Source organism: Mytilus edulis, chromosome 6 (genome assembly GCF_963676685.1).
Source record: "Mytilus edulis chromosome 6, xbMytEdul2.2, whole genome shotgun sequence".
Lineage (NCBI taxonomy): Eukaryota > Metazoa > Mollusca > Bivalvia > Mytilida > Mytilidae > Mytilus > Mytilus edulis.
This window is the reverse complement of record NC_092349.1, coordinates 6,200,849-6,272,937: the sequence shown is the minus strand read 5'-3', so window position 1 is coordinate 6,272,937 and position 72,089 is coordinate 6,200,849. Positions and strand designations below refer to the sequence as shown.

Here is a 72,089-nt window from a genome sequence, read left to right as displayed (position 1 = left end):
TCTTGCTTTGTTAAAAAAAAAATACAGGAAAACCAAAAAGTAACACCCGAGCAATTCTTGCATTATAAAGAAATGATTTCAGTTCGACAATTTATTCATTCTTTTTATCAAATGCAAATTTTAGTCTTTGGTTAAAATAACATTGTATTTTCAAACCAATTTATCACTATAACATTTAAAATCAAAACAAACTAAAGATAAAAATGACGTAACAAGGCATAATAAAGGTGAATAAGCATTTTTTATATATCAGTATACTCCTGTAAAATAATATAGAAATTTTATAAGAATTTAGAACATTTATTATGAAGATAGGTATTTGTCCATACACCTTTCCATTTTGTTTTCTATAGGTCTGAGTCTGTCCAGGTGGTCTTGGTATGCTTGATACGTGTCCCTAGCCATTTCCATGGCACCCTTTTTCTTTGGGGGTGGCTGAACAGCTTCCTCCTCATCCTCATTATCGGCAATAGGTATCGCTGTAAATCTGTTTGCTAAGCCAGACGGTTGAGGTTCTTGTTGAGGTTCTTCAACCTGGTCTTCTTGACCGTCATCTTGAGTGTCATCTTGCTGCAATGGCGTGCTCATCCTTGCAACTTCACGCTCCACTTCACGCTCCACCTCTTTACTGACATTGAGCTGCAAATACAAAAAGAAAAATAAATATATGATATATTTTAACAAATAAATATATGTTAAATGAAAAACCCAAATAAGATTGATGTAATAAATTGTTGATGTTTGGTGATCACCTTAGACATTTTCATTTGTTGTAATAAATTAATGAAGTATAAAACTCTTGAGCGGAGTACGATTCGTTGAGCGTCTGAAAGAAAGTTGCGATTGGTTTACTTGAATCTTTAAATTTCATTGTGAAGGATATATATTATGTATCAAATGTCATGATGACAGGAGAGAAATTTACTGTTCATCTGTTTTTTTTAGTTTTTTTATTTTTAAATGTCAATTTGAAATCAATTCGAATTAAAAAGGAAGAGTGTGAGAACGCGATTAGCGAATTCGATTCGCAATCGATTCGGATTCAATTCGAATTAAATGTCCGTGTGAACGAGGCATAAAAAAACAGATTATTTGATATAACAAATTTACGCTTTGAAATAACAATTTGATATACAAATAGTCTTCTCGCGTACATTTTAGCGAGACTCAAAGAAAGCAAGTCCATAAGTTTTGGTGTTAGGCTTAAGCAGTAAAAGTCTCAGCGCAGTTTTTAAAAAGCTGGAAACTTATTAAAAAACGACTTATTCTGAACTTGCATGTCCGAAGTCATTTAGAAACCTTTAGCTTGAGCGTTTTTCGTCAATTGCAGCCTCTTCATATTAATTTTGTTTTTTCGTTTCATCTATAAAATTAAGGCAATTAGTTTTCTCATTTGATTTTTTTCTCTAAACGGTACATGTTTTGACAAACTAAAGGATTTTAACATAAATTTCTCAAGAGTGACCAATAACTGATTACTGCCATCTCATTTCATCTATGGTGGTTGTCCAATTAGAAATCATACCAAATATTTTTACTTTTATATAATGCAAGTGCGAAACTTGTGTCGCTAAACAGTATTAAAAATTTTGATTGAAGGTCAGAAGTTTTTACTATAACTAAAACGATAGGATTTGATAGGTAAATTACCAGCCGGGCTGATATGAATAAAGCCACTTAATTTAAGATATCCAGTCAAAATACTATTTTATCGTAGGACATGAAGAAAAATCCGTCCGTTCGGAACAAATCTTAACTTAGGTAGTTATATGCATATCAGCCCTGGGCCCCCCTCCTTAAAATAATTTCACGATATTGGAAAACCCAAAATATATTTTTTCGTTCATACTCTTATTATTATTTCCGTTTATAAATCGAACACCCCAAAATTAGAAACGACGCACATACTGCTCTTTTAAGAACGTTTCATATTATGATGAATAGGAGGAGGGGGTGGCTAAAAGTCAATTTATTTGTTGAATATTTAAATCGATCATTTTGTTTGTTGGACAGAGCAGGCATATTACTTTTGAAAATTCAAATGCATAAATTCATTTATTCTGTCTTTACTAAAAACAAAATTTCCACTTGCAATTGCGCCAGAATATATAATTTGATAATTGTCACCCCCACTAAAATTAAAAACAATCTTTTGCCGGGAGTCATGTTGTACATTGTAACATTTTTGTTGTATTCTCATTACTCTAATTTTCAAGTAAGCTTCTATAATCCCTATACTTATTTTCCGGGAAAAATCTTTAAGGCAAAATCTAATATATTAATTTAAAGTTATAACTTGTATCTTAATGTTATTTTTTTTCCTGAATATGCATGGTATATTTGCAAATGGACATACCAAGTTAAAATGCTGGATGTGCTAAAAATGGTGCAAGTATTAATAAAATTTGGAACTTAATTTAACTAGAAAAACACCAAATACAGTTATGATATTTTCACGCAATTTGATTTGAAATTTGAAATATGTATGGATAAATTCAAATAAAAAATATACTTAAGTTAACATACCCTTTTCAAGTTTGCCCTTTTGGACGCTGGATCGGACTTTTGGGAATATCGGCTGTCCATAGCCCTAACCTCCTCGACCAGCCTCTTTAATTCCGGATTACAAATTGTCATCCCATCTTTTGTAAGCTTCCTTACTTGGTCCGCCATTCTTCTGTTCAGTTTTTGGCCTTCTGTGCTCGCGTACAACTCCATAGCAGCTTGCGGCAGTTTGTCACGCTGCCTCTTTACCTCGTCTAATACCAAACTCCAATTACATCTGGATTTGGTGTAGGCTCGAAATATTATCAGTTGTTCCATGAAGCTTACTTCAGTGTGAGATTTTCTGGTCGGAGTAGCCATGCTCTTAGAAGTATCGAAACGAAATGGTCAAACGGACACGTGGAAAATAGGTAATATCGTCGCAAAGGTCCATCATTGGTCAGTACAGAAAAAAAAAAAAAATTTGTCCGTGCATGGTTCGGGTCAAAGGTGAAACAGACTAGGTTTAAGTAAAGGATAATTGAATTAATCCCAAAATATACGGTTTCAATGCGCAAATATACTAGATTATTAAAAAAATATTGGAAGATATTTTGTTATTTTTTTTCGAGTTATTTTTTTATACAAACAAATATATATAGATGTATAACATAGGTTTGCATGTAGAATTTCTTTGGCCTTCACTTATATACACATGTTCATCTATATGTATTTTGAAATTCCAATCCTTAAAAATGAACGAGAGGGATCAGATCGTTTTTATTTGCTTGCTGTACCTGCAGTACAGAATGATGTTATTGCCACCCCAGCCAGTACCACCTTTTCAGTCGGAAAATGATTCATCTTTTTTTATGATTTTGAACATTCTTATAACATATCTCAGAAGTCTAAAGATGCCGTTACCGTTTTATAATTTTTCAATCAGAAATAGGATTTTAGAACACGAGGTTTCACTACCGCTATCTACGAACGATCCGTACAGAATTTTATCAGACAGACCTTTTGAATTTTGGATGGTTTCTGGGGAAACTGTGGAAACGTTTGAAAATTTATTAACTATTATTTCTCCAAGAGTAAGAAATTTTCGTTATGGGAACTGTTTTATCAGTTTGAGAAATAGACTTTTAATGACATTGATGTGGTTACGGCAATACCCCACATATACCGTTTTATCATTGACTTTTGGTGTGAGCGTTTCCGCTGTTGGTAAAACTGTAAACAAAATGTGGATGATTCTTTGGGAAATTTTGGAACCACAAATTACATGGCCAAGTATTATTCAATGGAACCAAATGAGGGGTAATTGGCCAGGAATGGCGAATGTTCTTGGAGCCATTGATGGTACATCCCACGAGATTTGGATTCCATCTACAGAACCACAAGAAGAGTTCTATAGTGGCCATAGAAAATTCCATTGCATCCATACTCAGGTACGCTTTTGTAAATTTTAACATGCTTTCGATTGATCGGGATGTATAAACACACACAAATATGTTTACCTTAAATATTGTTTTCGAGCAACAAAGAAGTATTTGATATTTTCTACACAGGCGCTTGTTGAGAGGACACTTCCCATATTCATTTTCTGTGTTCATTTTTAATTTGAAATATATTTTCATTATTTACTTATTTTTTTTATTTATTTTCGATTAGTTTAAGTGCTCCAACTTTTATTTATATGATTGTTTTTATTTAGGTTGCTCCGATATTCCTATTGTTGAAAAATAACCCACACAAAATAAAAAGGTGGAGGGCGGTACTCCATGTGCTCCTTTGATTTTTGTCTTTTTTTTAAATGTTCAAGTGATGAAGTTGAGGAAGTTTTGTTCTCATCTTTCGATCTATTAATGACATTTTAGTTATTCGTCAGATAATTCAATTTGTATCCAAAGATGATTATTATAGATTATCTATCAATATCAAATTAAACATCACAAACGCGGACCGCGAAGAGGACACCCATACATAGACCGTTACATGTGCAACTATGTTTCAAATTACACGGCAAAATGCATATTGAGCATTTGTAGACTTTTCACCAGTCGAAGACCTATATAAACATCTTTGGTTGATTTTTATCGCTGTTGTCTTGCTGTCGTATTGTTGATTGATACACACTAAAATTTTTGAATACGTCAACATGATTATAAAATCATTTAAAGAAAGTATGAAATTAGAATACTAGTAAATTTGCAAATATACATTTTGATGAAATTGAAAATAGAAATCTTAGTTCTTTGCCTCTCTATCTTTTTAACATATATATATATATATATAACTGTTTTGTTTTCTACTTTTTCAGATAGTTATTGATAACCTAAAAAATATATGCTATGTCCATTCTGGATTTCTTGGCCACAATAACGATGCCTTCTGCTATCAGCAAATCCGGCAGATTGGTCCAGGACTGGAAAATGATTTCCCAGCACACTGTTTTATACTGGCTGACAGTATCTACCCAAATGCACCACCTCTTGTAACTCCTTTTAAATGTACGGATATCGTGCGAAGACCAAGACTTGAACAGAAGAGAAAACGGAAGTTTAATTTATTACACAGAAAAAGAAGGGTGTACGTCGAACACGTTATAAAGGAACTAAAGACATTTAGGGTAATTGGTGCGCTCTACAGACACCCGAGATGGGAAATGTCATCTATTGTTGAGCTGTGTGCTGCGCTGGCTAAGAGAAGAGCTGATTTGATTAAAGACGTTTACAGTTAATAGATATACTTGCTTTTGAATATATTTAGATACTTAAATAAATCTTAGTTAATGTAATTAGAAGTTGTATCTGTTTGAATTGTTTTCTCAAAGTTAACAAATGTGTTGGTTTAGATTATAAACTTGTTCAATTAGTTTTGTCCTTAGACTTTAAAATTCCTATTATTATTTAAAAAGATATATACATCGTTCTACTGTTTAATTGTTAATAAATGTGTCAAGAACAACACCTTAGAGGAAGCGGGGCATCTCAAAATTATCGAAAAACTTGTATATAATATGTCTTCACTTTGAGCAAACACAAAAATAAATTAGCATCAAAACTAAAAAGAATATCGATGAGACACTGTAAACGGATTTCATCAATGAGCTTAAAACATTTGTTTCATCATTAGATTTTTTATTTTTTTAGATAAGGTTGTACAAGTTCCATTGAAACACGAATGAATATCAGTAGTGTAGAAGTGTTCAAGTCATATTCAGGTGCTATTCTTGATTTAATAAGGGATCTACCATTTAATTTATGTGTGTGTGGGGGGAAGGGGGGTAGTTTCAAAATGGCAGGACAGAAATTTGATTTCAAAAGGAAGGACATACGTTTCGATTAAATAAATGGCAGGATGAGCACATGGGCTAAATAGACAGGACCAAATATAGTGAAAAATAAAAATGCAGGACAGAGATAACAACTAAAAAAATGCAGGACACATTTTTTTTTATCGTGTCCCCCCTAAAAATCAAATGGTAGCTCCGTAAAACCTTGGATTATTGACATTAAGTGATATGTATATACCCCTTACATTATGATGCGGCAACTGGTTTACCATGATAGGAATACTAACCGCATCCATAATTTCAAAAGGAGGTCTCTCGAGAAATCATGCATTGAATTTGCGCTTCAGAATTTTGCAAAATTTTACGAAACTAAATTGAATCTGTAAGAAAAAAAAATTCATCTTATCTGTGAGACGATCGATTTAAAAAAAAAGAGTACTTCAATGTTGCAGCAGCAGCAGCAAAATCATAACTTTCCCTAAGCAGCAGCAATAGCAGCAGCAAAACCCCATAAGAATAAAATGAGCATAAGAGCAAGCTATAAAGGGCCCCAATATGACCATTTTATCACAATTCAAACAGGAAAACCAACGTTCTAATCTATTTTACAAAAAGAGAAACATTTATAAAACATACCATCAAACGTCAAGCACTTTTCCTGACTTAGGGCAGGTGTATATAATATATGCAGTAGGTTTGAACGATAAACAGGCACCAACCTTCACCCCAAACCTGATACAGCAGTATAACATCACAAACAGAAAAGACGCACTATAAAATATTAATTGAAAATGGCTTGACTCTTAGACTATAAATAATTGAATGAAATATGAAATCGTGTAGCAGTGTTTGAATGACTGACATATCTTCAATATGCTGTAATGGCTCTTGCTTTTTCTGCTTGAAAGAAAATAAACTTTCAGAAAGCAAAAAAATAATTAAACTTTGCAGTCAACAGCTACATTTTCTTTTCTCTGTTTTGACTCCTTATAATTATAAAATTTTGATTTAATTCCTTGCACTTCTAAGTTTGTTCTATTTCCTGTAGTATGTTCTGCAACGCATCTAAAAAGATTTGAAATGATGACAGGGTACACTTCAAAGATCATTTAGTACCCTGAATAAATGTTCATAAGTTGACAAATAACATTGCACATTAACATAACAACTGTAAACATACAAATGTCGTCTTCACCGAAAACTTAAATAACCAATTTGGAAAAAAATTCCAAAAATGTATCAAATATGTCAACTTAAATAAAAAAAATCGTAAGGATTCTGCGGAACCCAGTGTCTCGCCTACATTTGCTGTTAATCGCAGACTCAACAAAAATGAGGAAAAACATCAATAAACATTTCCCTCTCGATACTGTCTTTTGATTGAAAGAAGCCTTCAAGTTTGGTAAAAATCCAGGATAGATTATGAATCTAATAAATGTTTTATAAACTTTGTCTGCAGACTGTATGTAATGTAAACTGGAAGAAAAACTAAGTCCATAAATAAGTAAAATACGGAAAAAATGGAATTTTATTTTTACAAAATGTACTTCTGGATACTTCATTATGATCATAAACAAGCTTCTGTCCAAGTTTGGTAGAAATCGAGTATAGTTTTACAAAAGATATTAAAATTTCAAAAACTTTAACCACAGGGTGAATATTTGTTGACGCCGCCGACGACGACGACACCGACGACGGGATGTAGGATCGCTTAGTCTCGCTTTTTCGACTAAAGTCGAAGCTCGACAAAAAGATACTGATAGATTTCATTCTATAAAAAATAATTTTTTGTTTAGCTTACTGTCAAAAAAAATATAAATCTGCCAAACAATCACCGACTTATCATCTTACGTATGCAAAGTTAGTGAGTAAGTTCGTTATACATAAGTTTACACCCGTTTTACGTCTAGAAATGATTTTGGGAAAAGAAAGACAATCCACATTAATATTTTTTACTTTCATACGTACAATATATGTTGAAATGACGCTAGAAAGGTATGATTAACATGTTGTTGACGCTTCATACGTACAAATACCATTATTAAGTAATATTTAACGTATAAAGTAGATACTTATGTCGCTTGTGTTGTTTTCTCTAATATGGTGTAACAAGTATATACCTTTTTGTTTACATCGTTTACATTGCATACATCGCAATGTTAACAATATCGTGTCAACATCGTGTTTATGTTTTATATAAAGTCTATACCAATCTGTTTACATCGTTCACAACGTATAAACCCATAGTTGGGAATGTCTAAAACCCGATTTACACATATATAACTGATTATCCCTACATATTGTTTTTTTTCAATACCAGGGTATTTGTTAAACATTCACAACGCAGTATATAATTATTGAGTACAGGATTATTATTTCTTAATATTTTATGTTATTCTTGTAAACATAAGTTTTCTATCTTTTCAAAGTTTTTTTTCTTCATCAATAACAAATACTGAAAAAACAACTACATATTTTCCACACAAGGGCTTTATTATTTGCTGTGAAAATAATTTTATTATATATGCAATAATTTGTAATAGCACTTTAAGACATTTCTGAAGTATTGAATGTGTAAAAAGCGTCGTTTTAAATTTAAAAAAAACATATAATTGACGGATACACGTCAGAAAAAAGGATTCGCCAATCACATAAAAAAAAGTATAGCCATGTATTCAAAAAGTCTTCAATTGTAACTTATGTCACGGTTGAGATTTAAAATTAATATTTTAATGCATAATTTAAATAGCCTTCGAGTTTAAAAAAAGAACATGATTTAAGTTAAAAGATATCGGGATTATTCAAACGTTTGAAGAACATTTTGATTACCTTAGGAAAGATCCCCCATTAAAAAGATAACGATTACATGGTCATTTTAATACCTTCCTACATGTTCAAAATTATTTGAATGAGAGACATCGTTTATTTTTAGGTTCTGTTATATTATTTCAACCTTATTTAAACATCAAAAGATTTCGGTTGTAACTTTCATTTGCAATACACTTCGAGTTTTAATTACTAACTTTTATTTTCGTTCTGCTTAATGTATAACGCAGGAACGCATAATTATTATACACATTTAAGATTATGAATTAACAGATTAAAGTGATGCATTTTTTTTTCGGGACTGCATGTATACGGTAGTCATAAAATGTCCCTTTTTATAGATCAACTTCAAAACAGAGTTTTTTAACCTATTATCATGATTATATCGCGTCAACATACTTGAATTCATCTATGTTTAGCAAGGATGTAGTGATAGAATGGTTTTTTTGTCATTACTTGAGTGCCATCAGCGTTGATGTTAGTATGGACTTTTCACACATACATTTCTGAAACAAAGTAAAAAAAAATAACTAATTGTGCCTTAAAAAATAAGGAATGATTGCCAAAATGACAACTTCCAACAAAAGACAAATACAGAAGAACATTAACAACTATAGGTCTCCGTGCGGCCTTCACCAAAGAGCAAAACCCATTCTACATGGCAAACTATAAAAGGCCCCGAATTAATTTGCAAATGTTGTATAATTTAAACGAGAAAACTAACGATATGATTTCTGTAAATAACAATAATAATAAAAAAAAAGAAAAGGATAAAACAGCAACAAACGACAACTACCGAGTTGTGGGCTCCTAACATGGGACAAACACATACAAATGTGGCGTGGTTACATTTGTTTGCAGGCGCGCTAACACGTCCTTAATATAGGACAGTAATGTAACAGCACAACATAAAAACAAAAACACAAAAATCATTTTAAAAAGATATAGTAGGTATATGTTTTTTTTCTCAATAACATGAGAAAGTTGTGTGTTCAAATTCCCAATTAGGTCAGCCTGACAAATTTTCCCAGTTGAGTGTATGTTATAGTAAATACAGTCGTGTGTCATCAGCTATAAGATCGTGGAGAGTGTTTGTGGTACTGTTCAATATGTTTGCCTTAATTTGTTTGGTAATGCCTGCTATTCTTTTAATGTATCATTGTAGATAATTGCAACGAGTTAAACATCCACAATGATATAACCATAAAAAGATGAGGCCAGTATGCAAAACAAACTAGTCATATACTCATTATCACTTACTAGTAGTCTGTAACCACTTTATAGAATCTAATATACACTTCTGGCATTGGCTTTTATTTTATTGTGGGCTCCTGACTTGGAACGACACATACAGAAGGTGGCGGGGTTAAATTTTTTGCAGGCGCGCTAACATTTCCCTATCCTAGGACAGTAATGTAACAGCACAACATAAGAAAAAACTATAAAAATCAGTTGAAAAGGTATAGTAAGTATATGTGGTTTTTTTTCTCTCTCAATAACATGATGAAGTTGTGTTCAAAATCACAGTTAGGTCAGCCTGACAAATTTTCCTAGTTGAGTATATGTTATAGTAAATACAGTCGTGTGTCATCAGCTATAGGATCATGGAGAGAGTTTGTGGTACTGTTCGATATGTTTGCTTTAATTTGTTTGGTAATGCTTGCTATGCTTTAAATGTATCTTTGCAGATAATTGCAACGAGTTAAACATGTACAATGATATAATCATAAAAGATGAGGCCAGTATGCAAAAAACCTAGATAAATACCCAATTATCACCTACTAGTAGTCTAAAACCCCTTTATAGAATCTAATATACGCTTTTATTTTTAAGTCTACATCAAATAGATATAAGAAGATGTGGTATGAGTGCCAAAGCTCTTATATCAGATATTGTGAGACGACTGCTTATGTTCATGCAAAGAGGGGTCAATGTGTCATAATTTTCATGATCCGTTGACCTAGTTTATGGGTCGTATTTTGGAATTAAATACGATATAAGTTCATATTAAGTTGATCAATGGGTGTTAACGGAATCAGAAAGATGATCAACGATAACCTTGATAAAATTCAAGATGAAATGTTAAAAGAATTAAAAGCAACAGAAGAAAAAGAAAGCAGCAAAATACGCCAGCTCATAATTTTTTTAAAACAAAAGGAAGAAGAAATCTCTGAACTCCAGGACAATATTGCCAGTATAAAGAAGTATGGTTCAGAGCTTCAAACTTTCTTAGCTATGAAACAAATGGAAGAAGATATCAAAAAAGAAAATTACATTTAATCAATTGTTAAAAGTGACTTGGTAAAGAAACTGATTGCAGAACTTCCAAACCACCATTCAGACTTTTGGAAAATTTTTGGTAATAGCTGATGCATTGTACCTTGTCCATACAGTCACGGAAGGAAAAGCAAGCCCAATTAATGGTATCGACATTCCCCAGAAAAATCGCCAAGCTGAATCTTACACTACTGTCGGAAAAAATAGTCTAGATTATCCAGTGTCTACACTATTATCGGAATGATAATAAGTTACTTGTTGCAAATACAAGAAATGACCCGTTCGTGTCGTTGCTAGTCGAGTTTCTAGATTAATTTTACCATTGTGTACCGCCAATTGCAGGAGAGGGATTTCACTTACAAAATTATTTCATGTACTTTTGAATATTAATTCCACTGTATAAATATTTCATGGTAATAAAATAAGGTCGTAACTAATAATGAATTGTATATTTTTGCGCAGAATAGTTGCAAGATTATTTACAAAGTAGATATAATATGAAAGAAGTCAGAATTCAACAGCATTGTATTGATTATAAAATAAATAGATATCATTCCTAAAGAAACGTTAATAAATGCAACTACTTTAACAATCTTTCGTACGACTAACACAGATGTGTGTATAGTGATATTATCAAAAAAAAAATGCTCATTCGGTTTTTTATGATTATAAATGCATGCCTAGGTTGCATGGAACTATAAGCAATTAAAATGAAATTCAAATAAATAACGTTTAAATGCAGTATAAAGAAACGTAATGACATTAACGGCACCAATTTCTCTGCACCAGATGTGCATTCTGACAATAAATGTCTCTTCGGTAATTCTAGATGCCAAAATGTTGAAAATCGAAAGCTTATTAAATAGAGGAAAAGCTATAAACAAAAAAGACAATCATGCATAGCCAAAGCCGGACACGGAAGTTATTACATGCGCTTATTGTACCATTAACAAAGGTATACATAATACTGTCTGTTTCAAACTTCATATTATCGTAGTTTAGGAAATCAGAAATAAATACTCGTCATACCTCTATTTCAAATGTGTTTGAATCTTACATAGACATGAACGTACAGTGCATTGGTGAGATTTGGAAAAGCAATAAAAAAGACGCTTAATGAGTACATTTAGCCAAGAGACATTCATTCATGACCCCCACAAAAAATTAAAAATTAAATAAAATAAAAATAATTAAAAATAAACTAAACATGTACAGATGAAATTATGACAACAACAAAAACCACACTATATGTATTACGAATAAGTAAGTTAAATTTAATAACACCACCACATGATATACACGATAAATACTCATAAACAGTTGTATCATGTGACACTTTGACTTCCTTGTTTGAATTACGTTGTTTATGGTAAGGACATTATTTAAGATCTTTATAATATTTACAACCATGCACTGATAACTGAAAAATGTCAATTATAAAGATGCTTTTAATTTAATATCCAAAACAAAACAAAACAAAACAACTTATCGGTTTTGCTCAGTCCTCCAAAACAGAGTGTCAGATTTACTAACGATTCCACAATATCTTAGACTAACATGTGTATTTGTGCCAATCGGGGTTTGTTTGTTTGTACTTTGACGGGCCAACAGAAAGGAGGGGTTTACGATAGAACTCTATTGTACTTTTAAACTTTTTATTTTCAAATGATTCTAACATGAGAACAGATAGTGATAGACAGGTAGAGTCTTCAGTAACGCACATGGGCTACATAAAGTCAGAAGGTCAATGTTAAATTATGACCTTGACCTTTGATCTTGAACAGTACTATTTTTTTTTCAATTTATACAAATTTTTAAAAATATTTAAAATTCTATTGAGTTGAATTAATAATAGGGAAAATCCCTATGGGTTTAGGTTTATGAGCAATTCGTTTGGGAGACATCATAAAATCATCATGTTACAATCATTTCTTGTTCTAAAGTGAAAGTGGTACAATGTGTTGCAGCAAAGAGTTATGACGATGGAAGATAGGGGCATCAAAACGTTCACAAGATTTGTTGACATGCTAAATATTTGTCAAAGAAAGATTAATGTGTATATGGAAAAAGTTACAAGCTTAATAAAACATTTCTTGCACTATGATATCCAATAAACTAAAACGAGCGGAAATCATGGAAATCATGGTTCGAAAACTTGATTAACATTTGATGACAAATTCACTTACTAACACTTTAAAAGAAAGTGCATTAATCAACTACAACAACAGGCTTGCTTTAAACAAAAATAAATGTTGTATGATTGCCAATATTTCAACTATGTACTAAAGATCAATGGATACATGCGTTTACAGTAGCAAGTACACGTTTTGTGTAAAACATAAAAGAGCTACCAAATGCTCCGGATGTCAAATGTGCAACAGTTAAATTAATAAAAACTGTGTATGCTGAAAATGTGAACGGAAAATAATTAATGAAACTGCAACCAAAGAAAATTACCAGACTATACACTCCTGTTGTCTTATATTACTTTCCCCTATTCACACTAGCATACCAATGATGACGCAATTTTCATTTAATTAGCTCATTGTTAACAGCAATCGCAACATTTTGATTGAATATGAAGTTCATTGGATTACATCCTATTTAAATTAGAATATAAAGATCTAGAAGATATGGTATGATTGTCAACGAGACAAATAACCACCAAAAATTGTACATATTATTGTCACTGTTATGGGTTTGACGACCTTAATCAATTTATTATTAGGTATTATGATGTGTTATTATTTCCGTCTACCTTTCGGTGTGGCAAAAATTGTATCGAATTTTAATTTATGACTCTTGTAACTACAACAATTTCTTTAATCGTAAGTCATACCTTTTTTCAACATTTGCATTTTAATGTTTAATGGAACAAGTATTGTTCGCAACTAAGTCACCTAAAATAGAAGATTTATTGTTCATCTCGCACAAAAGTATTAAAAACAAGACTTAAGAATTGAGACCAAGTATATCATGATAGAAATTCATAACATACGAATTTTTAAAAGAAAACAACAGCTTGTAATCAGAACATTGGTGCAAGAATAATTTGAGTTATTGTCCATTTATTTTATCAGTTGACGCTATGGCAACCCAACAAACAAAACGTATCGAAGACTTGGTACTAACGTTAGAAAAAGACATTTACCACACTCTTTCAAATGTACGAGGTTGCACTGTACTCCCTGATGATAGAATAGTGTTCCCATGTTACACAGAAAGAAAGCTGAAAGTTTTTAAAGCAGATGGTTCGCGAGAGTTTGAAATGAAAAAAATATGGTCGTGCTTTTGACATTGCATACATGAAAAATAATCATATTGCTGTCACTACTGGGGGTAATGAAGATTCGAGACAAATTAACATAATTGACATAAAGAACAAAAAACTTATCAGATCATTAAACGTAGAAACAGAAAACTATGGAGTTGTTTTCAGAGATGATAACTTAATCTATTCTGGCAATAAGAACGATAATGGATTGTATTCGATCAATCTTGAAGACGAATCCGTGACACGTGTAATGACAAACCAAATGTCGTCTCATGTGTACATTGCAATATTTGATGAGCAGCTTTTCTACACGAATAATAACACCGACAGTGTACACTGTTTTGACATTCAAGGTAACATAAAATGGAAATTCAGTGATAAAAGTGCTCTAAGCTTTCCATTGGGAATTTCTGTAGATAATGATGGACACGTTTTTGTTGTTGGTGCTAAGACGAAAAACGTGGTGGTCATCTCCCCTGATGGACAACATCATAGACAAGTTCTTTCAAAAGAAGATGGACTCGTTAATCCGACAGTTCTTAAATATGTCAGGTCTAACAACAAGTTAATAGTTTCAAATTGTAGCAGTAGTGCTTTCATTTATAGTGTTAAAAGTTAAACAATGTGCTTAATATTTACTATGATAGCTTTCCGAAAATAAACATATTTTTGTTTTACTAAAATTCATTTATTCGCTGTGTTTTTACTTACTTATCACTTATCTGTTTCATGTCTTTTGTGCTTTCCGCTTTGAATTGTTCTTGGAGTTCGTTTTTTTTTGTTATTTTACTTTTTATCAATTTGGTTAAAGTTACTAGGTTTCTCGTTTTCACGTTCAAATGTTGGTAAACGTTAATACGATATCAACCTACCAACACAAATCATAAAAAAGTAATTTAAAGATCAATAAACGGCGATCTTTAACAACTATTTGTACATGAATTAAACAGAAACTATTAAAGGTCAATAACCGACACAATTTTTTCCAAATATACAAATATGAAGATATATGACATATAGACAATCCCAATGAGGTTCCTTACTTTGTGTAGGCACATGAGTAATAGGTGGGATAACACTTGGTCTTTACATCTTCAAAATTGTTTTGGTGTGTAGGAACTAGTCAAAATAATATTATTGTTTATAAAACTGGTGGCATCGGTAAACATATTCGAACAACAATTATCTTTCAAAGCGTTTTTATTATACTATTTGTCATTTCAACCAGTTCTTAAGATTATGCAGTGTGCTAATAATTAAATTTCAAGTAATTTCGCCGTCGTTGTCGTCCGTTAACTTTTAAATACCTTTTTTTCCCTAAAACGTCTGGACTTATTAAATTAGAACCAAACATGAGCACAGTCATCATTAGGATAACTTATATATGTGCCCCATGATCCCGCCCACCAGCTAGTACAGCTGACATGGCTATAAGTAGAACCAGAAGTTCAAGTGCAACTTTGTCTACAAGTAATAATTTGAAAACCCGCATGAAAAGTGGAAGTCTGACAAAAACAGAAATCTTCCAAATGTTTTTTATTTATTTATTTTTAGGATTTTTTAGTTTTCATCAATTGCTTGTTACACCATCTTTAATAAGTCCAAGCTCTTTGTGAAGTATGAATATACATGCTATAATTTACAATTTCATTGTAATAAAAATGATATGTAATACAAGTGTTTTTAATAGTAATCAAAGGTACCAGGCTTATAATTTTGATACGCCAGACGCGCGTTTCGTCTACATAAGACTCATCAGTGACGCTCGGATCAAAAGAGTTAAAAGGCCAAATAAGTATAAAGTTGAAGAGCATTGAGGACCCAAAATTCAAAAAAAGTTGTGCCAAATACGGCTAAGGTAATCTATGCCTGGGATAAGAAAAATCTTAGTATTTTGCCAATTCTAATTTTTGCAAAACAGTTAATTTATAAAAACAAAATGACCATATCATTGATATTCACGTCAACACCGAAGTGCTGACTACTGGGCTGGTGATACCCTCGGGGATTAAACATCCACCACCAGTGGCATCGACCCAGTGGTGTAAGTAGTAATCAAAGGTACCAGGCTTATAATTTTAATACGCCAGACGCGCGTTTCGTCTTCATAAGACTCATTAGTGACGCTCGGACCAAAATAGTTAAAAAGCCAAACAAGTATAAAGTTGAACAGCATTGAGGACCCAAAATTCCAAAAAAGTTGTACCAAATACTGCTAAGGTAATCTATGCCTGGGATAAGAAAATCCTTAGTAATTCGAATAATTATAACGTTTGCAAAACAGTTAATTTATAAAAGCAAAATGACCATATCATTGATATTCAAGTCAACACCGAAGTGCTGACTACTGGGCTGGTGATACCATCGAGGACGAAACATCAACCACCAATGGCATCGACCCAGTGGTGTAAATAGTAATCAAAGGTACCAGGCTTATAATTTTGATACGCCAGACGCTCGTTTCGTCTATATAAGACTCATCAATGACGCTCGGGTCAAAAGAGTTAAAAAGCCAAACAACTATAAAGTTGAAGAGCATTGAGGACCCAAAATTCCAAAAAAAGGTGTGCCAAAAAAGCTATGGTAATCTATGCCTGGGATAAGAAAATCCTTAGTATTTTGAATAATTCTAATTTTTGCAAAACAGTTAATTTATAAAAACAAAATGACCATAGTATTGATATTCATGTCAACACCGAAGTGCTGGACTACTCGTCTGGTGATACCCGCGGGGACGAAATATCCACCACCAGTGGAATCGACCCAGTGGTGTAAACAGTAATGAAAGGTATCAGGCTTATAATTTTGATACGCCAGACGAACGTTTCGTCTACATAAGACTCATCAGTGACGCTCGGATCAAAAGAGTTAAAAAAAGCCAAACAAGTATAAAGTTGAAGAGCATTGAGGACCCAAAATTCCAAAAAAGTTGTACCAAATACGGCTAAGGTAATGTATGCCTGGGATAAGAAAATCCTTAGTATTTCGAATAATTCTAATTTTTGCAAAACAGTTAATTTATAAAAACAAAATGACCATATCATTGATATTCATGTCAACACCAAAGTGCTGACTGCTGGACTGGTGATACCCTCGGGGACGAAACATCTCACAATAAGTATAATCATCTTCTTCAGTAAAACATGTATTGCCTAAATCATTGTTTACTACCTTTAATATAAACAATAACTGGTTTGTAGGTAGTATATTTTGTAGACGTTTCCATCTATACTTTCTTAATTTATTTTTATTTAAAGGGCTGTACAATTATCATTGATAAAATTTGGTGTGCATTGGTTACAGTAATAAATTCACCCATACCCTGTTTTTTTTAAATTAATTTGTTTTATAATTATTTAACCTATTTTACAAAAAAGAAATGTCGATATAATTGCCACTTTTTGACATTCATTATCTTTTCACAATGACTCTACTTCTAACAAAATCCTCTAAGACATTATACAATTTTTTGTGGTTGTGTTTTGTTAGGATGTTAACTTAGTTGTCCAGTTTGTTGTTTTTCAATTTTGTCCAATTACACGTTGTGAAATATTCCCCCATTTTCGTTTAAAATATCATTTATTTATCTATATTGATGTTTTTAAAACAAAGAATTTTGTGATCAAATCTAATGTATTCATCTCCCTGATTAATTTGTTTTCTAATCTTGTAATAGTGTTTTTGTTCCTCCATCTGTCCTCTTCCTGCTTTCATCCTATCTAAATACATTTTCATAAAATTAAGGAATATTTGGTAAATATTGATTAACTTTGTTATAATCCATATTCATAAAGAATGCTAGGCAATTTTGTCCTAAACTTTTAAATATGAAAGGTATAAGTTGATAATCAAAACTGTTCCTAATATAGCGAGATTATAAAGTAACAATTTGTTCACTTTCTCTATTTTATTTTCAAAATTTAATTTCTCATGTTCTTCTTTAGCATGTCCAAAATAAATTCATAAAGCTTTTAATCTTCCAAATGTTCTAACTACTGTCCATGTACACAAAAACTGTCAGACAATGTATTTTAGAAATTTGACCTGAAATCAACTTAAATGACTTCTGTTTTGCCTATTATCTTGTTATCTATAAGAATAGAGAGAAGCTTTAAATCGTAACAATATTCAGCAAATTATATTAGATAAAGAAAACTGTATACAGTACAAATTACAAGTAAATAAGATAAAGAATATACCAATACGGCAAAACTCGTCAGTCGATTCTTTGTTGTAATTGTGTCCTCTAATGATGATTTGTTCCGATTTTTTTTTATATGTTCTACCTTTTTTAAATTAAATTTGGAATGACTATTTCCGACATATTTCTGAAAAAAAACATCTTTCAAAACATGTGTATCCGCCTACACGTAACGTTACTCTGTTTAAAAAAGAAAAACCGGTTATGGAAAAAAAAATTCACATGATATCTGTATATTGACATATTGTTTTTTTTTCAATTTAAATATTTGCAGAAACTATCAATACAAAAAGCATAACATTAACTGATTGGTATGTCTCCTGTATCATCTTGTCGTCCAAATACCTTACCTAATGTTTGAACGTTGAATTTAAATTATTTCTGTCTTTTTAACTACTTGTCTTGGCTGATTTTGTAATGCTATTTTTATCGTAAAATTCGCGAAAGGGATTTCTACTACCCATCATATTTTTTTGCGTTTTATATAAACTGTCATGAATGTTTACACGGACTTACAAAATAATCATACAAAACAGGAATACTATAATGAAAAAGGTTGTTTTATTGCGTTATTAGATTGTTTAACGTGTAAACAATCGTTCAAGTCAAGGACAGAAATTATCTATAAATAAATGTTTTCCCTTCAACTAGCATCTTTTATTTATCGAGATATAAAAAAGGTAAGTAATATTTAATTTATAATTTAAATAAAAGAATGTACATTCATCAATTCTATTTTCAGTGCGTTTTATTTTTGTATTTACTTATTTATTGTATATGTATATATATATATTGTTTTCAATTTAGACTTGGTTGTATATATATATATATATATATATATATAACTCGTCTAAACATCAACCCAACAATGTTATATCTGTAAATTTGCTTTCGCAAATTTTTGGTTCTTCCCTCGCCGGGATTCGAACCCATGCTATATATATATATATATACATTAATTTGTAAGATCCTTTACTATAGATAATTTAGCTGATCTGTAAAAATAACATCTTCATGTCTTATATATCATGTACTGTAGTACGACGCTAGATTAAAACTGACGTGGAAAGGTAACACCCGACCACCGAAAGCTTCATTTTTATGAAGCCCAGGTGGTCGTGTGGTCTAGCGCGAAGGTTACAGTGCAGGCGATTTGGTGTCACGATATCTCAGTAGCATGAGTTCGAATCCCGGCGAGGGAAGAACACAAAATTTGCGAAAGCAAATTTACAAATCTAACATTGTTGGGTTGATGTTTAGACGAGTTGTATATACAGAATGTACACAGCCATGTATCACCATAACTGCTGGTGATCCGATGGATAAATCTGTTGTAGAGTTGTCACTGGTTCAGACGTACTTATAAATATAATTATTTCTGTGACTGTATCTTAAATTAATTATAGGATCCTTTACTATAGATAATTTAACTGATCTGTAAAAATAACATCTTCATGCCTTATATATCATGTACTGTAGTACGACGCTAGATTAAAACTGACGTGGAAAGGTAACACCCGACCACCGAAAGCTTCATTTTTATAAAGCCCAGGTGGTCGTGTGGTCTAGTGCGACGGTTACAGTGCAGGCGATTTGGTGTAACGATATCTCAGTATCACGGGTTTGAATCACGGCGAGGGAAGAACAAAAATTTGCGAAAGCAAATTTACAGATCTAACATTGTTGGGTTGATGTTTAGACGAGTTGTATATACAGAATATACATAGTCATGTATCACAATCACTGCTGGTGATCCGATGGATAAATCTGTTGTAGAGTTGTCACTAGTTCAGACGTACTTATAAATATAATTAGGTCTTTCCACTTTTCTGTGGAAAGACCTATTGTTTTTTTTCTGATTATTTTTTTTTCTTCTGCCTAATTTTGTTCTTGCGATAAATATTTGTTTCGCAATATGTCGCTTAGCTATTTGGTATATGATTTCGAACAGTTTATGCGCATTTGAAATTTACCCTGCGTAACCGAATACTTTTCTTTGTAGGAGTTATCTCCCCAAACACTGTTTTCCTTGTGATCACGACTCCTTCGCAACAGTAAAAGATTACGACAAATTTATTTTATAAAATTGCTCGTTATATCCTTTGCATGATTTGTCCAATTTCGACCGAAGCAATATGAACACTCCATATGAGAGTTATTTCCCCTTTTGTATTTGAAATTTTGAAATGTATTTTAAACTGGAACACCATAAGTTATAGAGTTCTAGGATCTTTTGATTTGAGGTCCTTGGTCCTAAAAAATGAAAATTAGGTCAAGGTCAAAGGTCAAGGTCATATTCTAATTTTTGAATTAGGCTTATTTCCACTCATTTCCAGAAACCGTATAAGATATCGACAAATTATTTTGACTAAATTGTTAGTTGCGACATGTCGTAACTTAATAATTTTAGTTGAAAGGGTGCGTAGACAATGAATGGGAGTTTTTGCCCCTATCATATCTAAAATTATGTGTAAAGTGATATAACTTATTAACCATACGTATTAGAGACCTAGGGTCTTTTGATTTGATATCCTCAGTTGGTGACCTTCAAATTGAGGTCAAGGTCATAGGTTAATTTGACGTTCTAGATTTTCACCTTTGCTTTAAATTCATATCTATACATCATAAAGCTATATGAACTGACATTTTAGACTGATTTTAATATTTTAATATCAAAATAGATATTAACTGGTGGAAAGACCTTCAATTGTTCTCTGAACAATTGGTTTTTAATAATTTCTGTGACTGAATCTTACGTTGATTATAGGATCCTTTACTATAGATAATTTAGCTGATCTGTAAAAATAACATCTTCATGCCTTATATATCATGTACTGTAGTACGAAGTTAGATTAAAACTGACGTGGAAAGGTAACGACCGGCCACAGAAAGCTTCATCTTTATGAAGCCCAGGTGGTCGTGTGGTCTAGCGCGAAGGTTACAGTGCAGGCGATTTGGTGTCACGATATTTCAGAAGCATGGGTTCGAATCCCGGCGAGAGAAGAACAAAAAATTTGCGGAAGCAAATTTACAGATCTAACATTGTTGGTTGATGTTTAGACGAGTTGTATATACAGAATGTACACAACAATGTATCACCATCACGGCTGGTGATCCGATGGATAGATCTTTTGTCGAGTTGTCACTGGTTCAGTTCAGACGTACTTATAAATATAATCATTTCTGTGACTGCATCTTACATTAATTTGTAGGATCCTTTACTCTAGATAATTCAGCTGATCTGTTAAAAATAACATCTCCATGCCTTATATATCATGTACTGTAGCACGACTCTAGATTTAAACTGACGTGGAAATATAACACCCGGCCACCGAAAGCTTAATTTTTATAAAGCCCAGGTGGTCGTGTGGTCTAGCGCGTCGGTTACAGTGTAGGAGATTTGGTGTCACGATAACTCAGTAGCATGGGTTTAAATCCCGGCGAGGGAAGAACAAAAAATTTGCGAAAGCAAATTTACAGATCTAACATTGTTGGGTTGATGTTTAGACGAGTTGCATATATGACGCTAGATTAAAACTGACGAGGAAAGGTAACACACGACCACCGAAAGTTTTATTATTGTGAAGCCCGGGTGATCGTGTGGTCTAGCGGGACGACTACAGTTCAGGCGATTTGGTGTCACGATATCTCAGTAGCATGGGTTCGAATCCCGGCGAGGGAAGAACAAAAAATTTGCGAAAGCAAATTTACAGATCTAACATTGTTGGGTTGATGTTTAGACGAGTTGTATATACATAATGTACACAGCCATGTATCACCATCATTGCTGGTGATCCGATGGATAAATCTGTTGTAGAGTTGTCACTGACTCAGACGTACTTATAAATATAATTATTTACTGTGACTGTATCTTGCATTAATTTGTAGGGTCCTTTACTATAGATAGTTGAACTGATCTGTAACAATAATATCTCCATACCTTATATATCATGTACTGTAGTACGACGCTAGATTAAAACTGACGAGGAAAGGTAACACACGACCACCGAAAGCTTTATTGTTGTGAAGCCCAGTTGGTCGTGTGGTCCAGCGGGACGGCTACAGTGCAGGCGTTTTGGTGTTTCGATATCTCAGTAGCATGGGTTCGAATCCCGGCGAGGGAAGATAAAAAAATTTGCGAAAGCAAATTTACAGATCTAACATTGTTGGGTTGATGTTTTGTTCTTCCCTCGCCGGGATTCGAACTCATGCTACTGAGATATCGTGGCACCAAATCGCATTGTACTGTGACCGACGCGCTATACCACTAGACCACCTATATAGGCTCTTAAAAAAGAGCTTTCGCTGGCCGGGTGTTACCTTTCCACGTCAGTTTTAATATAGCGTCGTAACACAGTACATGATATATAAGGCATGAAGATGGAATTGTTACAGATCAGCTGAATTATCTATTGTAAAGGATCTTATAAATTAATGTAAGATGCAGTCACAGAAATAATTATATTATAAGTACGTCTGAACCAGTGACGACTCTACAACAGATTTTATTCACCGGATCACCAGCAGTGATGGTGATACAAGGCTGAAAATACATTCTGTATATATAATTCGTCTAAACATCAGCCCAACAATGTTAGATCTGTACATTTGTGTGAGCAAATTTTTTGTTCTTTCCTCGCCGGGAATATTTTGTAGTTTCAGTGTCTGACCTCATGATTTAATGAATCTAACAAATAAAGAAAATAAGATTTATTTGGCTGTAAATTTGTCATGGCATTAATTGCAACAAAGGATCACAACTAACTTGTCAATCAAAACTTGATGATGATTAAATTACTGAATGGCCATCTAGCAGTAACAAAGTTATATCAGTAGCCACTGGGTAAACCATAGCCGCATTAAGTATATTCAGCCAAAATTACCAGTTGAGTAACTAGTTGCACAACTGGTAGTCCGCCATGAAATTTACCGCATGGAAAAATTAACAGCAAGAATCAACAAATTTCAAATAAATTCACACATCAACATCATCAAAAATCACAATCAGCATCAACATCAACATCAACTTCAACACAAACTTCAACTTCAACATCAACTTCAACATCAACATCAAGTTAAATTCAATACAGTCAACGTCATTAAAATTTTAATTGATAAACTGAGTAATTTAAACAACATCTGAAGCTATTTTATTCATTGTAAGGGAAACCAAACAATGAGGAAATTTAAAAAAACATTTCCTGAGCTCCTTGAATCTGATTTAGGAATATATTATTGCCGATGAAGGAAAGATGGACCCCATCTTCACTAAAAAAGCCAACATGTTTATCCTCAAATTCTGTTTGTTTTATCACGTATCCTCCTATTTTCAGCAAATATGAACGCATCTCCTTTTTAGTCTCCGTCTAGTACTTTCCGTAGCTCCAGTGTTAATGGAGAACCTCCATTTAAATCTAGATAAAATACTTGACCACATTAATGCAGTGTCAGGTAACATCTTTGAGAGAATGGCCATGGCAAACTTAATATGGTAGAGTAATTCTCCACATGGTTTGTCCCCAATGTCATTATCCCACAGTGAATAATAAAAGCAAAGGGAATACTTCTCCAATTAATAATACTTTGTACCAAGCTAACAAAATCTATGGTTTACTATCGGTAAACAGATTTAAATCAGAGTTCGACAACCACTCGTCGTCCAAAATATAAGAAATCCCATTATATTCTTTTAAAAAGAATTTCCAAATTGAAATATCATTCAAAATATGTTTTGATATTCTCATTAAGTGATGCGGTTTTTCCCTCTCTGACATAACATGTATAAACGTCTGCTGAAAGCACATCTACCTGGTAAAGCCCTGGCACAAAAGGCCAATGAACCACATACAGATTGTAATTGTTTTAACGTTATCTTTTTACAATTACTGGTATCTTTCAACTTTTGAAGCAATTCAATTATTTTGTTTTCTGAGATTTTAATTTGATTTTTTTCTGTGTCAACTATTATACCTAAATATGGTATTCTCGTGTTTGGCCCTTCAGTCTTTTCCTCAGCTTACGGAACCCCTAATTCAACACATACATTGCAAAACGTGCTCATTTATTTCCGACAGTTGTCGGTATTTTTCGCTCCAGCAAATAAAAAATCATCTGGATTGTGATCAATATCACTCAGTCCCGATTTTATTTCTTCAGCCCAGTGCAAATATCAAAAATTTTATTTGTCTGATAAGTTCTAAACGGACCTTTAATCTTTGCCGTAGTGTGACCTTGGGTTGGACTGTCTTGGCTGTTAAGAGTAGAAACGAAGTTTTTAATATAATTCTAATTTGCCTCAACACCGAAGTCATATAATACAATTTACAATACATAATGATATATACAAACATAGCAAATATAGTTAAAGAATAATTGAAAAAGTTTTTATAATATATATATAAATACGCGCTTGACCTTATTAGGTTAATATCCTGAATTATGTAAATAAGTTGTCCATTAAAACTTGATAATAGAAAGATAATTTTTGTCGTGTTTATTTAATTAAATATTGCATTTATTGTTTAGTACACTGCCACAACTTTGCATAAACATTTAAACCAAGTAATTAAATGATTTGAAATAACTTTACTTTTGAATAAATAATAATAAAAAAATGCTAAATCTTTATAGAGTAACTCGGTTAACTTCTTAAAAGTACATTAGCCCCCCTAATAAAAGTCATGTAGATAATCAATTCATTTGCCAAATCCAGAAATCTTTGTAATAAAATTTTCATTTAATTTAAAAAACCTTCAGTCCACTTACCAAAGTTCGATAATGATTTACTTTTGAATAGTTGTTTCTTTCAATTAAAATGTCCCAATCTTCATCAAAACCTAACACTTTTTTCGGTTGATCAATATTTGAAATAAAATTTGCACTGTGTACAGTAATTGAGCCAAATCAACATAATCAAAATTCCAAATTTGGTTTATAATTTTTTGTGGTACAAACACATCAACATCATTACTAGTAGGTATAAATAATATGTCACTATTTTGTACAGTATTACGAGCTGTGGGCTGCACTGGTTGGACACATCCCTGACCAGGAACTAACTGTTCAGGGGGCTGCTAGGGGACGTGTGGCATTCCAACCTGTTGTGGTGGTAGTATTGGTTGTTATGGCAATAACGGCTGTTGTAGCAATAGCTGATATTGTGTTGGCAAGAACTTATGTTGTGGCATTAACGGCTGCGGTGGCATTAACGGCTTTTGTGGTGGCATTAACGGCTTTTGTGGTGGCATTAACGGCTGTTGTTGTGGTATTAACGGCTGTTGTGCTGACATTAACGGCTGTTGTGGATTGGCTTCATTTTGCACAATAGTTGCAGCTCTCTTTGGGCGACGCCTTCTGTTTACCGGTAGCTGTGCATGATTTACCTGCCTACGTGCTGCGCGATTTGGCAGCACCCTCTTCCCTTTTCCTCTCGGCATACAGCTGGCTTAAACAATTAATTACAATGTTAGTCAATGCATTAGTAAAAGATCATATCATTTGTCAATGTTACATGCCTACATTTAAAGAATGCATCAATATGAAAAAACAAATATTTCAATATTTTTATTCACTAATTAGTATTAAGATACAATGTCAATAACCAAAGTAGAAAAACGAAAGCGTTAAAACTTGATTGTTGCTTTTAATGTCCAGTGGCAGATATTTCTAGTATATTCACAATGATAATATCAAACATTTTATAACGAAAGTTATAAAAGAAATAATTGAGGTATCCACCAAATATCAAATAAAGTGGCCTTCATCAATGAGAAATATTCATATCCTATAGTCGGCTATAAAACATAAAAACTATGAAACAATTCAATCGAGAAGTATATTTATTTTAAATTTATTAACTACTAGTTCACTTCATTTGAGACATCCTTGATGACTAGCAATAGTTTACGAAAATTAATGATTGATTGATGGTTGCTTAACGCCCAGTGGTAAATATTTCATGCATATTGAGGACGAAAAAAATAAAGAAATTATATATACATTTATGTTGAAAATAATAATTGGCTTACTCACTGCTTACTAAGTACTGACAGATTTGGATTAAAATTAGAATAAATAACATGGGAAATGTTTCATTAGCATATTAAGACAGTTTAACAATTAGATATAACAACTCGCACTATAAATATAACTATCTACTTAATTTACAAAGAAAAATATAAAATCATAACCAAAGAAAATATTACCGACAATTTAAGCAATAACAAAATTTAAATTCAATTATATTACACCAAGTTTTATAATTACAATAACTGAATTTACTTATAACTGAATTAAATTACATTTCTTTTTGCTATAGATCAATTCAATAAAGCTTACTAAATTATGTCAATATACCGGAACTATAAACAACTGCGATACAAGTCGGAGGTTTAGCTAATTATAAAACCAAATTTAACCACCATTTTCTTCTGAAAATGCCTGTACCATGCCAGGAATATGACAGTTGTTTTCCATTCGTTCTTTTTTTTTTTATAGACGACACAAAGTGTAATACCACCATTTTTTCCCCTATTAGTCTTTGTTAAATTTGCATTTTTCAAATTATTATTTTTTTTTTATTTCAAATAAAGGAATATTTGACATGAGTAAAGTTTCATTCTGTCCGGTACTACAGAGAAAATATTAAACAACATTTCAAAGCATGCAAGATAATATAACCATCACTCGAAGTTTATCAATCAAATGGCCACCCATTTCGTTTTTGTTAACATGGTTTGGTAACCATGTAACTTCAACATGTTCAAGTTTCCAAAATATTTTATAGAAACACCAAATAAGAAAAAAGAATGATGCTTTAAAACACAATTTATAAAATATATATTTATAATTCAGACTTTGTTTTATCTACAACTGTCTTATATTATATTCCAACAATATTTTTTCAATCCTTTTTCGTATGCAACCATGTGTGACGTACTATGATTTGGAAGTATTAGACCACAATGAAGTTTTTTTTACAGTCAATCCAGATATACGCTGCTAATTCAGAAAATATCAATCATCACATTTCGAATTAGTTCTTTAGATAAGCGACTTACTGTGTAATGATCTGTCTGTTCGATATTTCTTTTATAATCGTCCTTTGGGCTTAATGAAAAAACTTAAGCATACTGTATCCAGACATGTAAAGATTAATAAAATGAAACATCCTGGAACTCATATTCTTGAAAAAAATAAAAACTGAATGAACAATTACGAGTCTCTCAAGAATGCATTTTGTCGTTACATGCGTACTGTGTACAGAGATTTCGATTGTTCTGTTTGTGATTTAGTTTTGATGTTTTTTAATTGTTTATGAGGGTCTAAATGAGATTTACGGCATAGAATGTAATGGACAAAACATAGAGAATAATGGACTTAGTAAATATTTTACTGAATAATACTGTTTCAAAAAATTAAGGAATACAGAAACAAAGACACCCAATACAGGCCAACTTTTATTTTACTAGTATTTTGCTTCCCCGTCTTTTAACATCGAGCATACCTGATTGTGATTCCAAAAACATGTTTCATGGACACTCAAATAGGTTTTATTCGATATCATTAAAACAAGTTCTTTATTTGCAGTGTTCGTGGTATCTATTTTTAAATAAAATGTGAATTAGAAAATTATGCAACGCTACCGGGCCTGGAATGTAAACAGACGTTTGTTCGATCCTCGACTGAATCAAACAGTTAAGAAGTTTAAATTTGCCATTCCGGTTGATCCGCTCGCTCATGTTTAGGTTTTATAGCAAAAAACCATTGGCTCCTGATCAAATGCAGAATAATGACCCTAGTGTGAAGCAACACATTTTATAATTGCTACACTGTGTTGCTGGTCTGTAATCATTTTGGCACAATATGGCCATTGACGATTAGTGGTGGTGCTGTTGGAATAAAATGCATCTTTAAATTTGTGTTTATAATTGCAGGTTATGTCTTATAATAGTAACATATCTGGCGTTTGCGACCAACTTCAAAGTGATCAATTCACAAACGATGATAAACCATGCATAATCGGGTGTCCAGATTACAATAAAGACTTAAATGATGAATGTAAAAAGCGACCTGACCTATCGGAAGAAACAGAAAAACATATCACTTCATTAAATGGTGAAGAATCTGAACTGTCCAGAAGTTTTTACAATAAAACACTCACCTTAGAACGCAAGATGTACACAATGTTGGCAAATGTTAATGGTTGTTCCATGCTTCCCGATGGTAGAATGGTGTTCGCGTGTGCATATTGGGGTAAAATTAAAGTTTTTAGACCAGATGGATCTGAAGATTTCGAAATGAAGAATATTGGTCCTCTGTGTGATGTAGTTTCCATAGGGAATGACTCCCTAGTTGTCACGTCAGGAGATGATAGCTATTCAAGACAGATATATATAATTGATATCGAGAACAAGAAAGTGAAGAAAAAAATTAACGTAAATTCACACAGTCTTGGAGCGGCATTGTTCAATGACAATTGCTTATGTTACTGTGCTGGAAAGCTTGGAATACAGGAGATCTATCTGAAAGAAGAATTCGTTAATAATGTTACATCTACTGAAATGTCGCCCCATGCGTACTTAGCGACACTTGGTAATACAATATACTACACAGACAGGAAAACTCACAGTGTTACCTGCATGCGTACATTATGCATGGGTACAGGTGAGCACATATCTTGGACAGTGTGGACATTCAAAGATGAGAATGTTTTGAAATCCCCAAATGGTATCGCGGTAGACAACATTGGCAGTGTATACGTATCGGGAGGTCCGTCTTGTAATGTAGTAGTCATCTCAAATAATGGATTATTTCATAAAGAACTTCTATCTAAAGAAGATGGATTGACACATCCGGGAGCTTTGCACTATGACAGATCTACCAATAAACTATTAGTTGCTAATTCCTATGATTATGCATATTTGTATAACGTGAACAATTGATATGAAAGATATTTATTAAGTACTTGTGTAATCGCGAATATGTTTTTTCATGCTTTTGTTATTTTTGAATTTACTATTATACTGTCTAAAAATAAAACTTGAAGCGTGTTATCTCCCTTTTTACATCAAGCATAAATGGTCTTCTCATCCAACCTTTCCATACAAGGCACCATGGCATTTTTCAAGTCCATAGGAACAAGGATATGTATTTCATCTAAACGAGTATGTTACCAATACAAAATCTGAATAGTTCACCTCTGTCGTCAACGTTAATCAAAGATATCTGGTGTGTAATTCAACTCAAGTTACAAACTGATAATTTTTCGACAGTAATTTCTCATTTTCATTTATTTATTTAATTTTTTTTTTTTTTGCATATATTTTTTCGATTGATCAATTTTGAGTTTCCTTTAAATATTTTGTGAGATTGTTTTTAAAGAAATGTTTTTTTTTTGTGTTATAGCAAGCTTAATTTTCGAGTAATAGAATAAATCGAAAGTACACCCAATAACTTCAAATGATCTAAACAACACAAATTCTAAATACGGGTTGGCCACATGAATATTTGTCTGGAAGACACTAGTCTGTTGAGATGTCCACTTTAGAGATATTCGTTATGTTTGGTTGGTTAAAATTCTGTAGTGTGCAGGTAATTATTGATTGATAATTGCTTGATTGTTGGTGTTTAACGCCTATATTGTGACAATCATTTTTTTGTTTTATCGACGGGTGAAGTCTGAGTGCCAAGAGAGTACCAATGACCTTCGGCAATACTTATCAATAAGATTTGATTCGAACGCACCTGAAATCTTCTGGTATTTGCGCCAGACGAGCGTTTAATCTACAAAAGACTCATAAGTGACGCTCGAACCAAAAAACAAAAAACAAAAGACCAAACATGGTACGATGCTTTTAAGCATTAAAGGCCAAAAAAAATAATTCTGAAAGGTACAGCTAAAATATAATCTAGTCATTGGGTTAAAAAAACCTACTTAAGTTTTGCTAACAGTTAATTTATAAATATTACAATATCAATGATAATTTAAAATTTGTAGAATAAACCGCGTGCTAAAGAAGAGTTTTTTCTTCTTACTTATAGTTGTAACGTCATCATTCAGAATGAATAAGTAAACTCATCATAAATACCAGGATTTAAAATTTGTACTTAAGTCAGACACCCTTTTCGTCTACAAAAGACTCATCAGTGACGCTCGCATCTAAAGTACGAAGTTGAAGAGCATAAAATGTTATTCCGGTCGTCAAAAGTTCAAAGTTACAAAAAAAATAAATAAAACAAAATGCTAAATTTTAACTTTCGTGAGTGAAAAAAAAAAACAATGCACTAGTTGCTTACAAAATAAGATTTTATAAAATGGATGAGATCACCAATTTAAGTTATTACTACCAAAACGTCATTGAACTCGAGCAGACTAACTTATTGTAAAAGCACCAGTTATAGAAATTATTTGTTTTTATGATATTTATCTTATATTTATCTAATCTTTATCTTAGAATGTACACACTGCATTCCAGATAAAAATGACAATACTAGTATTGTGCACATCATTCAAATACTTAGCTAATCTGAAATAACATAAACGGTACCTATTTTTCTGCACAATCAATGTCTCTTCAGTGATACTCGAGATCAATATGTTTGAAAATCCAAAGCTTATTAAATTACCCGAAACTGTTTGTCATAATAACTTCTCTCCGAGATTGAAGACATGGGATTACATATGCATGATATGACAACAGTGAAATAAATCACTACAAACACATTGCATTAATTTCATATGGTCACTTTCAATATAACAGAATGAAATGTGGTAAAATTCCTTACGATCATCCTAATTACAATGATACAAAGTAGTCACCATTCGAAATGCAACAATGAGTAAAACACATTCTGCTGTTTGCTCGGGTTATTGTCTCTTTGACACATTCCCCATTTCCATTCTCATCTGTATCATTTAGTCAGTTTCAATGGTTCCGAAATACCAAATATGGAACAGTTCAAAACAGAAACTAACGAATTAATTTATGACATAATAATAATCGAAAAAGAAATATAACAGACAAAACTTACAACAATCATTGAAAAACTCCAAACTTGACCAGTCAAAGTAATACAGAATATGATATTGTTAACTTAAAAGTCCCCTGACGGTGTAACATTAAACCATATAAAAACAAACTGTAGAGATCAGTTATAGTTCATGTGGATCCTTCGTCTAAAATGGCTGCATTTTCACTTCAAAATTTACTCTGAGTACAGACAAACCTTTGCATCTGGGAAAGTTTTAAGGCATAGCATGCTCTAGATAAATAAACTTCTAATGCATTCAATTTGTATGTTTTAGAAAATTTAAAACTTAACTGGATTTTGCAGTGCACTTTTTTTCGTCCATGCAGAAGGCGATACAATAAACAAACAGTTGAGTTTCACTTGATATGGTCCACTCAGGTACACAGTTTAAATCACCACCAATTATTATCAGGTATCTATTATCCATCTATTGTCCATGTCAATCAATACAGTTCACTTCAATTATTACCTGTGGGGAAGTTCTCAAACCTCTTTCCCAACCTAGTTTATTTTGGCACCTTCTGGAGGAATGAAAAAAAGTGCACTGCGAAATCCGGCTATGTTTTTAATTTTCTAAAACATAAAATACAAGGGTCCACATGAACCTTAAAGAAACAAGTATGAATCTAAGTGTACTCGCATTTAATGTAAGCTAGTTGAAAGTCAATAACAACTAATAGATCAACCATGTTCTCCAAAACTTTAGATTTATTCAGTACACATCTGATTCAGTAAGTTCCAAAAAGTGCGGTAACGAGACGCGTTTCGTTTCTGTGAATTTTGTTTTATTTGGTCTTAAAACGTTCATGTTGTACATGCTTGTTGTTTACCTGGTTTTGTCCTATCATTTTTAATAGTAAGTGTTTGGAAGGGGTTTTCTACAAATAAATATTTTTTCAATTGTTTTTTTTTTTTTTGCGTTTTATTATGCGTCGTGAATATTATATCATTATGGACTTACAAAATACTAATACAAAACAGGACATTATTATTACTTGTATCCAGTTTTTAATACGTTATTAATTTAACTTGTAAGCAATTGTTCAAGGACAACTGTTTATAAATAAATATATATATATATATATATATATATATATATATATATATATATATATATATATATATATATATATATATATATATATATATATATATATATATATATATATGAGAAATATGCGTCATTTAATTATCAAGCTTTGAAAAGCTACCAACATGTCACCTTTATTCGGTTGTTTAAATTTATAAGTTATATTTCCTGTGTGTGCTATTTTTACATTATTGTACTATATATCAACAATACTGCATTTCCCTTGATAATAGATGATAGATAAAATAAAATAGAAATGGCAAAATAAGTGAATACACATGTTAAACGGTACGAATTGTACTACACCAGATGTTCACTATAATAATTAATGTCTGTTCATTATTGTTCAAGTGAAAAACATTTTCTTATGAAAAGTGAAATGTGTTTATATTCAAAAGATTTTTTTTTTCATAGAAAATGATGAACGTTCGTGTTAAATGTTAAACAAAAAATGCTTTGAAACAGAAAATTCAAAAATTGGTTTTAATTTGGAATATGTGTTTGATATTTCATAATAGTTGACCTGGGTGTCTGTCGATTCGTTATATCTTCTTTACATAATAAATGAGATGATATTTTGTTCTTTACATAGGATTGATGCAACTTTAATTGTACCAACACTTTTCATGTGCAGATATAACACATTCTATCAATAGAATTCAAAAGCCTTTTACCCATGGGGGTAAAGTGTAGTCACTCCAAAATGTACGATGTCTGATTGTGTTTAAAGATATGGGTTCGTTTTTAATCTTAACTTTTAATGAGGGTGTGGATGGGGTTTACAGTATAGTATAGAGATTAATGAGCAAAAAACATAAAAGAACATTAGAAAATGGGCATTAAAGATAAAACAAAAGAGGATATGGGATGCTAAAATACAACGAATAGAGAATGATGGACTCAAATATTAAGCCGAACACATTGAGACTAAATTGTTTAAGAAGTTATTGAATACAGAATACAACTTCTTCATATATTTGCCTTGAGATGATGATTTCTAAAACTTGATGATTGTTAGCTATGAAGTCTGGTTTATACGTAAAATAGCATTATAGAAGTATGTAACTTTAACTGCAATGTTAGCATTATTTATGATTAAATCAGTTAAAAAGGCAACTCATGGCAGCATTGCTCACCTTCTGTGGGAGAAGGCAACTCTTTGTTGGAATTGTTACCATGCGTTCAGGGTACATGAATGTGTTGGTTCAATTCTATTATCATTGACGATAACTTAGTGTTGCTCTAATGATTGCAATTATGTATTAGTATATATAGTGTCGGGCGTCTACTTATACAAGAAGTATTTGTAGCGTTTGCGACCCACTTCATAATGCTAAATCAAGTCCCGATGATATTCCATACGTAATTTGGTGTACAGAATGCAATGATGGATCAGAAGATTTGTGAACAATGTTGGGTCTGATCAAGTCCCCTATATGCATCATATTATTCCTAATTCTAATATTGTAGGCCACATTTTTTGGTGAACTGCTACATTTCCACAACATGCACTCCTACATCAAGTTATATACTTGCAAGTCGCACATTATATAAAATGTAACTTAAAAGTAAAACTAAGTTGATGGGGCTAAAAATGGGGGATGACTTACTTTTTAACAGAAGCTGTTGTACTCCTGAAGATGTAGCTTCACACCAAATTATACATATCAAACGATTGACCGTATAGGGGAAGGGTTGAGATCTCACAAACATGTTTAACCCCGCCGCATTTTTGCGCCTGTCTCAAGTCAGGAGCCTCTGGCCTTTGTAAGTCTTGTATTATTTTAATTTTAGTTTCTTGTGTACAATTTGGAAACTAGTATGGCGTTCATTATCACTGAACCAGTATATATTTGTTTAGGGGCCAGCTGAAGGACGCCTCCGGGTGCGGGAATTCGAATTTCTAGCTACATTGAAGACCTGTTGGTGACCTTCTGCTGTTGTTTTTTTCTATGGTCGGGTTGTTGTTTCTTTGGCACATTCCCCATTTCCCTTCTCAATTTTATATTATATGAGTTATAATTATTAATCAATTAAATGGTCATGATGCATCTGGTAGCTATATTATATATCTATGTTTTGCCGCGTGAAAAAAGCATCGACTGGTTTTACCTATTTTTGAACATTTAAGGTACTTTTAGTAGCTCTATTATAACTAAGCTAATACTAAATAAGTGTAATCTTAGGCGTTTTTCTAAGTATCAGGGGTTTTATGCATACCACTTGAGTTTTGCGGGCGTGACTTTAAACAACTAAGTTTTACTAGTAAAGGAAATATCATATTAGTTTAAGATTTTTTATGCTTCACTCAGTTAGGGCGGAGTTTCCTTAACTTTAGTGTTTACTAAGGAAAATCGTAACTTAAGTAGCTGTTGCGTACGGACCCAGACTCGTGACTTGAACTTACATATAAACAATGCGGCGGGGTTAAATGTGATAATTGTGACCGCGCAACCCTCCCTTAACCTTGGGACAGTGGTATACCTTGTTTATTATATTTCGCCTTTTTCTCCGCCACGTTGGTACCCAATTGCCGGTGACGATGATACACAGTTATATTCAATATATTATATCATACAAGTGTTACAACAAAGCCAAGGCCGTAACTACCCTTGAGCATGTTGAGGCAAGTGAGGCAATTACTAAAATTTCGACTCTGATTATTTTTTTTTATACATATATATAAATATAATAGTCATTTGTTGTTCTGTCACAACCTTAATTTCTATAACTTGTCATCATTCCTTTTAAACTATTCTTCCTGGATATAACTCAGCATCTCAACGGGTGATGTTTCTCGATTACATTAACCTAGTAACGATAATCATCATGGATCTTTAGTTAAAAACAGGCTCTTCGGCAGAAAAAGGAAAAGCGACACTGAAGGTAAAGAAGGAATTATAATTCTAGTAAACTAGTTTTTTAGCTCACCTGGCCTAAAAGGCCATGTGAGCTTTTCTCATCACTTGGCGTCCGTCGTCGTCGTCGTCGACGTCGTCGTCGTCGTTAACAATTTTTCAAACATCTTCTCCTCTGAAACTACTGAATGGATTTGAATGAAACTTAGCATGATTGTTCCTTAGAGTATCCTGCACAAAGTGTGTGCTTCGATTTTTGATCCGTCAAAAAACATGGCCGCCGTTACTTAAAATAGAACATAGGGGTCAAATGCAGTTTTTGGCTTATATCTCAAAAACGAAAGCATTTAGAGCAAATCTGACAGGGATAAAAATGTTCATTAGGTCAAGATCTATCAGCCCTGAAATTTTCAGACGAATCAAACAAACCATTGTTGGGTTGCTGCCACTTAATTGGTAATTTTAAGGAAATTTTGCAGTTTTTGGTCATTATCTTGAATATTATTATAGATAAAGATAAACTGTAAACAGCAAAAATGATCAGCAAAGTAAGATCTACAAATAAGTTAATATGACCAAAATTGTCAATTGACCCCTTAAGGGGTTATTGTCCTTTAATGACAATTTTTCACAATTTGTTCATCATATTTGCTAACTTTAAAAAATCTTCTCCTCTGAAACTGCTGAATGGATTTGGATGAAACTTAGCATGATTGTTACTTAGATTATCCTGCACAAAGCGTGTGCTTCGATTTTTGATCCGTCAAAAAACATGGCCGCCGTTACTTAAAATAGAACATAGGGGTCAAATGCAGTTTTTGGCTTATATCTCAAAAACGAAAGCATTTACTGATTTAGAGCAAATCTGACATGGGATAAAAATGTTCATTAGGTCAAGATCTATCAGCCCTGAAATTTTCAGATGAATCAAACAAACCATTACAGTTGGGTTGATGCCACTTAATTGGTAATTTTAAGGAAATTTTGCAGTTTTTGGTCATTATCTTGAATATTATTATAGATACAGATAAACTGTTAAAGCAAAAATGTTAAGCAAAGTAAGATCTACAAATAAGTCAATTTGACCAAAATTGTCAATTGACCTCTTTTAAAAAGGAGTTATTGCCCTTTAAAGACTTTTTTCACAATTTGTTCATCATGTTGACTTACTTTAAAAAATCTTCTCCTTTGAAACTGCTGTATCAATTTCAGCCAATCTTAGGCTAAATGAGTTTTAGAGTTTCAGAGTATCTAGTATAAATTTTATATTTCATTTCCTTGTATGTCAAGAAACATAGCTCCTATGGCTAAAATAGAACATAGGAGAAAATGATTTTTTTTTTGCTTTTGAAGAAAATAGGACGATTCAAAGAACATTTAAATAAATTGAAAAGCCAAAATAATCATTGATATGAGATTAAACCAAAAAAATTCAGGTGAGCGATTCAGGCTCTTGAGAGCCTCTTGTTTGTGAACAGAGTCTGAGTATTGCATATAACTTCATTAAAACAATCAAAAAACGACAAGTAGACTGACAAATAAAGTACTGGTCTTCGGAAGGGGGCAGTCCTGTGAAGTATCTGCGTATTCATTTCTCCGTTTCACCAACTTTTGACAAATCAAGTACTGGGCATCGCAAGGGGGCAGTCCTGTCTGCGTATTCATTTCACGAATTTTAAACTTTCTCTTTACAGATAAATGAAATATAAATGATTTGAAACAAGAATGCATGAATTAGTTTTTATCCACCTTAGAAATTGAAAAAATATCCCATATTTCAATTTGATATTATTGAGGAATGGTAGAACCTTTAACACAGGATTTTGTCTTTACTTATTCGGGACTACGGAATTTCGTTTCTTTTTATTCGGGGTTTCGGAATCGGACACCCCCAAACCCTAACCCCTAAATTTTTAGATTCTGAAACTAAAATACCACCAACTATTTCCAGAAATAATTTGAAATTACGGAACTACATGTACAAACGTCAAAAACTCCATTCCAACTCCCCTTTACCCATATATACTTACTCTATAGATAGAATCATGTATATACATGTATCTTATCTCAATCTATCCCTAGTTTGTCTACTCTTTGTCAGCATAAAAGCGAGTTTGATATTTTTTTAACTGCGACTGTATGATGGTGCTTACAGGAAAGCTTAATTCCCTTTTGCAAACAAAACTGCTACTACCGATGCTGCTACCGAATTGCTGATGGAGAAGGAATTGAAAGAATACATTGATCATTGTGTTGATGATGATGTGCTACCTTTAGAAACACAGACTGCCCTGAAACAACTGAAAACTTGGAAAAGAGCATGCATGAGTGGCGAGAGATTGTGCGGTCTTGCCATGCTCCATGTTTATCGCGATAAGGATATCAGCAGACCAAATTATGATTCTGAAACGATTTGACTGAACCGTCCATAGAAAAATTTGGAAAACTCTACTGAATCGATGTTTGTTCTATGTTCTGACAGCACACTCAAATCAGTGATATTTGGATGATTATCTTACATATAAATTTAAATAAAGATGTTAACAAGTTGCTTTCTTTAAAAAAAAAAAAAAAAAGCAATACATGAACTTAAGACCACTGACTGCCGCCGGGGTCACCAAAAGATTGTTGCTGAATATGTGTTTGTTTTTGAATTGAAATAATTGACTGTGAATAGAAGAAGCCAGTAACGTATATATTTACAGCTTCTATTTGAATGGTTATTTTAAAGCTCGACTATTCTATTTATTACTTAGGAATGTACATAATTTTCCCGATTATAACCCTTTGCATGGCAAATCCTGACCGGACGACTTATGCAAATTGCACAATTTAACTATAGCAATTTAAATTTATGCACTAAGTTTGCTTTTTAATCGGGAATTCTAGATGCATTTATTTTAACTATCATATCTTTATATTTTGTTTCCTACATGTTCTCAACTCGTATTTGAAGCTGTCTTTACTCATGGTAGATGTTGTATGCGGTGAAACCTGTGGCATGCAATTGATTTGGAACTCTTATGAAGAGACTTATTTTGGTCTCATAAAACATCTCAAATTTTAAGGTTTCCTGATTTTACAGGGAAACTTAGTTTTGCTGAAGAATTTATTAATTCAGAAGTTTAGGAATACCTGTACACACTTTTAAAATAACCAATTTATATAAAAAGGTATGCAAATATAAAAAAGATACCAGAATTAAAATGATGTACGCCAGACACGAGTTAAGTCTGCAAAAAAGCATCAGTGACGCTCGAATGAAAAGAGTTAAAAGGCGGCCAAATACATTACAAGTTAAGGAATCTATTCCTTGGGTAGACAATCCTTAGTTTTTCGAAAAGGTCAAAGTTTATGATAGAACAGTGACTCAAAAAAAGAAACAATATAGAAACAACTCGAGGTAAGTAATGATGACCGTGCTTGAAAGTCACATGTGAAGCTCTTCAGGTGCGGATTTAGGCGGGGGCGTGGCGGGCATGCGCCCCCCCCCTAAAATTTGCAAAGCATGGGTTGTCCGCACGTAATAAGTGTCCGAAGAGACGACGAAAGCTAGCCCAATGTCGTCGTATTCAATCTGTTTTAACATTCAAACAAGTATTACTATATAAAACAGTAATTTAACAGAATTATTTAACGTAATTACTAATCAACTGACCTATTGTTTATTTAAGTTCTATAAACATGTTACACTTCAAAGGAAGGTGTCAAACGCGGTACTGCGTTTGATGACAAATATCATAGGCTTTCAGCAGTTAGAATAAAACAATTGTGACATTGTAGTTGCAGTTTTAATAAACAATTTCTTTGATAATCAAGTTTTTTAAGTTCAAAAACATCCCTACATCACTTTCCCACGAAGAAGGTGGAAGTACCCTACCCGTTATTTGGGTTATTTCATCATGGCACGACCAAGAAAGCAGTCTAAGTTAGATTCTTTCTTAAGGAAAGATAAAGATTATGGTTCAAGCGAGAGGTTAGTTTGTTAATTTGACTCATTATTTAATATCTCTGTGACAATATATGATTCTCACTTGCAACATATAAATTTTGCCGAAGCATGTATAAACGGTCAAGGACCATACCCGTAGGTACTACAGTATTACACGGGATCCCAAGAAAATAAGCACAATTTTTTAAGGATCTCACTTTGATTTTAGTGGTTAGCGGCCAATTTTTTTTTTACAGAATTGAAAAGTCTAGCACGACCTCCGAAAATAGAACAAAAATAAAAACACGTATTATGAATTGACAAATAAATTGTACCAGTGATAATTTTCGTTTTCAAAATCTTATATTGGTCACATGAAAAATCGTCATTTGCTTCGTCTCACTTTGCGTCTGTCGGTCCGCCTGTCTATCTGTCAACTCTTCACATTATGGTTAATGTAGATTGTCATTAAAATTATGCGGTTTTAGATTGAAACTTTAATTTCTCGCTCATTTTACCACAAATGTTTCTCGCCACACTTCGTTTGGCAAGATATCTATCTACATTGCACCCACTCTAGAAGAATATTTCAATAACTTTGATTATTTTAACCTCAGAAATTTTGTTCTGCGCCCCCCCCCCCCCCCCTTAACGTCTAATCCTGTCTCCGCCCCTGCTCTTTCTACCGTGTCCTCAATTTATAGATAACAAAAACGAAAATAAGCTTTAACGAGTGAGTTTTAAAATAGGATTGCATGCAAGTAGTATTTTAGCGCACGAAATAGTAAATAGAAAGCATCTCACTGATACTCAGGAAAAGAATACGCATTTGCGTCATCACATATCTTAAACTTATAGTTGAATTCCAATGTCAAACGGCCTACATTAAAGGTTTTGACTCCGGATTTTTTTAGAACGAAAAAATAGTTTGCTTTTGAAATGTGATCTATAATGTGAATGAATCAAGACGTGAAGGATAGTTGGTCAACACAGTGAATACAATTTTCAAAACAGTACCATAGTACAAATATGTAGATGCTATAAGGTTAAACTATTAAAACAAACAAACAAAAATTGAATTAAAATTTTATAATAAACTAACGTTCCTGTTAGTATTTTTTTTTCAAATTCTTTTGAATATATATAATATCCATAAACAAGAACGTCAAGTATTTACGGATGGGCATTTTATTTATCGAATGAATCTATTTTTAAATTCTAACATTCCACTTTGTGAATATATTACTATACAAACTATAAGCAAAGACTTCTAAATCCATACTAAAACAGTATAGAACAATCAGCATTAATATAATTGTAATTAAATTTTGTTGTGATTATTGTAAATCATTTTACGGTTGTTGTGAGGTGCCAGGATTTAAAATCATGCTTTATGATTAGAAAACACACAAGTATTTTTTTTCACGACCGTTTAAAATTTAGATAAAATTTTGAATAAATTTACCTTTATACTTTCCGTTTTATGGATATATGATATATTACAATACAAAAAAATAAACAATACTTACTCATAAAAGTTAAATACTAAAATGGTATGAAATAATTAACGTAGAAATATAATAATTATTTTTTATAAACATTTTTTTTTTGTAGGATGCAAGAATTTATTTAGATTGAATTTTTATGTTTCCTTTACAAATTAGTATTTAAAAATACCAAAGCAGAGTATATTGTCATATACAATACTTATTTCTTAATTGCAACTCTGAAAATATTCAGATTTCAATCATTATTAGTTTCTTCAGAAACATAAATACAGTATATATTTCGTATATCAAAGAAGGAGGTAATTTGTTTATGCTTTTGAGAGGTGCTCTGGATAACGGAGGATTCTACATACACACATGTAAAATCCTTGTGTTGGTTCCCTGCGTAAAATATCAGTGAGTATGACTACTTGTCAATAACGATCGGGTACCAGTAAAAGAAGTAGACCGCTAGAGGGCGCAAAATTATCCGATTTTGTTTGTTGATTGTTAATCAACCTGTGTGAGGGAGATTTTTAACAGTGTGTACAGTGACTCAAGTAAAGATTTACAGCAGCAGCTGTTAAAATAAATTTAATTTAACAAGACTGAAACAGATGATAAGGTATACATAAAACACAAAACACAGTAAAAATTAAGTCTACTTTCGATTTCACATCACACAGGTCTTCGTCCTCGGAATGATGTCAACTCGTATCTTCGCCAACTCGTCCTTCTATCATATAGTACTACATTTTTATACGACCGCAAAAAAAAAATGCGGTCGTACATTGTATAATGATATCAGTCGTCGTCGTCCGAAGACAGTTGGTTTCCGGACAATAATTTTACTATAAGTACCGTATTTATTCTAATAAACGCCCCGGGGTGAAGACAATTTCCAAAAGGGGGGCGTCAATTAGAGAAACAAATTTTGTACCTTACTTCATTGACCTTTACCTTAAATTTTTTGAAACAGACTATAGTAACATACTCGTTTCTTTTTGTCTCCATAATCTATGAATAGCGTTTATCGGTAATGTGACCTCAATAAAAACGATAAGGCCAATTAAAATTAATTGATAGATTTTCATCCCCGCCCGCCCCTCTGAAATCTTCCCACCCCGATTTTTTTTTATTTTTGAAAAAAATACGATATCCGGATTTTGTTCATTTCCGTTACGGGTAACCGTCGATAATTTCGTTTCATATAAAACTTCCTGTTTCAAATGTCGGTTTTCGTATTTCTTAGCATAGTCTTACTGAATGATTAAGTCGATATATTCTGCTGATCTATGATGACAACATTATTTACCGAGAATAGAGATTGATTACGAGAAGGGCGTGAAAAATTCGAGTTACGAGTAATACGCTGTGTCCAAGAACGCAAATCGCCGTATGTCACAAATGACACAAATGTTTGTGAGTAAAACACTTTGGATTTATTTTATTTATGCAATGACTTTGTGTCAAGAAATTTGGACTGTGAATGAAACCCAAAATCGTTAGAATCGTGGAACACATTTGACTGGAATAAAGAAATTAACACGAGCATGAACTTTTTAGATTGGTGACCGTATATTGAGTTAAAAAAATCGACAAACATACGCATTTTTAATTTATTATTAGTTTATAGCAAGCTCTTAGATTTAGATTTAGCCTTAATTTCGTTTTTTTAGAAATAGAGAAAACATCCTCTGCCCCAATACCCACGATAGTGTCATTAAACAACTTTATGTTCTACATTGTAATTATATTTGCATCTTGCATATTAAGGACCGATCCTATTATTTAAACACTGTTTGAGTTTGCATTTTATTCTGTACTTATCGTACTTGTATTGCATACAAATGCACTTGCTTCATTTTATTAGGACAACAAAACATTGTTTAGAAAGAAAAACACATTTGATGTAGGTAGTCCAACTGAAGAGAGCATTTCTCCATGATTTCTGCTGTTTACTATAAAATAGGTTTCTAAAGCGGCAATTACATGTAGAACAGTGGTTGCCAATCAGAGATATATATTTATGAATTTGAAAAAAGCGGCACCAGCATATGGAGTTATAATATGCATGTGTCTCAGTTGGTACGTTACTCTAGAGCTATAGCTCAAAGTACGTTGATTTTGTTGAAGGAAGTACACCACTAATTCATGGTCCCATTGCTTTCTATGTTAAATTCCTCCGTTTCAAGCAGGCACACCTCTTTGTTTTAAGTTCAAATAAAGTGGCAATCATTGCATTTCAAAGCAAAACTTTATGGTGTCTTGTACTGAAAAAATCAACATACCTTTAATGGCATATAAGAAAGAACTTGTTCCTGGAACTTCGGCTGTACCAAAACAGGTACTTCAGATCTGACAAACAGATAAAATGTACCCTCTTTTTAAAATTTGGTGCAGTTTTTTCAATATTTAAAATTAAAAGTCCAAACGTGTTCTACAATGATCAGCTTTCATTTGATACCAAAAGTACCTAAATATTATACATATTTTGAAAGTTACACTCCTGCATAGGAACTATTTTGTGTTAAATATGTACTACTTTCTGGTATGTGCTTTCTGGCCGGGCCCGAATTAGTGGTGTTACACCTGAACAAGGAATACTGCTTTCTCAAAAGTTGCTAAGACAGGGCTATGAATCAATCAAATAAAGGTCATCACTCAAGCAATTTTATAGTCGCCATCATGAGCTGATTGGCCATTATGACAAAAGTGTGTCAGAAATCATATCTCAGTGATATTCTTCCTCATTCATAACAACCTTACATTATTACCGAACTGAACAAAGAAATAACATGACGGGTGCCGTATACGGTGCAGGAAATGCTTACCCTTGCGGAGCACCTGATTTCACTCATGGTTTTTAGTGGAGTTCGTGTTGTTTCCTACTTATTATTTGTAACTGTTGATGTAAATGTCTTTTGGTTTTATGAGTCTTTGGTTACTCCTTGGTTTTGATTGTTATTGTCTTATATTATACACGATACCTTATTGGTGTATTTAGATGATATAAGCTTATTATTACACTTGCATATATGAATAACACATGACAAGAAGGTTTCATATGAAATAAAATTTAAAAAATAAAATCCTCCCACCCGCCCCATTTTTTTCAAAAATTTGGATGAAAATCTACTAATTAATTTTAGTTGGCCTAACATTTGATGTATAAATTTATTCAATATTAGTTTAGAAATGCATGCCTGTTTATAACGTTGAACTTTAATAGCGTACTGTGTAACTGACAGATCTATTTTTGGAACTTGTGCACACTCTGTTGTATTAAACTATTATCGTAGTGGATTAAAACATGGGCATTATTGACTTTTCATTTCATGTTTTTGAGTGACCAGGTCGTTATCTTTGCAATATTGTAATGGGTTAGTTTCAATTTTATTTTTAAACTACAAAATGGGGGCGTTTATTAGAAGTACTGAACGCACGATTTTCGGTAGGGGGCGTTAATTAGAAGGGGGGCTTTAAATAGAATAAATACGGTAAATAGAAATCTATGGAATTTAAACACAAGGTTTATAACCACAAAAGGAAGGTTGGGATTGATTTTTGGGGTTATGGTCCTAACAGTGTAGGAATTAGGGGCTAAAAAAGGGCCGAAATAAGCACTTTTCCTGTTTCCAGACAATAACTTGTGAAATGGTGTATACATGTAGCTGTACTTGTGTGAAGAAAAAAAAGGAGGATTGTATGCCTGTCATGACCTGCATTGAAGAAGAACATCTCAGGTCATAACGAGTACAAACTTTTTTCAAGCTGAATTTAAGTATTTACATGATTATGGGGACATTTTTTTATATTTTAAAACTACGAGTTTCCAAAATAAGTTCCAATGGTTAAGTATTAACTGCAAATAATTTAAAACTATTATTGGTACAATGCACTTATGGTTTTGATAGATTAATGTTTAATACTTTAACAATTCATGCCAAGCCATAACCCCTTTTCCATATTTATATTCAATTCACGAGTTACAAGGCGTTCAGTGTGCATCTATCTGTACAGCTGTATACATTATTCCAAGGACTTATTTATGTATTTTTTAAGGACCTTGACTGGCAATACAGCCCTCACACAGTAGGTTATTGAAGTGTGGTTGATGTTAGACTCTAAAATTATTTTTTTCATGTTGCCATTTTTGGTTATTATCTTGAATACTATTATAGATAGAGATAAACTTTAAGCAGCAATAATATTCAGAAAAGTAAGATCTACAAATAAGTCAACATGACCAAAATGGTCAGTTCAGTTGACCCATTAAGGAGTTATTGCCCTTTATAGTCAATTGTTACAATTTTCATTAATTTGGTAAATTTTTGTAAATTTTACCAAATAATTTCTTCTATTACTAATGGGCAAAGTTCATTATAGATATAATTGTAAGTAGCAAGAATGTTCAGTAAAGTAAGATCTACAAACACATCACCATCATCAAAACACAATTTTGTCATGAATCCATCTGTGTCCTTTGTTTTATACATGTATGCACATAGACTAAGGTGAGTGACACAGGCTCTTAAGAGCCTCTAGTATTTCTTCACAACAGTACAGCTATATTAGATTTCTTTGGGTTTAATTTGAAGTTCTTTGGTAACATGACACCAGCATGACCTTTTTGTGGACAAGTAAATGGTTAAGTGGTCTTTACTTATTCAATGAGCCCCCATATTTTGCAGAAATAGAGTTAGCATTAGGGGTTTCTTTACATACATGAGATCATTATTTGGGACAAAGAATGTCATTACCATTGTACAATGTTGTACAATGTATGTCAGATTGATTAGATAGTTTATTTATTTTCTAAGCAAAGGTCATGAATTGTTTTAATTTTCTGACCCCGAAAAAGCACAAAAAGGTAATTAACATGATTAAATTGATTATGTAGAAGGGGACATAATTTAACTTAATTCATACATGAGAAACAGCTAACTTACAAATGTACTTAACTTAATCATTGTTAATAAAGATATATTCATGATATTCTAGTCCATGTATTGTCAAAATATTTTAAAATAATTTTACCCTCTTTTTCATGATTTAGTACTTATATCATGTTTCTTTCAGTCAAAATAATCAGAAATAAGAGTTGACAATCCAATATTCTTCCTGAATCAACATATTTTACTTCCGTGCTGATTTGAAACATTATTTATTGGGTTTTTGTTCACTCCTTTAGCATGTTAATTAAAAGTGGTAAGATGAAAAAAAGTGTTATCTGCTAGCTAGGGCAATGTGGGGTAGTAGATTGTTCTTCGGTTTGAATTGTTTTGTCACGTTTGGGACTATTTCATCTCTTAACTGACAACACCATTTTGATTTTGGTCATACAGAATCACTTGATCTATAGTTAAGAAAATCCAGTAGTCAGTTGTCTTAAATCCAAGCAAGACAGTCACTGTAAAATGTTAAATGTATGATTATAACCAGTATATTTTAGATGCAAGAATGTTAAAATGTGGAATTTGAATAATTGTTATAATTCAGTATTAGTTAAGATATTTAGCACTAGCTTAAGAAATAATTTACTTGATAAATAGTTAATATAAATCTTCACAATTTTAGATAAGTGTAAAGCAATTTATTATGTAATCCCCTGAGGCCTAAATGACAATAGAGAATTAAGGATTAGAGAAGTGCTATATATATACAAAAGGGATTTCTTACTTTTTAAGATTTTAGGTTATGTCACAAAGACTTGATATTTGGGAAAATAGATAAATAAGCTTTATTATGTAAAGTAAATATATTGAGTATTAATGTATGTAAAATTGAATAATGAAATACAATATATATGAGTTGACCATGCAGTTTGGAACACTTGCCTATAGTCACGTATTGGACACTGGTGTTATAGACTTGGATTTATATTAGACATGCTGTTTTATTATGTCTCATGAACTTATGTGATTATTGTGATTGATAAACTATACTGAATGCTGATTTAATAAACATTATATATTGAACTTTGAATCTGTGTTACTTTAACATGTATTCATATGAAAGCTACCAGCTAGTTCCCCCAACCTAGCAAGATGAATAACCAGGTCAGGAACGTGCAATGTACTGGCCTTGGTTATACGTGGCGGAGTGACCGAGCTTTCCGGTACTAAGGAGGGATACACGTGGGATGCGAACCTGAATACCTGAAGACAAGAGTCAGCATATCTCCATATAGGAAACAGTGCATTTTCCTGAGTGTGCAGAGGTGAGTCAACCTTTTATTTATGATCTTATATGACACCAAATCTTTAAATTTTACTTTATTTTGTAATTAAAGTTGTCAAGATCTTTAGATAGGATTTTCCCTCTAAAAGACTCAACATGTCTAGTTCAGTTTATCCTGACCCCTCCTTAGCTCTGATAGCCCCCCTTACGGAAAACATTATAATAGCCCCCCTTTTGGAAAATATTATCCATTTGAAATTAGGTAATTATAGACATAAAATTAGATATAGAAAAATCAATTATCAGCAGTGCTTAAGAATGTGAATGATAGTATAATATTTTTGGATTGACTTTCTTAAAGCTTATAAAGCACATAGATTTTGAAAAAGATATGTATAAGTAAATGAAATGTATTCAATGTACCCTTAAATAATACTGAGAGTATAAATTAAAATGGATATACTTTGTACAGATATTTATATTCTGCTAGATTAAGTAAAAAAAATAAAAAAATAAAAAGGAATAAGTATTTTGTTTCACCTTAAATGAAAATGAGTCAATGCAATGATACAATGCTTACTCTTTTGTGTTATTGAAAAGCGGTTATTTTGTTCTAAATAACGGGTTACAGTACAACCATATCAGTAGTTATACTGTGTCTGTCAGTTAATTCCTGCTGGACAAATGTATTCATTGGTAGTTATAACTATTAGATCCTTAAATATTGCAGGCTGACGGCACAACTATAGCTACTGATGTACGTTTTAAAAACCAATTTTAATTCAGATTATATAAAATGATTGCTAGTTAATGTACAAAAATGAAAAGGCTGCGTACAAAATATTAAATTTAAACTGGACTAAGAAACTAAGTATAGAAAAAAAAAAAAAAAAGGATGTTATAACTTAAGATATTCAAGCAGTATTATTAGCATACATAAATGCATTGTGACAATATTCTTTTGTATCTTTGAAAAATGTTATTTTTGTTCTGAATTTCTGGTTAAAGTACACAATATTCAGAAGTTAATTATAGTGTCTGTTAATTTAATCCTGCTGGACAAATGTATTCATTACATTAGTAGTTCTTACTATTAGATCCTTAAATATTGCAGGTAGACGGCACATCTACTGATGTACTTTTAAACCAATTTTACTTCAGATTATACAAAATGTACTTTATCAATGATACAAATAGAACTATCAAGTGGTCCCTATACATACATTGTATATAGGCATCACTATTTTTGAGCTGTTGTCTTTTTTTATTATAACTTAAATATTTTTAGTTGAAGAGAAACAAATATTTAAAGAGTACCTAATTAGGAAGTACAAAATAAACTGGGGTACAGTTGCTAAATAAATAGAAATAAGACGAGAAAGTATAGGAAATTAAGATAAAATATAAAGGGAAAAGAATTAGAAATTCTTACATGTAGTATGTTATTTATTGTAATGTTTATAAAATAGGTAGTTCAGTTACTGACCTAAAATTGTAGTATTCTAGTGAATATTTAAGAGATAAATAAATAAAAAAAATTCCCCAATTCAAATGAATTAATTAAAATAAGAGATAAGGGTTAATTGGTGTCATGTATGATTATGATATTGGTTGCACTTACATTCATGAAGTAACCTACCAATGGTGGACCCACAGATAAAGAAATGGTGGACCCACAGATGAAGAAATGGTGGACCCACAAAACGAAGAAATGGTGGACCCACACAGATGAAGAATGGTGGACACACAGTTAAAGAAATGGTGGACCCTCTAAATGAAGAAATAGTGGACCCACAAAATGAAGAAATGGTGGACCCACAAAATGATGAATTGGTGGACCCATAGAAGTGACCCTATTGTGCTTTTAAAAGTTAATGAAAGACAAACAATGATGGACATATAATATGTATCTAGTGAAAATTTATTTAATATTATAGGAACTAATTAGCAGAGATTTGTGATATATAAAATATATATTGACATTTTTATAACCGTACATAAATAGATAAAGAGACAATGAGATGTTAAAGTTAAAACTTGAACCAGAAATATATGAACATTAAGCCGTAAAAACTTTCAATTATGTGTTTTCCCCAAAAAATTGCGTTTGCATGGAATATGACGATTGAACCCAAGAACAAAATATTGCCTATATATGTATTGAATATGTATTTAATACAAAAACAGTTATAATTGCTTATTGATATGTTTTGCTTATGATATGTTATTAATTAATGTTTTGTGTTTCAGTTATATTAACTAGATAATTCTTTGATATATTACATACTCATGTGTAAGACATAGATAATTTTATTTTTATGAAAAATATATATGATATGATTACTAATATTTTTAACTTGTAGCTGATGACCGATATGGATAAAACATTGATAATCTTATATTTCAGCTGTATTGTATATATATTGCTATTTTTATGCCCCTTTGTGCACCTAGAAATACTTCATGAAGTATGCAATGAGCTCATTGTCATTATGTGAGAGTTGGACTTGTCAATATTAGTGATCTTCAGAGAACTTCCCTGATATGGACAATCTAAACTTGACCATTCCCCAAACCAAGAACATGTACATGTATATATATTTATTAATGTTTTATTACAGGATTCAGTAAATTAATTAATGATTTCACCATAATTTTTTTGTACATATTGTAATATCTAATTGACAGGAATCAGTGATTCAATTGCTTCACAATATATTGTTATATCTTATTGACAGGATTTAGTAATTCACTTGAACTATATGATATGTGTATAACATTTTTTTTTTATGATGCATTTTGTATTTAAATTGAAGATTGCAGGAGCAATCTTGGCGACAAAGGGAAGGGTATAACCAGTATATTTTAGATGCAAGAATGTTAAAATGTGGAATTTGAATAATTGTTATAATTCAGTATTAGTTAAGATATTTAGCACTAGCTTAAGAAATAATTTACTTGATAAATAGTTAATATAAATCTTCACAATTTTAGATAAGTGTAAAGCAATTTATTATGTAATCCCCTGAGGCCTAAATGACAATAGAGAATAAAGGATTAGAGAAGTGCTATATATATACAAAAGGGATTTCTTACTTTTTAAGATTTTAGGTTATGTCACAAAGACTTGATATTTGGGAAAATAGATAAATAAGCTTTATTATGTAAAGTAAATATATTGAGTATTAATGTATGTAAAATTGAATAATGAAATACAATATATATAAGTTGACCATGCAGTTTGGAACACTTGCTTTATAGTCACGTATTGAACACTGGTGTTATAGACTTGGATTTATATTAGACATGCTGTTTTATTATGTCTCATGAACTTATGTGATTATTGTGATTGATAAACTATACTGAATGCTGATTTAATAAACATTATATATTGAACTTTGAATCTGTGTTACGTTAACATGTATTCATATGAAAGCTACCAGCTAGTTCCCCCAACCTAGCAAGATGAGTAACCAGGTCAGGAACAAGCATAGTACTGGCCTTGGTTATATGATAGTACTAGAACACACCTGTGATATGACTGAATTAAAGTACATACCGTAACGCCTATAGCTGATGTTTAGTCTGGAGTTTTAGTATTTGTATTGTCGTCTGATTATAAGGTGAACAGTTTTAAAATAAAATTGAGAATGGAAATGGGGAATGTGTCAAAGAAACAACATCCCAAAAAAGAGCATTTTTCTCTTTTTTCAAGATCTATTTGTTTGGGCCCATCCTAAATTTCTTACTACAACTTGGAAGGCAAATACTCACACTAAATCTGTACCACAGTACAGTGTGTTTAATGTCCGCCTTTACATCTTAACCCTTGGTAGTGCTCCCAATAAAGGAGGAATATACAGAACATACATACATACAACATGTACAACCGGAAACTACATGTGACACATGCTATTGGTATCGGTATTGGATTTGACCAATAACATTTACTTGTTAACTATCGGTAATACTAATTATTTGGAAAACATAAGGGCCTGCATGGAATGGTGTAATTGATATATCATGTATATTAGTTATATATAAAGTTGAATTCTTTGATTCTTCATTTAAATTGCGTCATCCTGGCTAACAAATTAGACCTCGTTATTTTAGTATACTATAATTGCAGAAATTATTTGGCAAATTAAATTCTCATAATTGAAAATCAGCACTGCTGTCATTAGGGAATTGTGATTAGGTAATGTACATTTTACTTACAAAACAAACATTATTTCTAGTTTTAACAATTTGGACCTCGTTATTTAAGTATTATAGATGCACACATACATTACCACATTGTTCCTCGTACATTTACACAACAGGAGCAAAAACCCTCTTATCAATATTTTAAATAAGGAAATGTAGCTTATTGCTCTTTTGATGATTAAGGTTTTGCTATTTTGAATTATCATTCATTTTTGGAAAATGACGCAGTCATTGTTCCATAACTGCCGACCTGATTTCTCTGCCTACCGCGCTTGGTTTCGTATTTACTAATTTCAATACAAACTGGAGGAATGTGCTTGTGTTATCATTATGCATGAGCATTGTGTAGTAATCAGCCAGGAACCAGTTTACAAACTAACTGGTTTCTGTTTGTATTCCACTACAGTCGAACAAAGTGTTGTAGTTTGACAGGAACCAGTCCAGAATTTTGTAAACTACAAAACGTAATCGGTTATTATCATTCCGTTTTGGTGTTTCATACCGACTTATATGGTTTGAATAAGCTTAAGACCCTTCAAACATTAATGTGATAGGTATATTTAAGACTGTTTTACAAAAGGATAAAACTGTTTTGCTTTAAAAGTCGTACTATAGTGATATATGTTATGTACGGATTTCCACTCTCACCGGTTAATTTCTTCTTTTACACGTGCTTTTGAAACTTCCTGTTTAAACATCGCAAGTTTTAAAATTGTTTTTTGAGTGAATTAAACTTATTTTAACAATCACGAAGCGTTCGGGAATCATTTCAAGCAGTTTCTTCTTCTCTTTGATGATGGAAAATAGGTTTTCTCAAGAAAATACCGCAAACGATCGCAGAGGAATTGAAACGTACAAGTCAAGTCGGCACCTGGTTAAATTGGCATCTAGTCAAATCGGCACCTATTTGACGTCAATTCGGCTTCCAATAATATTTATTATAATATTTTCTATTCAATTAATTAATAACTGTTACCAAGTACATAGTGAATATTAGGTAAACAACGAAACCAAAGTGAATATCTTGTTGTGTATAAAAGTAAACAACGAAGCTATTGTTTTAGGCACTGGCTACGGTTACATGGAAATGTAACAATAATTAAAATATTATTGTTACATTGGAGACTAATTGCCGGAATGCAAAGTTGGGAGAGGAACCGATTAATTACGAATGTAACAATAATTACTGAGGCTACGGTTACATGACGTTATTGTTACATGAAAAACAGCAATGTACGCTAGATTTATTAAACTTAATCTTCTATAGTTGTATTGCTTAATTCTTTCATATGTACTAAACAATACTTGTAATACTGATAAATAATAAATATATTATTCAACAAATGGTGTATAACTTGAATAGTTTTACGTATTAATGGTTTAGAAGGGTTCTTAAAGATACTACTCAAGATTAGGAGTGTCAAAGGCGAAAAATATAGTTCAATGGTTTCACTTTTTTAAATTATTTATATATAACTGCACACCTACTCTAATACTGACATTATAATTTGAACCAATTTTGTTTAGGGTGAAAAAAAATGAAAACTTGGGATGCGTTTTAAACGAAACTGAAACAATCATGACAATATCAAGAAATACATTTCATACAGCTATACAACTTGACGCAAATCGATAAATCAAAATCAAAGTTTGCTAACTGTAACTTAAATACTAAAAACTTCTATATGTACACGTATCCGTGGAGGACGGAATTTTGTTCATCAAAAATGTGTTGGACTTTAAAAACCACTTACTGGATTGGTAGAAATTGTCATTGTATGTAATAAATGTATTTATTGTAAATATAAAATAAATGTCTTCAACTTTTATTATTTAGACATAGAAAGATGTGGTGTGAGTGCCAATGAGACAACACTCCATCCAAATAACAATTTAAAAAGTAAACCATTATAGGTTAAAGTACGGCCTTCAACACGGAGCCTTGGCTCACACCGAACAACAAGCTATAAAGGGCTATTACTAATCCCATCGTACATTGCTGTTTTTCATGTAACAATAACGCAATGTAACCGTAGCCTCAATAATTATTGTTACATTCGTAATTAAACAGGTCCTTACCCAACCATGCATTCCGGCATTTACTCTACAATGTAACAATAATATTTTTATTATTGTTACATTTCCATGTAACCGTAGCCAGTGCCATTGTTTTAACCATTAGACAATTATTAAAATTAAATGGAAAACTATGAGTCCCTTTCAATAAATCAAACTTTCATGCCAAATAATTAGCAAATTTAAGGTGTTTGTTTTTTTTCAGTAATGTTTAAACAGCATTAAACAAACAATCCTGTAAAAGACTCAACTGGTTAAATAATGCATAAAAATATCCAATATCTCATGTATTAGTCCAAATAATAATGACGTCTGACAAGGCTATTTTATTTTTTTCTGGGACGCCTTCCTAAGACGTTCGTAGGAAGGCTTCCTAAGAAGGCGTCCCAGAAAAAAATTAACATAGCCTTGTGGTCATAGGAAGGTGTCCCAGAATAAAATTTAAAAAGCCTTGCCAGACGTAATAATTATTTGGACTACTCATATATATCATTAAAAATACACCAAAAAATTCATGTAGTTGAGAAAAATAAATACATACAAAATGTACATGAACATCCAAAAAAAGTGAAAGTTAGTATTAACTCTTTTTGCTTTAAAAATTTACAACTGCATTTAAGTATTGAATGCTTTTTTTTTGTAAATTCATTGAGGTGTAAAAGCGTTGACCGAAGTACTTTTTGTATGAAGCGCGTAAGCGTAAGCGCTTCATTCTAAAAATGTGCACACGGTCAACACTTTTGCAACCCTATGAGGTTACAAAAAGAAACATTCAATACTTATAATTACTTTTTTTAGCTAGGATCATGAAAACACGAATTTTATAACTTTTTTATTCAATTCATCTGTGCACTTTATTGTGGGACCACGTGTTATCATGAATGAAAAGTTTTATTGAGTGATGCAATTGCTTGAGGAATAACATGTGATGTGCAGTTAGCCAATCAGAATAAAGTATTATAATGAAACATATATCAAATGTAATTATAACAAAATACATTATGTTGTAAGAGTTATCTCCCCAAACACTGTTTTTCTTGTGGCCACCTCTCCTTCGTAACCGTAAAAGATTTTGTTTTACCAAATTGCTCGTTACATATTTAGGATAAGAATATTCGTTTGAACCATAGCTCTATGGGGACTCCATATGAGAGTTATTCCCCCTTTTTCATTTGATTCAAGCGATATGCATTTTCAACTGGTAAACCATAACTGATAGAGACCTAAGGTCTTCATGAGGTCATTGGTACTAAAAATGAAAATGAGGTCAATGTCAAAGGTCCAGGTCATATTATAAATTTTGATTTTGGCTTATTTTCACTTCTTTTCAAATACTGTATGACATTTTGACAAATAATTTTTCATAAATTATTAGTTGCGACATGTCCTTACTTGTATATTTTGGTTGAAAGGCTGCGCATACAATAAAAGGGAGTTTTTGTCCATCTTACATTTAAAATTACGCGTCAAGTGGTAGTACTCATTAACCAAACATATTAAAGACCTAGGATATTTTGATTCAAGGTCCATGGTTTGTGACCTTGAAATTGAGGTCAAGGTCATAGGTTAATAGGACGTCATAAAGCCATAGGAACTAACATTTTAAACTGATTTTTCATATTTCAATATAAAAATAGATCTTTTCTAGTGGAAAGACTTCAATTGTTCTCTGAACAATTTGTTTTTAATTTACTTCATATTTTGTGGGAGAAGGGGTTTCAGACTATGTGGTATCAGGTCTGTTTGCGCCCAATACACTTTCGCACCTCGCACGTTCACACCCAAGGTTTGTTCGCACTCTACTCATTCGCGCCCAATTTTAATTCAAATTCAAGTTGAATAATTGGAAAATCATGATTGTTGTTTTAAATTGCTTTGGTGTAAATACTGAATGTATTTATAGCTTGGTATGAGTAAAACATTGAAGATTTTAAAGGAAAAACACAAAAGATAATTGTTTTAAAGCCCTTTGATCTGAAACAACGAAACAATAAGATATAGGAACCAAAATATAGCAATCCACTATTATAACCAAAACATGATAAAATTTATTCAACACACAGAAAAAAAATTAGTCAGAATCTCACTTCATTATGAAAGAGGTCAATGAAACAAAGTATAGCAATACACTAACCAAAACATGATTAAGAGTTATTCAACGCTAAATAAAACGTTGACAAAATACCACTTTATTTAGAAAGGATTATTATTATCTTTAACAATACGCTATCCAAAACATGATTAAGATTTATTCAACACAAAAAAAAAAATGCTGTCTCACTTTATTTTTAGACAATGACAACAATTATACTTATAAGAAAACACTTGCTTACAGAGTTATTAAACACAAAACCAATTAAGATTAGTTGCGAACATGTAGGGTGTGAAAGTGAAAGGGGGCGAACATGAGTTGGCGCAAACGTGAATGGACGCGAATGGACCCGGATTCAGCCTATGTACCAGTGAGAAATATAGAAGCCTTTCCACGGGATTTATTTGTACAATTCAGGTAGTCTTGACCTATTCATTTGTCTTTAAAAAAAAACCAGCCAGTTGGCACCTTCACTTCACACACACACATATACGAATATCAATTATATGCTTACGAGACATGTTGCATTGTTAAACAAATTACGGTATGTGAAAATCAAGACTTGCATAAAAACTATCCCAATATTAGAGACAGTGGCGTCATTTTTCTTCAGAGCTTTCAGCTCTTTGATTTTATATCATTTTTAGAATTTTATTTTTATTTTCAGAACCACATGGACCATATTAAGAATGGTATAGGTTTCAATTGTAAATAGAAGGATTTGTAGAATGATGGCACCCCTCTTGGAAGAAGAGAATTATGTACGCTTAGCTTTGTTATTGAAAGGAGTGTCACCAAGAGCAGTCCGTACTTATTTTGACAGAGAATTTCCACCTACTTATCTACCGTCAACACTGAATACAAACTACAACACTCTTCAGGATTTAAAATTAAAAAGAGTTTTGAACCAGGCTCAGTGGAATCTGTTGTTTCCAAGAAATGGTATGTTTATACATGCTATGTGGCTAAGAAAACCCCAATGCAATGAATTTAAGTTTAACATGTTAATGGATTTGAACGTCACTGATGAGTCTTTTGAAGACGAAACGCGCATCTGGCGTATATATAAAATTTAGTCCTGCTATCTATGATGAGTTTATGTTAATATGGAGAGTATATGTGTGATTGAATTCACCTCAGAATTGATGTTGCTTCTTTCTTCTTCTTTATCTTTATCCTATGGTAACATACTGTTGCATATATGGTATATTTAAAAATGTTATCTCAGTTTAAACAAAATAATTATCTAGTGCAACGAAAATAATCCACCATTTTCTACATTTAATAATGCCTGTACCAAGTCAGGAATACGACAGTTGTTGTCCATTCGTTTTTGATGTGTTTTGTCATTTGATTTTGCCATGTGCATGATGTGATTAGGGATTTTCCGATATGAGTTCAGTATTTTTGTGATTTTACTTTTTAATTTCAATATTTAATATTTTTGATGTTTTAGGTGTACCTGATTCTATTACTTCTGATGTTACAGGTGAACTTAGTTCAAATATTTTTGATGTTATCAGTGTACCCGATTTTATTACTTTTGATGTTATAGATGTTATTAATTATAATTCTTTCGTTGTTATAGGTGTACCTGTTTCCACAACATTTGATGTAACATTGATGATTTGCTTGATCAGAAACTTAACATCTGTTACTCAGCCAATCAATGGCTTTGACAGACTACCACTACCAGTGGAGACAACTCCAGGACCTGATCTAGCAAGGATTAAATGGTACAGGAATATATTAGCCCATCATGATAGTAACAAAATGACCACTGGTGATTTCAATACAGCATGGAGTAATATATCTGATGTAAGTGTTACATAACTTAAGTATGAGTGATTTTATATATTATATATATATATAATATCACTGACAGGTTATGAAGGGCCCAGAGGATCTACCGCAAGTAAAAATGTTAATGGGTGCCTTCTTTCAAAATCATTGATCCAACATGTATTTGTTTTTCCTCACAATTTCGATGAACAAGATATAGGGATGCAGTGTATGAGCTTTCCCTATCTCATGCCTCAGTGACTTCAAATGTTAATTTTTCTAATAAGATGGGTGTGAAATGCATTCATGAAAAAGTCTGTTAACAATAATTTTGAGTTATATGGAGTTTTGATTGAATACTATTCTTTTTCAAAATATTTTTGTAGGCAGTAAGTAGACTGGGTGGTCAGCCAATGAATCAAGAGTGTCAAGAGTTAAAGGTTAAAATCTTAGATCAGTCAAATCAGGAAATTATGCTGGAAATCAAACAATCACAGGAAAAGATAAAAGAATTAGGACAAACAGTGGAAAATTTGGGGACGGAGCACTTAGAAGTGACGGAAAATCTGAGGAAGTTACAAGTTTCCCACAGTACTTTACAGACTGAGCACTCTAAGGTGACAGAACTTTTGAAAGACCCAATACCGTGGAACATCAGAGGTACATTATAATCATTTACAAAGGTTGTAGAGTTATATAGCTAAGGATATATAAAACAAGGGAATTTATCTTCAATATTTACTATATTTCTTGTATTTTGGGTTTTTATCTCCCCTGACCTAAAGCATCAAAGGAGCTATTGTTGTCACTTGGTGTCAGTTGTTGTTGTCTGTTGTCAGGTAAAGTGTAAAACATTCTACTCTAAAATTAACAACTGGGCTAGTTGTCATAGAGGTAAGTTTTGTTTTATCTTAAAGTCTGTTGTCTCTAAACTTTTCTTGAAAAATCTCCTTCTGTTAAACTGTTCAATTGATTGAAACCAAAGTTTGTCTGTTCGTGTATCATGTGTAAAGGATGTCAACTATATAGTTTGAAATTTTCCTCCAGTCTGAGCAATCAACATGGCCACTATGGCTATAAAAATATAACATAGGGGGAACACTACAGTTTTGATTAGTATCTGGAAAACTAGAGCCAGTTGAGAAAAACTGAAAGGGGAAATATGGTTAGCATAACAAACTCTATCTACCCTGAATATTTTAGAAAAATCTGTCCTATTTATAATTTACTTCCCCACAGACTTGGGGTAATTGTAATTGTAATCGTTAATTAGCTGTAATCGATTACAATTTTTCAAGTAATCATTGTAAGCATTAATCAGCCAAAAATCTGATTACATGTAATTTAATTTAATCAATTACTTTTCAAAATACCCTGTAATCCTGATTACTTTTAGATTACATTCTGATTACAATGAAAAAAATTTAAAACAGTGTTTATGGTCAATAAATGAACCTTTTTGTTATTCATATTTAATAAATATTTAACATGTTAAAATAGCTGTGTTTACTTTAGCATATTAAATGATATGTATACTTCAGTAAAAAATAAACTGATACAGTATTGAAAAGTCATCACTGGCCTATTGTAAAAGATATTGTGCATATATTCACAATTTAAAGATGTGCATATATATTTGATAATAACTGTTCTATTCAAGTAAGGCCAGAATTTTTTAATTTGTTGGTTTACGGATCCGCCGACCCGATTTTGTCGATTTCCAGAATAAAAATAAAATTGACTTTTCATGCTTTTTTATTCCCGCCGACCCTAACAAATGCATAATCCCTGAAAAATAATTAAAATATTCATTTTTTTTTATGAAATGATTGCATTAATCACTTATAAAATTGATAACACTTTCTGTACAGTGAAAAAATAAAACTTCCAGGTGTCGTTTCTAAAAAAAGAGAAATCAATTTTAACTGACCTTGAAATGTCAATTGCGCAAATAATTTTGCAAAACGAAACCTGTGTTTAAAACCAATTACACAATAAGTTCGTTTCCCGTATTTGTAATCAGTCCGTAAGATGCATCATCTGATAGAAATAGACTTGTCCAAATGTGGACAGGTGGAAGACATCAAGTTAAAGTACTGAATATTAAATAATCATTTGGAATTTTCTTGTTTCATAGATAATAAAAAAATATTGTCCATTTGGATAAAAAACGGGAATGCATGACAACAGATTAAGCCGATATTCTCGTTTTTCAAGTGGACGAGTCTATTACGTTTTTGACACGTGTGTTGAAACTTATTTTCGTACGACGTTTTTACATTTTTTTTTCTTTATCAGTTTTCCTGCTTGAAGATCATTATTCACCAAGTTTTTGGAATTAATTAAGAGCTACACGAATCTGTTTTTTTACTTTTTGTTATGAAATGACGATTTAATTTCGTCTTTGTCCGTGTACCCCCCTTTTTTTACAGGACATTATTATTATTAGAATGTCATGCGATGTTTATGACAGCTGAGCAATAAAATTTCATCGAACTAAAATCAAAGAAATGATGACAAAATAGCATAACAAACATATTGTTAGAAAGGTGAAATATATATTTATTTTGCATATAATTTTTTCTGTCTTGAATAATTTTTTTTCTTTTTTTTTCCGACCGACCGACCCGACTTTTTCATGGAGAAAATCCGTAAACCAACAAATTAAAAAACCCTGGCCTAATACTATTCTTTAGTTTAACCCCTGAATTATAATCTTTGGTTAATATTGTGATTTTAGTCAACTTTGAATTGACATGTAGGAGACTTATTAAGGTTTGTTTTTATTGCAATTACCAGTTGTGTATAGCTGTAGGGCAGTATATATGATAAAAGATAAATTAGACATTTGAAAAATTATCTAATTAGCACAAACTAAATTAAAAGTTGGAAAATTTTTGGTAGATGTTTGAACTGGACATGCAAAATTTAATGATTTTAGTACTTATTTTTTGTTTGCAATTTAATTAAACAATTCTATTAAAATTTTACATTGTCAGTACTTTTTAACTGGTAGCTTTATTTCATCAATATCTTAACTCCTAGAAACTGCACCTTGATGTACATATGAAGTCTGGAAGAGGTCAGAAGACAAACATCAAATTCTTGATAGACCTTTATTCAATTGAATTCAAATAATTCAGAAATAATTCATGATAAAGTGTAATAGGTCATAACCAGTGACATTATGTTCATGTATATATGTTGTGAATTTTTCGTGGTTTATCAAATAGATGAAGTTTGAAAGTTAATTATTCGCATCATTCAATTTTTTTTTAATTCATTGTAATCAGATGTAATCATGATTACATTACTAAAGTAATCATTAATTTAATCAGATACTTTCAGAAATGATGTAATCAGTAATTTAATTTAATCGTACAAATGACAAAGTAATTGTAATTTAATCAATTACATTGAAAGTAATCCGACCCATCTCTGCTTCCCCAATCCTGAATTGTTGATTTTTGTCGAGCCTACGACCTCTGTCGCAGAAAGCTGGACATAGTGATAGTGATCCAGTGGCAGCGGGAATGGGGTGTTAGCTAACTTCTTGAAAGCTTAATATTTCAGTAGGTAGAAGACCTGGACCCTTCCTACTTTGTATATAGATGCCTTATGTTACGAAGTTTCCGTCTGTCATATGTCCATTGTCATTGACCTCTTTTTCATGGTTCAGTGACTACTTGAAAAAAAAAATAGGATTTTTAGTATTCTTAATTTCTCTCTTATTATGAGTAATAGGATAACTATATTTGGTATGTTCCTACCTTGCAAGGTCCTCGTGCCCGTCCGACAGTTTTCACTTGACCGCGACCTCATTTCATGGATCAGTGAACAAGGTTAAGTTTTGATGGTCAAGTCAATATCTCTGATACTATAAGCAATAGGTCTAGTATATTTGGTGTATGGAATGATTGTCAGGTGTACATGTCCAACTGGCAGGTGTCATCTGACCTTGACATGATTTTCATGGTTCAGTGGTCATAGTTAAGTTTTTGTGATTTGTACTGTTTTTCTAATACTGTATGCAATAGGTCTACTATATTTATAGTGTATGGAATGATTGTCAGGTGTACATGTCCAACTGGCAGGTGTCATCTGACCTTGACCTCATTTTCATGGTTCAGTGGTTTAAGTTAAGTTTTTGTGTTTTGGTCTGTTTTTCGAACACTATATGCAATAGGTCAACTATATTTGGTGTATGGAAATATTTTTATACCCCCGCTTTGACAAAAAGGGGGGGTATACTGTTTTACCTCTGTCTGTCCTTCCGTCAGTCCATTAGTCCGTCAGTCTGTCAGTCAGTCCGTCAGTCCCATGAATATTTTTCGTCACATTTTTCTCAGGAACTACACTACCAGGATTTTTGAAATTTGGTTTCAGGCTTGATATAAGTCAGCTATACTGTGTGATGCGTTTTCAGATTCATCACTCGACAACTTCCTGTTTACCGAACACTTGTATCATTTTTACACCTGATAGCCAAGTTGAAAATTTTTCGTCACATTTTTCTCAGGAAATTGCACTACCAGGATTTCTGATATTTGGTTTCAGACTTGATATAAGTCAGCTTTACAGTGTGATGCGTTTTCAGATTCATCACTCGCCAACTTCCTGTTTACAGAACACTAGTATGATTTTACACATGATAGCCAAGTAAAACAATTTCGTCACAATTTTCTCAGGAACTATAATACAAGGATTTCTGAAATTTGGTTTCAAGGTTTATATAAGACAGATATACCGTGTGATGCGTTTTCAGAGTCATCACTCGATAACTTCCTGTTTACTGAACACTTGTATATTTTTACACTATTAATATTATCCACTTGCGGCGGGGGTATTATCAGGGAGCAGTAGCTCACAGTTTTACTTGTTTGATGTGCATGTCAGTCTGCCAGGTTTTATTTGACCTTGACCTCATTTTCAAAATGTTTTGTAGTTGTATATTGGTACGACGTTGGCGTCGTCGTCGTTGTCCAAAGACGCATTGGTTTTCGCAGTATAACTTTAGTTTAAGTGAATGGATCTCTATAGAATTTAAACACAAGGTTTATGACCACAAAAGGAAGGTAGGGATTGATTTTGGGAGTTTTGGTCCCAATAGCTTAGGAATTATGGGCCAAAAAAGGGGCCCAAATAAGTATTTTTCTTGGTTTTCGCACAATTACTTTGGTATAAGTGAATAGAAATCTATGAAATTTTAAGACAAGGCTTATGACCACTAAAGGAAGGTATGGATTGATTTTGGGAGTTTTGGTCCCAACAGTTTAGGAATTAGGGTCCAAAAAAGGCCCAAATAAGCATTCTTCTTGGTTTTTGCACAATAACTTTAGTATTAGTGAATAGAAATCTATGAAATTTAAATACATGGTTTATGACCTCAAAAGGATTGTTGGGATTGATTTTGGGAGTTTTGGTCCCAACAGTGAATTTAGATTTTTGATATTTTGGCCCGGTTATCAAATTGGTCTACATTGAGGTCAAAAGGGTCTAAAATTAAACTTTGTTAGATTTCATCAAAAATTAAATTCTTGGGATTCTTTGATATGCTGAATCTAACCATGTATTTCGATTCTGGATATTGGACCATAATAGGTTAATTTAAAATGTTTAAGTTCTTAGACCACGTTCATTCTGTGACAGAAATTGTGCTGTGTCAAATATTTAATCACAATCCATCTTACATGTCTTAAGAGCTGTATCAAGCTTGAATGTTGTGTCCATACTTGCCCCAACTGTTCAGGGTTTGACCTCTGCGGTCGTATCAAGCTGACCCAGCGGAGCATTTTATTGTGTTTTGGTCTGTTTTTCTTAAACTATAAGCAATACATGTAGGTTAACTATATTTTTCCGGCCTGATGATTTTGTGCAGAGTTATGGTCCTTGGACTTTAAAATTCACTAAAATAATCAGTTTTCCGCACGTTTTTTTTTGTCATTCTTGAAGATATTGACTTGATATTTGTAATATAGTTTACACCATGACAAGTTATAGATCAAGTTATAATTTTGTTTCAATACAATAAATTTTTAACCTGCAGGGGACTATATCTTAATGCCACGCAATACTCACAGAATGCTTGTTCTATAAAAATATATTGTTTGGATCAAAAAACCAATATATCTTTTATTGAGGAATAACTTTGATCATGTAAGCTCAAGTCCTAAAGTTTTATAAATTTTATAAGGTATATGAGTACATATCAGTATGGCAAAATCACAGAAGTCAGTCTCAAAATAATTGTAAATTTTAAAGAAATATCAAATTCTTTCTTTTTAGGTCAAATTAAAGAGGAATTAAAAACTTGGACAGAAGATGACAAAATGTTTATAGAAACAAATGGAGCAAAGAGTGTATTAAAATGTATTAAAGAAAATGGTTGTGTTGTTGTCACCGGAAGTTCGGGAACAGGAAAATCATCATTGATGCGTCATGTTGCTCTACGAATGCAAGAAGAAGGCTTTGTTATTTTACCGGTAACAAACCCTGAAAAAATTATCAAGTGGTACAATCCAAGTAAGAAAATCCTGTTTGTTGTTGATGACTTTTGTGGAACATATATCGTAAATCCTATGAAGTTAGAAAGCTGGAAAAATCTGATGGAAAAAATCAAAACATTAATAGAAAAAAAAACAGTCAAATTAATCATGTCTTGTAGGCTTCAGGTTTTTAAGGATGAAAAAATGAAATCTTTATCTTTTGATCAGTCCTGTGAATGTAATCTTTTGTCAGAAGATAAACACTTATCAGAAACAGAAAAACAATCTATTGCTGAACTTTACTTAAAAGCAAACGCCTATAAGATCAGGGAATTTTATGACATGTTTGACTGTTTTCCTCTTTTATGTCAATTATACAGCAAAAACAAAAATCTAATAATGGAAGATTTCTTTAAGAATCCATTTACAGTTTACAAAGAAGAGATAGACAAATTACAAACAGAGGGAGCACATGTCAAATACTGTGCACTTGCTCTTTGTGTCATGTTTAACAATCGTTTAAAAGAAGAATGGCTCACAGAAGATGTCGATAAAGATATCAAAACAATTATAAAGAACACATATGAAGCTTGTAAAGTAGTCAAAGGAACATCTCGATTGGTACTTCGTGATGAGCTGGATTCACTAACTCATACATTTATCAGAAAGGATGGTGAATTATACAGAACTATTCATGACAAGCTGTTTGACTTTCTTGCTTTTTACTTTGGCAGTGTTATGATTTATTGTTTAATTAATAATGCTTCAAGTGATTTTATTCGTGAAAGGTTTGTTTTTGAAAAAAAAGGTAAAAGAAATGAATTTTTAATAGATGTATCAGAAAGATATCAGCAAATGTATATAAATAGATTGGTAGAGGACTGGTTTAGAGGACAGGTAGTACATGTCTTCTGTAACATCAATATGGATGATCAAATCTTCAGACAAAGAATCCTTGTACATTTGAATGGAATAGAAATATCAAAACAGAAACAATTGGCTAGTCTATATCACACACGAAACAATAGCACACCATTAATTCAGTGTTGTTTTATTGGAGATATTGAGCTGGTTACATGGTGCTTACGTCATTGTACCAGTAATGTAAACCATTGTCGTAAAGATGGAGTATCACCTCTGGTCATTGCTTGTAAGAATGGACATACTGAAGTAGTACAGATGTTAATAAACAATAAGGCTGACATTAATAAGTGTAGAGATACTGGAGGATCACCTTTGTTCGTGGCTTGTCAGGAAGGACATACTGAAGTAATACAGATGTTAATAAACAATAAGGCTGACATTAATAAGTGTATGGATGATGGAGCATCACCTCTGTTCATTGCTTGTCAGGAAGGACATACTGAATTAGTACAGATGTTAATAAACAATAAGGCTGACATTAATAAGTGTAGAGATACTGGAGGATCACCTCTGTTCATGGCTTGTCAGAAAGGACATACTGAAGTAGTACAGATGTTAATAAACAATAAGGCTGACATTAATAAGTGTAGAGATGATGATGGAGTATCACCTCTGTACATTGCTTGTCAGATAGGACATACTGAAGTAGTACAGATGTTAATAAACAATAAGGCTGACATTAACAAGTGTAAAGATACTGGTGCATCACCTCTGTACATTGCTTGTCAGGATGGACATACTGAAGTAGTACAGATGTTAATAAACAATAAGGCTGACATTAATAAGTGTATTAGAACAGGAGAATCCCCCATATTTATAGCTTGTTATAAAGGTCATGTAAAGGTTGTTGAATTGTTGTTAAAACATGAAGCAGGTTGTAACATTAAATGGAGAGGACTAACACCACTAGATATTGCAAGCAGAGAAAATCATACCAATATTGTATATTTGTTACAAAAAATAGAAATACTATAATTAGAAGTTCGGCGAACATGATAAAATAGATCAACATGATCAATAGAACTATTCTGCTTACCGGGTATTATATAATTAAACAAAATAAACCTTTAGATACAAATGCTAGCTAGAAGAGAAAATCATACCAATGTTGTTTGTTTGTTAAAAAGAGAATAAATAGATAAAAACTGTGATGTGTATATTAAACAGCATTATTATTTCACAGCACATTTAAATTTATTGACCATAAACATTACTAAATGTAAAATAACTCTCAAAATACTTTTGTTATGCATTGTTAAAAACATTCTATGTAATAAAACCATGTTGCTTAGTTTTAGATTTTGATATAAAATTCTGTCTAATAGCTCATTAGACAGTTAGACTTGCAATTTGTCGTAAGTTATTTTTGGTCAGTTTTGATATTTCTAATTGAATTTACCAAAGCATGCATAGATTCTTTTTGTCTTGTAATAGATGTCATTGGTGTAAACTTTTTTTGTATGAAATTTTATATTTCAAAAGGTGAGAATAATCAATAACCTGGACTGGCAATTAATTATTTTCAGCCATTATTTCCTGATTATAACAAGTGTAGTTGAAATGTATTTGTATGTTCCCCATAGGGGAGGGGACATTAAGTTTTACCCTTGTCCGTCAGTACGTCCCAAAGTTGGTTTAAACCAAATGTTATAAAACTTGAACACAAGACTTATTACTACAAAACTCAGATCAATAAGAAATTTGGGTAGTGTTACTTTTACCGTTCTTCAGTTATGTCCCTTTATAACTTTATATGATATGCAAAGGGGGGCACATTACCCATTTATTGTCGAGCCTGCGACTTTTGTCAGAAAAGCGATACAAAGCGATACTGCATTCCGTCGGCGGCGGTGGCTTCCACAAATATTCACCCTGCAGTTAAAGTTTTTGTATGTCTTTGAAATTTTAATAAGTTTGATTTGTACCAAACTTTGACAGAAGCTTATTTATGATCATAAGAAAGTATCAAGAAGAAAATTTTGTAAAAAATCAAAATCTTGTTTATCCGTATTTTACTTATAAATGAACTTAGTCTTCCACACTTGGACAGAAGCTTGTTTATGATCATATTAAGATAGTATCCAGAAATAAGAATTTTGTTAAAAAAAATCCTGTTTATCCGTATTTTATTTGTAAATGCACTTAGATTTTCTGCCAGTTAACATTTCATTTACTCTGTGGTTAAAGTCTTGAAAATTTTAATAATTACTTTCTTATACGAAGCCTATTTATGATGAAAAGCTAATATCTAGAAGGAAATTTTGTAAAAAATTATTTCCTGTTTTCCCGTATGTTACTTATAAATGGACTTAGTTTTAATAAGTCCGTTTTAACGTATCATGGTATACAGTTGTCCCTCCATCCGTCTGTCTGTAGGTCTGTCATCAATATGTCAGATATTAACTCAAAAACGCTTTTAACCAATATGCATGAAACTTTGGTGAAATGTTTATATCTATTGACAAGAGCTCCCTCTCGTTTTTTTATAAATTTTAGATTTTACGTTTCTGAGTTTTGGGGTTTTATTCATTACAAAAAAGGGGGATTTTCCAGTTTTCGGACAATATCCTTAAAGTGCTTTGAGCAATTTTCATTAAACTTTGGTGACTGATTTATATCTGTAAAGGTTACCTCCCTTAAGTTTTTTTTTTATAAATTTTGGATATATGACAGCTGTTTACTCTTCCAGTTAACATTACATACAGTCTGCAGTTAAAGTTTTTAAAACATTTATTATATTCATAAACCATGCATACTGGATTTTTACCAAACTTGGACAAAAGCTTTTTACAATCATAATATAAAAAAGAAGATGAGGTATGATTACCAATGAGGCAACTATCCACAAAAGACCAAAATGACATAGATATTAACAACTATAGGTCACTGTACAGCCTTCAACAATGAGCAAAACCATTACCGCATAGTCAGATATAAAAGCCCCCATTAAGACAATGTAAAACAATTCAAACGAGAAAACTAACGGCCTTATTTATGTAAAAAAATGAACGAAACACATAAACAAACGACAACCACTGAATTACAGGCTCCTGACTTGGGACAGGCACATTCATAAATAATGTGGCGGGGTTAAACATGTTATCGGGATCCCAACTTTCCCCCTAACCTGGGACAGTGGTAAAACAGTACAACATAAGACATTATCTAGAGGAAAATTTTTATTGATTTTTCCCATATTTGTTGAGCCCGCGACTAACTACAAAAGTAGGCGAGATAATGGGTTCCACGGAACCCTTACAAATTTTTTTAACAAATGATGCACTTTTCGATAATTATTGTATTATTATTAGAATCAAGATATGTTGTATGATTCCCATTGAGACAATTGTCCACCAGAGACCAAAGGATGAGGATGAAAACAATAGGGTAAATTCAGAACGATCAATGAAAAACAACATTTCAGCAAAGGTATTTGAATATGTTGTGCATTTGTATATTTGTAGCTAGCAAAAAAGTTTTAAGTGGTGTTTTCTTTTGTCACCCGTGTAACGCCTTGCAGGGGACATGAACATACCAGTCGTGCGTCCATCCATTCGTATGTCTGGTCTTGTAAGAGCTCTCACGTGTACAACTCTTGCAAGATTTCTATAAAACTTATAGGTATATATCAGCAATGTCTTGGATAAGTTAAAATATCAGTACCGATCGTTTATTTTTAAAAGAATTATGCCCCTTGGAAACGTAAATTTTCTGGAAAGTTGCACCGTTAGAGCTTTCGTGTGTTCAATTCTTGGCGGATTTTATGATCCTTGATAACATAGGTTTATATCATATATATCTTGGACAAGTTCCATAATCAGTGCTGATCAATTATTTTTAAAAGAGTTATGCCCCTTGGAAATATTAATTATATGAGATGTGTACAATTCTTGTCACATTTTTCTGCAATTTATATTATAGGTTTATATCATCAATGTACTTTAAGATTCAAAAAAATTAGTGCCAATCAATTATTTTTAAGGCACTGGCTACGGTTACATGGAAATGTAACAATAATAAAAATATTATTGTTACATTGGAGACTAAATGCCGGAATGCATGGTTGGGTGAGGACCTGATTAATTACGAATGTAACAATAACTATTGAGGCTACGGTTACATAGCGTTATTGTTACATGAAAAACAGCAATGTACGATGGGGACTTGTAATACGTACTAAATAATAAAAGTTTAAGACATTTATTTATATTTACAATACATACAATTCTTTATTTTTTTTATTTACAATGACAGTTTATAAATATCCAGTAAGTGGTTTTTGGAGCATGTTTAAGTCCGACACATCATTTTGACGAATCCACTCCAAGCAGCCATCACACACCAGTAATAAGGGGGCAGGACCTTTTTCGGGATGCGGGATCGGGTGTTTTTTTAAGCTCGGGATATCGAGATTGATCTTTCGGGATGTCGGGATTTTTTTTTTTTTAATTCGGGACCTCGGGACTACATGTTTTTAAGCCCGGGATTTCGGGATCAGGACCCCTCCTACCCTCCGCTGTGAACGTCTGTATCGCATACCGTGCAATTCAATTCTGCGATATTCCTTTTAAAAGATAAGGAAATCTTTAATGTTACAAATGGAAGTTTTTAACGACCTTGACTGGCTATACAGCCCTTGCACGGTCGGTCTTTAATGTTTGCCATGCTTTCGGTGAGAAATACTATTTTACTCTCGCAATGTTGATATTCTCATCCGATCTTTTGGTTGAAAGCATGTGGTGTAGTTTCTTGTTGTCTTTCAATATGATTGCATTGCCGTCCATTACGGATGTTAGGTTTACCTCAGATTTCAGTATCCAACTTAGCAGTTAACAAACTTTGCTTAAGTTGATGTATCAATTTTTTAGAGTTGCTTTTGTATAGAGCTATAGCTATAGAGCTGTATGAAATTTGTGTCTTGATATTGTTTCATTTTCGTTTCAAACGCATCCCAAGTTTTTCATCCAAAACTAAATTGGTAAAATAAATCTCTTCATCCATTGTTCACAGTATATAATGACAGTAATAAGAGAAGGTGTGCAGTTAAATACTTCAAAAAGTGAACACTTTATCAGCCCCAGTTCTCAACAACAAACTATATTTTTTGCATTAATTTTGACACTGCGAATCTGAGGTATTTTTATTACCTTTAAGATTAATATGTAAAACTATTTAAACATCATTTGTATAATAATAATACTTATTAATTATCATTATTACAAGTATTAATTAGTACATATGAAAGAATTAAGCAACACAGCTAAAGAAGATTTAAATTTAATAAATTTAGCGTACATTGCTGTTTTTCATGTAACAATAACACAATGTAACCGTAGCCTCAATAATTATTGTTACATTCGTAATTAATCGGTTCCTTGCCCAACTTTGCATTCCGGCAATTAGTCTCCGATGTAACAATAATATTTTTATTATTGTTACATTTCCATGTAACCGTAGCCAGTGCCTATTTTTAAAAGGGTTATTTCCGTTTGAAATATTAATTATATTGAAAATTGCCTTATGAGCGCTCTAGATTATGTGTACAATTCTTGCCAGGTTTTTTTTAATGAAATTTATATTATAGGTTTATATCATCAATGTACTTGGAAGATTTTAAAAATCGGTGCAGATCAATTACTTTTAAAAGAGTTATTCCCCCTGAAATATTGATTATATGGAAAATTGAAATGTTATTGCTCTCATGTGTTTAATTATTGCCTCAATTTTATGACACTTTTATCATTGATGTATATCAGCAATGTCTTTGACACTTTCGAAAATAAGTTCTGATCAAATATTTTAAACCAATTATGCCCCTTTGAAATATGAATGAATCATAATGGGAATCACATTGCATTTGCTCTGAAGCCTTCATTTCTTTCAAGATATAAATACAAAGTTTGAAAGAACAAAGAGCTTATTATACGACAGCAAATTTATTTGCGTAGTATTATGTCTGCGTCTGAAGACAATTTGATTCGCAGACAATAACTTGAGAATAATTTCATGGATCTCTATGAAATTTTAGCACAAGAATCCATATCACTAAAGGATTGCTGGGATTGTTTTTGGGGGTTATAGTCTTAGCTGTTCTGTAATAAGGGCCCGGAAAGGGCAAAAACAAATTATTTGTCTAGTTTTAATAATAACTTGAGTAAAAGAGATATTTCTTTGGTAAATTTTAGCACAAGGTTCCACACTACAATAGGAAGGTTGGGATTTATTATCTGGGCTTATGGCATAGCTGTTTAGGAATAATAGGTCAAAACTTGAAGGGTCTATACAAACTAATTTTTTTCATGTTCACAGACAATAACTTCAGTATAAGTGTATCGATCTCTATAAATTTTAGCAAAAGGTTTCATACAACAATATGAAGGTTTAGGTTTATTTTGAAGGTTATTGTCGTAGCTGTTTAGGACCAAAACAAGCATTTCTAACCGGATTTTCGAAAAATGTACGTCGTGTCAGGTCAGAGATATTGATACCATATATACCATGAATAAGTGGGTTTATGGTCATTATATAAAAACAAAATCTGTAACGTCACACGTTTTCTGTCAAATTCTAAGCGTATCGGTCAACTTTGAAGCAAAAAAAAAAAACAAGGATGATGACATATGTGTTTCTATATACATGTATATATAAAAAAAATAATCAGAGGATGTGGTATGATTGCCAATGATACAACTCTCCACAAGAGTCCAAATGACACTGAAATGTACATCTATAGGTCACTGTACTGCCTTCAACAATGAGCAAAGCCCATACCGCATATTCAGCTATAAAAGGCCCCGAAATGACATATGTAAAACAATTCAAACGAGAAAATAAACGACCTAATTTATGTACAAAATAATGAACGAAAAACAAATATGTTACAAAGCAACAAATTGAATTACAGGCTACTTGACTCGGGACAGGAACATACAGAATGTGGCGAGGTTAAACTCGTTTAAAGGCGCCAACCCTCCCACTAACCTGGGACATAAACTGGACCCCTGTTGTGTTCCCTTATTGCTACAATAACGGTAACTCATCAGATAGATACAAATAGAATACATCTAACCAAAACGGAGTTGACGTGAAAGGGTACTTATACAGCCCAACAACCGAAAGACCTTAAGTACAGATCTTAGAGTACTCGCAGTTACTGACAACTAGTTGAAAGCTAATAACAACTAATACAAAAAGCATGCATCTTAGGTGCATGATCCTGGATATTATATTAGTTTTTAGTCTTTCTCCGTATATAAGAAAGCCATCTGTTGAAAAATCTTTAAAAAAAAAAGTTAAAACAAGGCATTTTTCCTATGTAAATTTGTCGTCAAAATTGACGTTTTCTAATCAAATTTACGAAAAAACAAAAATGGTGACCCACATTTTGTTATTACATATTCCGAATCGATGTAACTTGATTCAAAATACAAGTGTGCCAAAAATTTTAGAAATCGGGAGATATGCCATTCGGTATCGTGTGATCTTGAAATATAAGTACACAGTTTTGGATTATGAAGAAAAATTGCCCACTTGCAGGGGAACACGTAACTGCATTGAAAATGAAAAAAATCTGGAGCGAAATT

General features: G+C 32.3%; 3 protein-coding genes across 3 annotated transcripts; 2 read left to right on the top strand and 1 right to left on the bottom strand.

Annotated features, from left to right (window-relative positions):
- Positions 1-222: 222 nt before the first annotated feature.
- Positions 223-2,959, bottom strand: LOC139527005 (uncharacterized). Its single transcript, XM_071322220.1, has 2 exons — positions 2,527-2,959; positions 223-639 (listed from the first exon to the last, which is right to left on the bottom strand). Exons 1-2 carry the CDS (start codon positions 2,863-2,865, stop codon positions 304-306), a joined length of 675 nt encoding a protein of 224 aa, XP_071178321.1. The 5' UTR covers positions 2,866-2,959; the 3' UTR covers positions 223-303.
- A 15,980-nt stretch (positions 2,960-18,939) lies between these two features.
- Positions 18,940-29,414, top strand: LOC139527004 (uncharacterized). The gene is made up of 2 exons (XM_071322219.1): positions 18,940-19,040; positions 28,296-29,414. The coding sequence occupies exons 1-2, from the start codon at positions 18,993-18,995 to the stop codon at positions 29,301-29,303; spliced, it is 1,056 nt and encodes a 351-aa protein (XP_071178320.1). The 5' UTR covers positions 18,940-18,992; the 3' UTR covers positions 29,304-29,414.
- Positions 29,415-41,208: 11,794 nt separating this feature from the next.
- On the top strand, positions 41,209-65,521 carry LOC139527021 (uncharacterized). The gene is made up of 5 exons (XM_071322263.1): positions 41,209-41,383; positions 55,983-56,257; positions 56,904-57,133; positions 57,484-57,757; positions 63,383-65,521. Exons 2-5 carry the CDS (start codon positions 56,044-56,046, stop codon positions 65,479-65,481), a joined length of 2,817 nt encoding a protein of 938 aa, XP_071178364.1. The 5' UTR covers positions 41,209-41,383; positions 55,983-56,043; the 3' UTR covers positions 65,482-65,521.
- Positions 65,522-72,089: the final 6,568 nt, after the last annotated feature.

Coding starts and splice junctions, on each gene's coding strand:
- LOC139527005 (XM_071322220.1), bottom strand. CDS start 2,865: ATGGCTACTCCGACCAGAAAATCTCACACTGAAGTAAGCTTCATGGAA. Junction 640..2,526: donor AAAGGGCAAACTTGAAAAGG/GTATGTTAACTT, acceptor TTGTATTTGCAG/CTCAATGTCAGTAAAGAGGT.
- LOC139527004 (XM_071322219.1), top strand. CDS start 18,993: ATGTTTTCCCTTCAACTAGCATCTTTTATTTATCGAGATATAAAAAAG. Junction 19,041..28,295: donor TTTATCGAGATATAAAAAAG/GTAAGTAATATT, acceptor TTATAATTGCAG/GTTATGTCTTATAATAGTAA.
- LOC139527021 (XM_071322263.1), top strand. CDS start 56,044: ATGATGGCACCCCTCTTGGAAGAAGAGAATTATGTACGCTTAGCTTTG. Junction 56,258..56,903: donor TCTGTTGTTTCCAAGAAATG/GTATGTTTATAC, acceptor TCGTTGTTATAG/GTGTACCTGTTTCCACAACA. Junction 57,758..63,382: donor AATACCGTGGAACATCAGAG/GTACATTATAAT, acceptor CTTTCTTTTTAG/GTCAAATTAAAGAGGAATTA.